Raw genomic sequence first — 71,636 nt, forward strand, 5'->3', positions numbered from 1 at the left:
AGCATCGTGCTTCATGGGCACTTCAGACAGTTTTACCTCGACCTTTCGACTGCCGGAGATCATCGTTTTCATCAGCTTCATGAGTTAGAGGAGCTTCGTGATCATGCATATGCGCATTCATATAGATACAAACATCGGACTAAAGAATTGCGTGACCGAAAGCTGCGAGGTGATAATCAGTTCAAGTGTGGGGACATGGTGTTATTGTTTAACTTCTGGTTGAAATTATTTCCGGGAAAGCTTAAGTCCCGATGGTATGGACCGTACACAGTCAAGGAAGTTTTACCGTATGGCACAGTAGAAATTGAAGACAAGAATGGGAGCTTCCGAGTTAATGGTCACCGTCTGAAGCACTACATTGGTGAGAAGGCGAGCATGGAGGAAGGTGAGGTTTTGCGCCTTACAGCATCTTTGGGTTAGACGTGAGAGAGGGGTCAAGCTGAGGACCCGTTAAACCAAGCACTCTTGGGAGGCAGCCCGAGTTTTCGTTTATCTATTTTTATTTTTGTTACTAAGGATCCTCCCGACTGAAACCGCTCGTACTCAATCTCCATTCGAGCAGCTGATTTTGAGGGTATTCTATCTGCATTTATTTATAATAAAAAAAGGTAAAAAAAATAGAAAATAAAAAAATTTTAAAAAGAAATTAAAAAATACAAAAACACAAAAATATGTTTATTACTTATCTTTGTTTTAGTTGTGTACGCCGTTATATGCGAGCGATTTTGCTCAGTACAGGTTATATCTTTTCGCATGATAGCTCTGGATGGCGTTTTGGATCTATTCTCCCGAGGTTTTGGCCGCGAATGAAATTCTATACGGCCATTGATACACCTATCATGAAGACATGCACATAAACCAGGGGAGTAATACGTTCTTTTATTTTATTATTTGCTTTTATTTCTAGTTATTTTCTTCTATTTTTATTTTTATTTCTTTTCCTTGTTCTTATCGAGAACGATTTCGTTCTAAGTGTGGGGATGGGAGTTTATTTTACTTAGTTGTAGGAAAAAATAAAATTTTAAAAAAAAAAATTAATAATAACATTTTTGTATTCTTTCGCTGAAAATTATGCCGGATATTTAAGTTCGAGGGACATACACTTGTATATGTTTGGTCCCGTTATCTACCTATAGACATACGGGATAGCCATTGACCTGAAAACTGAAAGTAGCGGGGGTGACTGAATATGAAAAAAAAAGTTTAAAAAAAATGTCCCTTGAAATTTGTTTTTGTTCTACGTTAAGCTGGAAATGATATTATTACCGTTGTGTTAACAAACTCTCAGAACTTTTGAAATATATAATATAATAATAAAAGAAGGGATGGTTTGCATATCTGATTTGGGATGTGTCGGTAGGCCCAACTAGCTTTGATAGTCCCCTTTAGCAATTTTTATATATATAATAATTTGAAAAACGGTGAAGCCGAATTTCGATGCTTAGGGAGGATTACCATAATCTGAAAACTTTGAGATGGTAAGAATTAAATGCACTCAAACCAGCACACACCACATGTCCATCTTTTTACGAGTTTAGAAATAGTTATATATTTTAAGGTGATATAAAAGATTGAAAAAAAAAGTAAAAAGAAAAAAAAAGAGGAAAAAAAAGTATGTTTTGAAAGTTTATTATGTATTATCCAAAGTTGTTCAAGAAAAGCAAAATTCTTGTGAAGAAAGTTATGTATTAATTGTTTAAAGTTAGAAAAAGAGGCCAAAGATGCTCATACTAGACGAGACTTAGAGTTTACGTGTTACCTTGGGGATAGTGACTCTGAGGATAGACTATTGGGGCTCGAAGGTTCTTAGTCAATAAATATCAAATTAGGAATTTATAGGACAAAGTCCAATAATATTTAGGAATAGCTCGTACGACCTCCACAAGACCATTCATCCATCAAATTTTACCGAGTGCATCTAATTAGTACCATCAACGAGTCCTTGGCTTATGGTGATTTGTCAAACCAGTTTGATTCGACTCTAGTTTTTCTAGCTCTCTTTGTCTGAGATGGGGTAGGTGTAGCCTTGATTTTTGGACTTAAAATGCTTAAAGCAATTGGGGGCTTGATTGGTTAGTGGCTGGGTTTAAGTGGACAACAATACCGGCAATCACGGTTAATATTTTGGGTTGTTTCTTGTGTTTTAGTAATGATATATAATCTGAGAGTTTGTTGTTTTCACTTGGTTATAATCCTGTGTAGACATCTTTTTCTGGGACGAAAAAGGTTTAGGTGTGGGAATATTTGATTTGGTCTTAAAAATACATATTATAACATAATTATTTCCTACACTTTTGAGTTGCTTTAGGGTTATTTTTGTTAAATTATATGCGTTCGTGATTCATATTTAAAGTTTGGGTTTCAAGTGATAACAAGTTAATACGAATTGCATTTACTAAACTTTAGATAGACGGATAGAAAAATTCTAAAAAACTGTTTATTTTGATAGACAGTTCATCAAAAACCAATTATATATTGGTTAATAATTTTGAATTAGTTACATAAAAAAAGAAAAGAAAAAAATAACAAATGTGAAATTCTTGTACGTCAATTTTGAAAGACTCCTTTATCTCATGTTCATTTAATTTATTTTGATTATAAATTCAAATGCAGTTAACACCCACGAGTGGACCGACTTTGACTTGATTGGGCTCCAAATGAATAAATGGATTAGACCAGCCCAAGTGGAAGGAATTATGTGTCGGTGAGATTAATTGGGAAGCAAGAAAATAAGATGCGGCAATTTAGAGTCTTAGTTTAGAAGAAGATCGCTATTATATATATAGATATGGTGCCGTGAAGAAAAACCCTACGGCTGGAACAGAGGGTTTGGACGGCAACATAATTACAATTATTCTTTGAGTTCCAACTGTAGGAGATTGCTAGAAGATTTGAAGGCCACCTACTCTACATCAACGATAGTAATTTTGGAGCAGAAAAATAGCACTTTTTGGTTTGTCTATTATTAAACTTTACTTATTAATCATTGTTTTCGACATGAATTTGGCTACTATATATTTTGATTTGGCTTATGTTACGTTTAATATTATGAGTAGCTAAATCATTAGAACTACCTAGGTTTGGTTAATTGACGATGCTTTGACGACTGTTTTGGGTTGATTAATGAACATATAATCGGTTTTCTATTGTCAAGTTCAAATTTTTATGATTTTGTTCTATGATTGCTATTGAATTTGTTCAATATTGTATTAACTAAACCCCATGTGATTTTATCTTTACATGAATTAGTTTCGTGTTTCGTTTAGGATTACATGTAAGACTAATTACTTGGTGTTTTTGGTTATTTGTGGTAGACGTCACCGTAGGGTTTGATTGGTTAGAGTTGTTTATCTCAATAGTTCATTTCCTTTTAGTTGGACCAAGACATTAGGAGTTGGTTTATCTCTTTGGTCTAGTCGATTTAGTTAGCCGTTGCGAGACCTCGTTCGGTTTCCTAGCCGTTGATTAGGTTAATTTGTAAGCCAAGTTATAAAATCTTTAATATTGAATTACCCCTTATTCCCTAGGTTTGTTAGGATTACGAGCTTTAGAGGAATTTGTGATTTTGATACGGACCAAGTAATAAATCATTAGGGTACTTTGAAAATCAACCGTGCTTTATCATTCTTCCTAGACGTGTTTAGGGGTCTCTAGTAAAACTGACCATGGGGACCTATTTTCCCTTATAATTGTCTAGTTAGATAATCTTTAGAACCCGGTTTTATGTGTTCGTTGTCACCCGAGCGTCGTCGATAGTCGTTAAGATACCTCACCTAGGTGGTTCACCTTCATCATATTTGAGAGCTCCGTTAGTGCCGTTAAGTTCCTTTAAATTTTCTTGTTAGTTTTGTTAAGTTAAGTAAGTTAGTTAAATTAGTATAAAATAAAAGAAAAAAAGAATAATAAAATCAATTAAATATTTAAGGTAGGACTTGAATTAATGTTTATAATCTGAGCCGTTCTCACGTGTCTTCGAGTTCGATATCCAGACTTTCCTCATCATTACTACACGCGACCGGTACACTTGCCATTTGTGTGAACTATGATAGGTTGTTTGGTTTTTTAAAGCTTAGTTGCCATAAGGTGTGGCCAGGTAGTCGACGGCCGCAGGACCGACACTCCACTAGGCCCGATTTTTTTTTAAATTATATGTATTTTTATTAAAACAATATGTATATTTAGTGTTTAAACTTAATTACATAACCACTAGTTTGTTCTAGTGGCAAATGGGTATTACTCCTAACTAGGGGTGGCAAATGTGACCCATTGGGTTAAATGAGTTGTATTACAATGTATATAATATGTCACAATGGGTCAAGCTAAAAAAAATAAAATGATTGAAACGGGTTGAAATTTCTCAAGTTTTTTTTTCTTTTCTTCTTTTAAGAACGAGAAAAACAGAGGAAACTTTTTAGTACTTTTACTTTTTTACCTTTTGATTTATATTTCGAGTTATGATTTTTTGTAAGGTCTCGTTGCCGGTGCCCTACTTTGGACGTTGGATTTACTCATAAACACTGTCACACCCCAACCTACAGCGGAACATGCCGGGGCGCGACATTGATTGTATACACTAAGTAAAATACACGTGTCAATATCTAAATTATTCATTCATATATCAATATTTAAAAGCACAAACATTGTCTCAAAAGAAATACCGTTACATTTAAATATCCAAAACATAAATAACTTAAAATAAAAGTGTTCTTCATTCATCATGCAACCTATGGTCTCATCTAACTTCCATTACTTGATTCATCCGATAAAGCTACCTGCGTCATGCGTGAAAATATATATCTTTGTCAACATAAAGTTGAGCAAGTAAACCACATTTTTTGAGTATATATAATAATAAAATGACAACTCCATGTGATAATTCCAAATCACTACAACTAGTATAACAATAAATAAAAGTTGTCTTTTCAACCGAATCACATAGATAATGGTTTACTTCGAAGGCGTATGATCATACTAATGAGGATGAGGATGAGATACCAACCAACATAAAAATAAACACATAGTCATATTCGCACATAACAACTAATCGAGCAATTTCAATTATGCATATAACGGAATTGTAGTGAAAACAATAAATTGATTTTGAACGCATAACGCCCCCAAAATTGTAAAGCGGTAAAAGGGGGATTTGAATTTACTTACCTTTAAACGAGGACGAGATAATAAAAGAAAAAGGCTTGAATGGAAAACGATCAAGCTTCCCGAGATTTGCCGACAATTATTCCTAGTTGTTAACGATAAAGTGAGTTAAATATAAATGACAATATAATAAGACGGATCTTGGGTCTCGATGAGATATTAATATGTAACAAGTCTTATTATCATAATTATACGGTTGTTGTGATTTATTAATGTTATTATTATTACTATTATTATTGTTAGTATTTAATTACCATTATTATTAATTGTTTTTGATAAATAAAATAATTATTACTTGTTGATGAATAAGTAAAATATTATGTAATATATATAAACTAGCGTGGAGGTTCAAAAGAAAGCTTATTATGAACAATCTAAAATAGTTCCGTTTATTAAAGCAACTTTTATTTAATATAGCAATGTAAGAATGTGATTAAAAATATTTAAAATAAATAAATAAATAAAACTATAAAACCGGGTTTCGGGAGGCTTAGAGGTTTGGTTTCGACAAAAATCAACATTTATCACTTGATACTTATGAGTAATATTAAATATACTAATGAAAAAGTAATTAAAAAATAAAATATGTAAAACCGCGTCCAGGGGGGTTCAAACCCGCGCCTGGCCGGTTCTGAGTGTCTTACACAAACGCGCACCAGCCGTTGGGCTGGTGCCTTAACTTGTTGAAAGAAACAGGTTCGTAATTCATAAACAAGCAGTCCCAAGAATACCCCCAAATTAAACGAACTCTAGAATCTGGAATGCTTAATTCGTTCAAAGTTGATTCAAATTGAGTTAGGGGTTTCGTTTATAGATTAAAAACAAATACTAAGGGATGTTTTATTACCGTATATGATGATGGATTAAGGGATAACAATGAACTAGGGCTTGCGGCTCAAAGTTGATCTAAAATCTGGTATTAACGAACTGGTGTGTTGTAATTAGGTTAGGGTTTTGATTAGCGATGGTTTGAGGAACATGTGTGTACGATTAATTGAGATATGGTGACGTTTATATAGTGTTTTTGGTACAGACCATCCGCGGTTCGTTTTTTGGTAAGTTAGCTGTCAATTGGTAATATGTTTCTACAATTAAATTGTCGGTTAACGCGTTTTTTGGTCCATAACTGATTTGGCAAGATCGATTTCATTGATTAATCCGTAAATTAAGGCCCAAGAAAAAGGGGAGGGGGTCTTTGTCGGTGACGGTGGGAGAGGAAGAAGAAGGGAAAAAAAATTTGAATATTATTTTGAAATTTTGTCCCTGGGGTTTATGGATGGAAACGAGAATGGATTAAAGTTGGTTAAGGGGTTGATTTGTACAAATCTTATAACTATAACGGAATAATAAATAAATAAAATACTAAACAGTAACGATCTTTATGGATAAAATACCCGAACCCGAACCCGAGCCGGGTAATGATTACAAAACCGAAAGGAAACGAAAAACCCGAAATGCAAGACCAATTGGGTTAGGTTATTAACTCAACAAGTTAACTTCCAGAAGTGGAATCAACCCATTTGGCCTTGTAGTTCATGAGATATAATATTTACAAAACAACCTAACAGAAGGTCTCACAACTCAGCTTTGCACAACGTTTTTGTAAAATCATAAAAGTTAACTTTTACACGTCCAAAAATTGCAAATTTATATTCTTTAGAAACTAGACTCAACCTAGTTTACTGTAGTATCAATTATCTCAACCAATTTTCACATTTACACCCGATACAGTCAAATGAACATCAACAACATAATCTGTCCAGAAACTGTTTGCAACAAAACTCAACCTATTAACCATCTATAGACCATAATCCATTCATATAACCTTCTAGCCACCATAACCACTATCCATGCATATCAATTACACAATACATACATGGTTAGGGTTTTATTTGATCTCAAAATCAAAGACACAACCAATTAACATGTAACAATATCAATTCTAGTTATCAAATCATCATCAATACATCATCAAATCAAACAAAGATCATATGAACACAATATATGAAATTTCCAGATTTTAGGGTTTATAATTAACCCATTCAAACTCAAAATTAAGCATGTAAAATACATAGGATAGTTGTTTATACCTTCCTAGCACCTTAATCTTCGATTAAACTTGAAAGATCTTGTGTATATGTGTGTGTGTGATTGACGGCAGCCAAGAACAAGGGGGGAGGGGGCTGATCGGTCTAGAGGGAGGGAGAGGGAGTGTTAGGGTTTAGGTTTATATTATTATTTATAATAACATGTTACATCTAGGTCCATCAACTTCTAATTTGCACTTTTCTAGCTTATTTTAACTAGCTCTTGTTTCTTGTTTAGTATCATACATAATATAATCAAGTAACACATATGTCTAACACATAATTATCACATAATTATTGTTTTGACGTTTTTCGTTTATTCACCAATTGTTTGCGTCAACTCGTTTGCGTTTCGGTGCAATTCCCGAAAGACTACACATTTAGTAAGTGTCAAGCGTCATTTAAACCCTAGTTTAAATGTAATGAGGTGTGCGTTACAGATTCAATGATCTTAAGTTTGAATTGACGGAGTTGAGTTAACGGAGTTAACCTGAAATTGACGATTTTCACACATGTGCCCCCGCTCAAGCTAGCTATCTCATTCTACTCACCTGCGTGCATACTAAAAGTCAGCTACGCTGAGTGAGTTCTAGTTAATCATATAACATACAACACATTCATAAGTACATACTTTCATTCATACTTTATACTTTCATACATTCGTTCATTATACACTTACTTACCTTCATAGTTTCTTTCTTTCATTATCATACCTTACGTTTTAAAGAGAATTACGCCCTACTTTCCTCGAGTATTATTAGGGCCCAGTTCCCTCTTGCCTCGAGTATTATTAGGGCCTGGTTCCCTCTTGCCTAGAATATTATTAGGGTTCGGTTCCCTCTTACCTCGAGTATTATTAGGGCCCGGTTCCTTCTTGCCTCGAATATTATTAGGGTTCAGTTCCCTCTTGTCTCGAGTATTGTTAGGGCCCGGTTCCCTTTTCTACCATACAACTATACCTTATTTTTCTTTATCATTATCATTATACATTCATACATACTCTTCATAATATCATACATACTTTCTTTCACATACTCGTTTCATACTTACAACACTATACCTTCTTTAACAATACGGGCAATATCCGAAAATCGTTCACGTACTGTCAAGCATTCATTCATAATATAAATATAACTATCACATTCATCATAAAGACATACACTTACCATTTAAGGTAAGTGTATTAACATTCACATTGAGTATGCACATAGCCCCGAAAACATAACAAGGAAATGGGGCTAGAAACTCACTTGGATCCTGTTTCGTTCGCCGTTAACGGTTATTCCTTTCTTTAACTGAGCTCTGCTAACTGTATATTAATCACGTGCATCAATACTTGTCCTAATCACATTATTTGGGTCTCATCAAATATGGCTAAGTTTGGTCTATTCTAATGGCTTTATATGGTATTGTATTCATAAGCATGGTCTTGTATTAGAATACAATTTACTTAGAATATAATTTTACCCTCAAACACTAATGTATTCAAATACTTTATATTCGAATACAATGTGTTCCTTTCATTCTTTCCTTTTTGTAATCGAATACTCAACACTCACTTAATCCTTCTTTCTTGTGTTCGAATGGGAGTTTAGAGTGTAACTTGTATATGCATACAGTGTATTCGAGAACCTTATGTATTCGAACGCATGCATGTATTTAAATCCTCCATTGTATTCAAGTGTATATATGTATTTGAATGTATATAGGTATTCGAATGTATGTATGCATTCGAATCGTCCATTGTATTCTAATGTACATATGTATTCGAATGTAAGCATGTAATCGAGTGTGTACATGTAATCGAATGACCATACTGTATTCGAATCATCAATGTATGCGATTCATCATTCATCATTGTATCGACCACCCAATGTATTCGAGTATATGGATTGTATTCGAACCACCAATGTATTCGAGTTTATGGATTATATTCGAACCACCCAATGTATTCGAGTATATGGGTTGTATGCGATTGAGCTGCTATTGTTTGGTCCTTTATTCCCATTACCCTTAATCGTTTTAACATTTATACCCTCATTATGGCATTGTATCAACCCACAAACGTTCCCATAATCGTGCTCGGCTAAGACTTAGCCCGTTTATCCATAAAGCTTGAACCTTTATCATTTTCAAACCCGGTTTAGGCTAGATCTAGTTGTGCATCAATAAAGTTTCGATCTTTATTGCTTACAAATCCATTTTAACTAGATATAGGGTTTTTAACATGAACCGTATACATCCATGAGTTCGTTAAGTCCATTTTAAACATCAAGTTTATAACTTTATGGTTCGTTCATACCCGATCTACTATAGGGTTAATTTCATGGCAAACCGTTCATAAAAACATAACCTTTAAGGATAAAGAACATACTTTTATGCGTTTTTAGGCTACGGTTAACTTTGATATTCAACAAGGATCTTGTACTTGTTTGTATACTTAAGATCTATCAAGATCTAGCTTGGTTTTGGTCTTGAATCCCTCAGTAGTCACGACCGCAAGTACAAGGGTGTGTGTGTGTTTTAGAGTGTGTATGGAATAAGAAAGATATAAATGAGGGTTTTAGGGTTTTAGGGAGGTCTAAGAGAGTATTTATACTCTCTTAAACCCATGACTCTAAGGCCCATCACCACCCTTTAATCCATCTTTCATTAATCCAAGTCCATACTCCTTTATTTTATTTAATCTTAATTAAATATGCACACACGTTTAAATAAACGAACATCATTTCCCTTTATTTATTATTATAAAAATTAGGATATTACATTTTTTAATCATATTTTTTGAATTTTTTAATGAGAGGTTTTTGAAATGAGTTAAAATGGGTTGAGCTTTCAAAAACCCATTGTGACCCATTTCAAAAACCCCTCACTAAAAAATTCAAAAAAATAAGTAATAAATCATAACTCGAAATATAAATCAAAAAGTAAAAGTACTAAAAGGTTTCCTCCGTTTTTCTCGTTTCAATAAAAAAAACTTGAGAAAATTCAACCCGTTTTAACCCGTTTCAATCATTTTTTTAGCTTGACCCATTGTGACCCATTATATACATTGTAATACAACTCGTTCAACCCAATGGGTCACATTTGCCACCCTTACTCCTAATCCAAAAGTTATGGGTTCTACTCTCATTTGAGACATATTTAATCATATTTTTATACAAAGTTTTTTACACAACCCAATTATAACCAAGTAAACACATATAAAAATTAGATTGTTTTAACCCAACTAAAAACTCTTTACTTCAGGCCAAAAAAAATTTCGCCTTCAGTCCAAAAAATTTTTGGTTTTCTCGAAGCCGACCCTAGATGGAGCCTATATGAGGGCATTTTGCGTCATGTGACATAATGTCATCATTGGGGCGTTTTGCCAAAAAGGGTTGTGGATGAAGTCCTTCCGATCATTACCCAGTTATTATAATTTAAATTAAATATAAATAAGATAAATGTATCTTTGGTTAGAATTTGTGGAATATAAATTGATTGATTGAAGGATTAAATGGAGGGACGTTATGCAAAAAAAGTAACAACCCAAAAATCCTTCGGGAGGGGGTGCTTTGGGGCACCTAAACGCGATGCTTCATTGAAAATGCATTGGATCGGCATGGATACTTGTAAGTTGCATGGAAAAAGATCTCTTAAACATGAGTATAACTCAAACACAAAATTACTACTAATCGGTAGCAACTTGAGAAAGGGTTGTAGGAAATATATGTCGTTCTTTAAAAATAAAAAAAAAATACAAAAACCTTTTTGTCTTATATCTTGTTATTGATTTTTCTAAACACTGAATACTTTAATTGATTAATTTAAAAGCGGCCCAATTACACATTCAAAAGGCTATCATGAAAATACGAAATTCAAAACCTATAAAATAGTAGTTTTTTTTCATGAAGTAATGAAAGGGTTGTATTATGGGACGAGAGAGACACTGCAGGGTGTGTTGCTAGGATGGTGATGAGGAATGTGTTTGGTGTGGGTGAGTTTAGATTCTTTGATGGGTTTTGTGGGCTTGTGGCTGGTTATTGGGTTGTTGGTGGTTGTATTCTAAATGTTGTTGGGCTTATGGGTTAAAGATAGTTTGGTAATTTATGACCCAATACAACTCTTCAACAGTCTAATTTGTGTGAAATCACTTGATGTATAATTGTGGTCCATAATTGATAACGAAGTTGTTTGGTAGCATTATTAATGATACATTGAATTTTAAGCTTTTGAATTGACATTATAACGGTAAGCTGTAGCTTATCAATTTATAGAAGGAAAAACTTAAAAAGAAAAAAAAAAACTAATGTAATAAGTTATATCATTATTCAAGGGATATGGCTAAACGTGTTCATCTTTCTTGTCATATTTTACACTCTATAAAGTTAAATCGAAACTTATCATATTCCACCTGAAATTTTTTAAGGGGTTTCATTTTTAGAACAAATGTTCAAACACACTCTATTTAAAAATAAAAATAAAAATGTTTTTTAACTAAATAAAAAAGCGTCTATTTTACTTATAAAAATACTTAAAAAATGTTTCCCCTAGAAAATCTAAGAATCATTGTAATGAAATTTCTTTAGCTATAATCCTGGATTTGGAGTCTCACTTGACGATGACGACGATGATATTCATGCAAAGTAAGAAACTCCAGGGCGTCCGATGTGGAGGGACATTGTCAAAAATTAATGGTCAAACTAAAGGGTAAAGACACGTCTTCATCTGATTACGATGCAAGCAAGTTAAGGATAGCTAAAGACCCAGCCTAGATGACCCAGGTGAAGAAGACAAGCAAGTTAAGGATAGCTAAAGACCCAGCCTAGATGACCCAGGTGAAGAAGACAACGATCGAGGGATTATGCTGTATTGTGGTTCTAATTTTATTTCCTAATTTAAGTTTTAGCTATTCAATTTTTTAAAATCTAATGCAAGATTATTTATTTATTATACTTTTGTTTAATTAATTATTTAAATTATTTCTAAAACAAAAAGAACATATTTTTTAATTAAATAATTAATTGTGATATGAAAATAATAAGGTTGCATGTTGGAAAAATGAGCTGCAGGGTTATAGGTAGTCTTACAAGTGTCTCAAATTCACTACACTTTTACCTTTTATGCTATTTTAAACTTCAACTAGGTTGTTCACCCGCCGCGTTGCGGTGGCGTTTGGTGTGTGTGTTTATGAAAGGTTACTAACATATTATTGTTTGGTTGCAAATCAAGTTGTTGACGTTCAAACATAGGCTGCATTATTAACATTTATGAAGTAGAGTTACATTGATTTGCTTCCGTAGGTGACATGCCTATACAAAAATATGTGAAGGTTTGCTATGACTCTGGCTGCCCTTTTTCGTATGTAGGGAGTTTTTCCAAAAATGTTTTCATGCTTTTGTCCTGCCAAAAGTATGTGGTATTTTGCTGCTCCTGTTTTAGGTAACAAATATGTTAGTTTAGAAGTGTTTAAACTATTCTTAAGACAATCAACATTCGTTAAGAGTTTAAAATAATCGGAATGGAAAATCCAAATTTTTAAGATCAGTAATCATTTTAGTTTAATTCATGGTCCATTATTCAATACAAATGTCACTAAAACCCAAGTCCTAGGCTGATGTAATGAATTGTTTTAAAAGTTAGAACATCAATCAAAGCATTTATTGAACACAAAACTGAGAGCAATAACAAAACCCAAAAGTGAAACTGTAGGCAGCAGAGAGGTAATTACCAAGAGAGAAATGACAGGAAGCAAGTGATCAGTCCATAGTCGCGCATATGATCTGCAAGAAGACAAACGTCATTCTTAAGTTAACGTAGATAAAGAGAAGATATGATGTAATCAGTGAAAGATGTTTATGGTGTTATCTTGACAATAGTAACAGTGGTTCTTACTTACGTAGTGTAACTCTTGATGTTTGTCTCTTAGCATCTGTTGTTTCAACATGCAAAAAGCATAGGTCCTGTTGTTTTGCATGTGGTATCCATTTTTTATGATTCTTAGTTCGAGAAGTGGTGCCAGACTCACATTCTTTCTTCTATCCAGGTGTCTTCACTGCAGCTGAACGATCTTCAGCAGCCTTATTTACCAAAACGATTCGCATCACCGTTATCATCTTCATCAGCAGCACCTTGAATAATGAATACATGAAATTGCATTATTTTGGGGAGTGCATAACAAAAATATTTATTAAATAAAAAGCAATACATTGGGCCACACATTCTTTTCTATGAGGGCATATTTTTGTATGACGTCTGTGCGGTGGGTTGAACGTGGCTTCAAACTGAACCTGTTATCGCCCTTGGTTTATGTCCTTTTATCTCATACATACGTATAGCTGCCATTTGTTTGTGGTGGCGTGCAAGTGTCATTTTTATGAGTGTGTTATGAATGTCAGCGGTCAGTACGCAAAAGTAGATATGAAATAAGGAATTATGTTAGTTAACTGTGTTATGACTATGTGTATGGTGGTTGTTTATGTGTTTATGTTGTTAGGTGCATGTGTTATTTATTTCTTCTAGAAATTCAGAATAGACGATGTTTTTGGTTACGTCAGGCTCTTCATTGGTGTCAGGAATTATCAATATCTTCAAGGATTCAGGTGAGGTCGCCCTTGAAAGTGCAACGTATAGTTGTCCGTGTGCAAAGACCGGATGTGGTAGGTAGACGCCTATTTTGTCAAGTGATTGTCCCTGGCTCTTGTTTATTGACATCGCGTAGCAAAGCCTTATCGGGAATTGTTTTCGTTTCATCTCGAATGGCAACTCATTATCTTTGTGTGTTAGTGTTATCCTAGGAAGATAGACACGAAGCCCTATAAATTTTCCTGTCATAATGCGAGTTTCAATTATAGTCGGTAAGAGTTGTGTGATGATTAGTCTCGTTCCGTTACATAAGCCATGAAGAGGGTTAACGTTCCTAAGAAGTATTACCGGCGCGCCAACTTTTAGTTCAAGAATGTGTGGCGGTAGACTATTAATATTCAGTAGGTTAAGATACTCCATAGGATATAGGGATTCGTTGTCATTGCATTCACCTGGTTGTGTAACAATTGAGTCTATGCTGGTGTATGTTTGTGTTGTTCCTGGTGTTATACTAAGTACAGATGAGTTTATTTTATGTACTGTTTCGTTCTTAGGACAAACGATAGCCTTAGATGACAATGTTTCAGCTGATGGGTTCCGTAAGGGTTGGTCATCGTAGATAAAGTTGATAAGGTCCATTAAGGCACTCTCTTTGTTTGGTATCAAGTATTGTGGAGGGATTCTTACTTTCTTGGTGAATTCAGGGTCGGTAGGGTCAGGGGTTCCTACATTTCCGTCACCTACGGCTACTAACCATGATGAAAAGGAAGAGATGAGATCTCTTTGTTGAACGGTTAGGTTTGGTTTATGAAGCCGCATGTTTTCAGTCAGCTTGTACATGTTGAAGTGTGGCCAAAGGTGAGACCTTGGTAAGGAAGATGCCATTATAGTAGCATTTGAAGCTTTAGGAATTATTGGTAACGTCTGCCTGAAATCACCGCCAAGCAATACCGATTTGCCACCAAAAGGTTTATGACAATTATTGAATAAGTCTTTGAGTGATCTGTCTAGTGTTACAAAGCATTTTTTGTCATTCATTGGTGCTTCATCCCATATGATAAGACTTGTTTCCTTCAGTAGTTGAGCAAGTTGTGTATTCTTTTTGATGTTGCATGTTGAAATGTCTGTCATGTCTAATGGAATTTTAAAGCGGGAGTGGGCTGTCCTTCCTGAAGGCAGTAACAATGAGGCAATACCAAAGGCTGCAACAGCCAAAACAATTTTTCCTGTTGATCGTAGGGCAGCGATGATTGTTGTCCATAAGAATGTCTTGCCTGTTCCGCCATGGCCGTATACAAAACATAAGGCTTGTTGATCCGAGGACATAGCAATCATGACGCGGTCATATATCAATCTTTGTTGTGGGTTTAGTAGTCCTAAAGAAGATAAATGTTCGGCTGCCAACAAAAGCATGTCATAGTTTTTTCCGTCCATAAGTAGATTGTTTTGAAGGCGTTGTAACATGTTAGCATTTGGCATTGGTAGAGCGTACTCTTTTAAAGATTTGTTTGAAGGACTTGACTGGAGTAAAAACTCGACCTCATATAGGACATACTGCTTTTAAGTCATCTTCGTTTGCAATACCATACGCTCGTTGACCATCGTCTCCCATCTTTTGCCAGTGCTTGTTAAATAGTTCGAGCGGGTTTGAAATATCACAATACAAAAGCATTTGGACGAAAAGGGCTCGTAATTCTGATGCGGAGGCCCAACGCGATGCTTCATCAATTGCGGATGACCATTCTCTATCATCTCCTAGTAGTCCTAATGCCTCACATGCAGCACGAAATGTCGGATAGATTTCGCCATTCACTGTACGTATGCATGTGTAAGAATGACAACCCTTCTGGTAACCCAGTAGCATGCGTAAGTAAAAGGCTTCACCACAGCTTGGATGTATGTATATGAGTCTTCCTATTGTGACTTGTGTGTTTAACGATCTCCTGACCCATGATCTTGATTGTGATCTCCATGAATACTCCGTGAGGTAGTCTATGTATCGTAGGTGACGTCCAGAGTTGTCATTTCTGTTGTTATGTAGCCACTCAGTTAACGTGGTTCGTCTGTTGAACATGTTGGTGGCAAGATTATCAAGATGATCATTGTCCCTAAAAGTTATGTTCTGCATATTTTCTAAGTGAACAGCAAGGGTTTGAACAGTTGGAATTCTATCGTGAATATAGAAATTGAAGATCCTCCACGACGCCTCATGTGGGCATATGAAACGACTGTCAAGGAAATTTTGGATCTCGTTAAGACGTGAAAATTCTTGTTGTGAAGGATCTGTTACATCTTGCATTTTTGTTACGGTGTAATGGACACGATCGGCACCCTTTGATATATATTTGAAAAGATACTTGATAAGCATACTCCAGCCACAATATTCAACGTTGATGTGAGCCATGAAATGCAAAGAGAGGGTACGATTGTATGGAACAACGAAGCCGTTGTCAAGTTTGAGGTCACCTTTAAGGACAGTGAAACCATCTATTTGGCGTTTGTAATGTACATGACCTTTGTTGTCAAATGATGTCTCTTGTTGATACGGCTTGGGGAAGCTCTTGGAACACGTACCCGATGACATGCATGTTGATGTTGGCTTTAATAAACCACACGGGCCATGAATCATAAGATCAGTAACAATCTTATACAAATGTGGATCAGTAGAAGGATCTGGAATTTTCGCAGAAATGTAACGGTCAACCTCAGACGCGTCTTTGATTTTGTACAATGGAGTAACCCACAAAAGCAGGTGGCAGTGTGGAAGACCTCTTTTTTGGAACTCAATCGTGTACACATCTGTAATAATGTGAAAACAAAGTAATGTCAACATATGATGACCTTCACATGAAATCCAATTCATTTGCGAGGGTATGGTAAAAGGAGTAACTCACATGCAGCAATTTCCCCAAATGGCCTCTTTGTCTTTAGAAATTTGATTAGGGACTTTACCTTCATTTGGAAAACTCTAGCAATGATGTCAGGACGATCTTGCGGTTTAAGTGATGGAAAGCCGGACATGTATCGATCTATTTCTGGCCACTTAACATTACATGTAAAAGTGATGAAGTATTGTGGTATACCATGCACTCTACAAATTGCTAGGGCGTCTTGATAATGCTTGTACATATAACGGGGCCCGCCAGTAAATGAAGATGGCAGGAATGTACGCCTTCCGATGTCTCGACCTTCAGTGTCACCACGCTGCACTGCATCATGTATACCTTGAAGGAATTCAGTACGAAACATCCTTTGGTTATTTTTTATGTAGTCAAGCCGGTTTTCTTCGATACACAGGTAAGCATCAACAATGAATTGTTGTGACAGACGACCGCTCCTCAAAGGTAACGTGTATAAATTGTGTCGATCATGAAGTAATAGCTATAGTACATGTTGACAGTTAGTCGCTTGTCTCGTGAACCGTCAGGGACACGCAAAGAAAGGTCTGGTGACCAACCGCTTTCGCCATACGGGAAAATTAATGGATACTGCAATGACATGTACAATCTATGTAACTTGCTTATCCTTTGTGGTCTGTCATCTTTATGGCGGATGACAATGTCATATTGATGACACGAGGGTCACCATCAGATATAATAGCGCCAAGAGTCCCACCAGATGGTCGGTCATACGAACGAATCCTTTCAAACCCGTAAAGACAAACACTAAAAGTCGAGGTGTCAACAGAGGAAATGAGGTCTCTAGCGGTTCGGAAAAGCTTGACCAATTCGTTACAGCGTTCAAGTATGTCTACCAATGTAGTTACAGTTTCGGGATTGAGGCGAGACTGGTTTTCATTAGTAAAAGCATGAAGTCTATTTGAAATTTCATTCTCGGTGTCGTAAATATACTTTGCAAAAAACACGGTCTTTCGTTAGATGGCGGACAAAGGGAACTTAGCCAGTGATGTATCTGGCCAGAGATCTTGAAAACATATGGACCAGAGCCTCGGTTAATGGTATTATCAACCTTAGCACCAAAGGAAGTCATGGAGAAAGCAGAGTTGTAAGCCCTAATGTTCGTCATGAATTCACTCTGTTGAAAAAGATGAATGATGGTGCTATAAGGTCTTCTAGGAAGTGGTAAGACAACACGACCACCTTTGCAACAGTGGTTGTATATAAGATGTTGACGTGAAGACGCGGACACTGTCCGTTCATCATACCAAAAAACAGCACTACAATACTGACACACCCTGTCACAGTCCCCGTTGTCAATGTAGAACGGAGAGACAACATTAGAATGTTGGACAGTAGACGATTGACAGCCATCAACATTAGATGACTCACATCCCATGTCATGGGTTGACATCAATGATCGAGTAGACGGCGTTTGAGAATTAAGACGTTGTCGTTTACGTTGTGACATGTTTAGAGGATCAGTTTGTTGTCTATGGTAAACGAAGAACGTATCGTAAAGCAATAAAACAACATTGTCTACTAAATTATGAAACAGAAAGTAAAACTCACTATAAAGCAATAACGCAATCGGCTAGAAGTACAAAAGACATACCTAAGAGTAGGACCCAACCAAGCAAAATCACGCACACCCACATGCACCAATGAAACTGTTACAAATAAGAAAGAGAGCAGGTGTCATTAACACAAATTAACTCATAACAAACCATCTGATTAGAATAGTTATAAAATAGGAAATCAAACACAAAAGTAGGACATAATACAAATAATTGTTGGTAATCTATTAGGTAGTTACGTAACACAAAATTAGGACAGATGGATTTCAACGGTGTTAAGTTAAAAACAAATCGGATATATGCAGAAAAAACAGATCTATTGTTTTTATAAATAAACAAATATATTAGAATGACTATGATGAGTACATATTAAATAACTGTAAAAGACTTAATTACTTCAAACAAATATATTCCATAATATCTTCTGTTGCGACAATCAAATGAACTAAGAAACATTGCACAGTGGTGCACTTTTACGACAACATTTCCCTCTAGTTCATTATTGGTATCAATTTACAAAATTATGTAGGCAAAACAGTTCATGATGTTATAAAAAAAAGTCTAAACAAAAAGGAAAAATCAAATACAAATTGAAATGAACAAAATACACACTGTATAGGGTCTCAACATATTAACAAAGCGAACCTTCAAGAAACCAAGTGAACAACAATGCAATCGATAACAGAAAAATAAACCCACTTCCACTATTGGTAAAATACTAATAAACTGTACCTGCCTTCCAGAAACCAATTGAAACAACTAATTGAAGTGTAAACATGTTCAACGCAAAACTGTAAACTCTAATCAACAAAATAACCGAATGCCGATGACAAAGAAGGCGGTGTGGTCCGGTGAAGTTCGATGGAGACGGTTCTCCGGTGAAGCTCCTTCAAGTGGTGGTGTGGTCCGGTGAAGGTGGATATACACTGTTCTCCGGCGAGGCTCCTTCAAGCGATAGTGTGTTCCGGTGGGTTTGCTGAGGTCGATGGTGAAGCACAAAAACCCAAAATTGAAGCCATAGTACTCCTTGCAACAGGTAAAGCAACAAAGCACGTGGAAAGGCAATAACACGCGTCGCCCAATGAAACTACATTGAGCAGAGTACAAATGTAAATACAACACTCTATGCGACAGCTCACTTGAAATTATATATATATATATATATATATATATATATATATATATAATCCCTACTTAGAACTTTAAGTTTCTTTTACTTAAAATATGAGATTTATAAAATTTTGAATATAAGCATGCTTATTTTTATAACTTTTATCTACTATTTTATGCTTAATAATAAAAAAAAACCGAACACGTGTCGACATACATTCGGGCATGCTATGACTTGATGTTACACGGTTTACGTGGCAGCCACTTTGCTCATTTATACAAGTTTTACAATGAATCAGTTAACATTAAGTAGGGATGAGATCAATACCGAAAATTTCGACTTAGGGCCTAGGCGTGTGACCACAAGTTGGTACCTGCTTTATAAATATATCAGAGTTTATGGTTTAATTTTTGCGGAAGACTTTTTAGATTGAATATAATATTAATTTACATTGAAAATTTACTTGAGAATTAAATACCTAAGTATTTGTTTACAAAATACTTGTTTAATATTACAATGATTTAATATCAAAAGATGAGCCATCACGTAACGCGTCTCTAACTCTACGATGACTCCAATCTTTGCTACTTCTTATATGAACTTAATTACCTGCAATGGTTTGGAAAAATACGTCATCTATGTGATGGTGAACACGTATGACTCTATAAATTATTTGAATAACAGTTACAATACAAATATAGTTTTCTGTACACTCAGCAAGAAGTATTTCATTCTTGGGATTTGTACCACTGCCCTATACACACAAAAGTATTCCCCGAGCCACGCGGCCCCTAATGGAGAACAAGTTATGACTGTTAGCTCGTGGCCACGTAGGCTTTGACTGTTTAGGCTGAACAGTTATGTATGGATACAGACACATGTGTAATCGGTTTGAGTTGCTTTTATTTTCTATCTTGTATTATAATGTTTTAGAGATCACGTAATCTCATGTAAACGTTGACTGACTCTTTAAGACAAACACCAATATGTTTCGACTGATTAAAAAGGTTAACGTATTCACCTGTATCGTCGATGCGTTTGAAACCTTTCTTTGATTGAGAATGTAATTAACCTATACATAAATAGGTTTGTATAAATATTTGAATAGTGTTTCTTGATTAAGCTATTACCTTCAAGCTTAACCTAGAAATCGTTTATTACTTTGTTTGCGAATGAAAACACTTTGTTTTATGTGACGTTTGATATAGCATGCTTTGGCTTAATAGGTTCTAACACGTTGGTGAGTTTCTCCAGGTAAGTAAACGGGTCCCGTGTTTGATTGAGATTTATATGAATTACTTTTCATTAGGCAAGAAACTCACTACTAGCGATATCCCCCTTACAATTACTACATGCCCGTCAAAATATATCTTTTGTTAACATTACTTTATTAAGAAGTAACGTTTATGAAAACTCGTTTGTGAATGTTTATAAAATACTTTCAAGGTTAAAGGTTATAGTCGCGATTAATGTTTAAGCTATAACTTTAAATAACTTAAACATAACCCCTAACTTAACGAACACTCGGAATACTATTAATAAGAAAAGAGTGACGGATTGATAGGTGGGATCTTGATCTAACTCGCTTATATGACTGCTAGCTTGATTATAACTTCGTTACTTGCACAAACTTCGAGAAAACGGCACGCCGGCTTGTTACAGAAATCGGGCACACCTTCCTAGGTTAACAATGTGGGAGTAGAAGTGAAATTGGGATGAGAATGGCTCAATATCCGTCACCCCCTTTTATAGGCAATATTTGTAACCCATCGCGATATACGCCGCCATGTCACGTTGTGACACGTGGCCTGCCATATTGTCACACCCCGACCAAAGGCGACGGAACATGCCGGGGTGCAATCGATTGCCCAAATACACAAGACACTATTTAAAGTGACAATATTTAATCAACTTAATTTATTTCATAAATCAAGAAACAACACATACACAAGACACTATTTAAAGTGACAATATTTAATCAACTTAATTTATTTCATAAATCAAGAAACAACACATCTCGTTCATATATAACAAATTTGAAAACAAGTAGCAATCATAATGTTCGTTTTACTAATACCCTAATAGTCTTGGTAACGTTTTTCGTCAAGTCCTCGAGTCAACATAAGTCAAACCTGTAACATTTCATAAAATAAAGTTTGTCAACACAAAGGTTGGTGAGCAATTCATAAGTTTGAGCATATAAGTATATAGTAATAAAAAGCCACAAAACTTGTATACAAAACAATAGATAAAAGCACTAGATTTGGATAAATAGACAATCGCTAAACATATTAGCGCCACCTAGCTACAAGGGGTTGCCACGTAGTCTAGGATTTTATAGTTATCGTTAATTGCATTACGTTAACGACACCTTGCCACGAGGGGTTGCCAAATGGTCTAGGATTTATAGTTCCACCATCCAAAAGCGATAAACACATAAGCATGTAAGCATAGAACACCAAATCGAGCAATTATTTAAGTAAGGTATACAATCACATTTGTGGGTTTAAGATTCAAGTAAATAAAGCATTTAGTTTAATAAGTATGAAATGTCACCCCAAAACGAAAGATGGAAAATGGGGTATGAAAGTACTCACCTCGATTGATGAATTGAGAACTAATTAACAATCGACATATAGAAAGCTTGAGAACGAAATGAACGAATCCGACTTGAAAGCTAATTGAAAACGAATAAATAAAATATATTAATGAACTTGAACTTTAGTTGAAACTACATTTAAAACATTGAACGAGAAGGTTCGGTTGTTAGTCAGGTTCCCGGTTAATTTATCAACGATTAGGGACTCATACTTAATTGATACTTAAAATAGAATAATATTATTTTATTGGGCTTTTAAATAACTAAACCAATATTAAATAGAAACCAGACGGGTTTAAATCAAGAGTTCGGTTTTATAAAAAAAAAGAATTGATAATAAAGCTTATAATAATATTATTAATTAATATTGATAGTAATGATAATAATAATTCTAAAAAAATATGTTTTTTATATATATATATAAGATAATTATGGTAATAATAATAACAATAATTATTATTAATAATTATATATATATATAATTATAAATAATTTTATATATATATAAAGAGAGAGAGAGAGAGAGAGTATAATACTAATAATAATAGTTAAAGAATAAAAATCTTAGTATTAATTAAAGTGTTGTTGATAATAATAATAATAATAAATAATATTGATAGTAAATAATGATACCATAGTCGATGTTGGTTCGATTTTTAAACGAGTTCATCATATTAGAGATCTATTAATAAATATGACATTAATAGTACTAATAATTAAAATTAATAATAATATACATTTTTATAATGAGTTAATAATAATAATAGTAATAAGTTTTATTATAAGTTATGAGATTAATAAAAAAATGATTCCAAACACTCTCCAAAGTTGGTTTAAGGGGGAACCGGATTCGTGACTTGATTACCGGTTATGAGTTAGATACAAAGACAAATAAAAATTATAAATCTCATACTTACCATACAATATTTGGTCGAGAACAATTTGTCGGAGCCGAGCAGGGTCGTCGGAGATAAAGGCTGCCGGAGAGAGTGAGAGAGAGATATGGAGAAATAGAGAGAGATAGACGGAGAGAGCGAGAGAGAGAGAGAGAGAGAGAGATACGGAGAGAGAATAGGGAGAGAGATAGAGTGACGGAGCAGAGAGAGAGGGACGGCGCACGAAGAGAGAGAGAGAGAGACGACGCACTGTGTGGGGGTCGTCGGAAAAACGAGGGGGAAAGGAGAGGGTTAACGGCCGTCGCTCCGGTCGTCGAAGAGGGCCGCCGGAAGGCCGAGGGAGGAACGTGAGGGGTGGTGGTGTCGGGTTGAGGGGTTAGGGTTAGTGGTGGTGCGTCGGAGAAAGGGGAGGTGGGTAGCCGGAGGTCGCCGGAGATCGCTGGAACTTCTAGGTCGCCGGAAAACGGCTAATGGGGGGGGGGTGGCGGCTGGATAAGTTACGGTTAGGGTTAGGGTTAGGGTTAGTTTTAATTTATATATATTACATATTTACATAAAGGCCCTCCAAGTTCTAAATATTTTATGAAAAGGTATTAAACTTAAGAAATGATAATATAGATTCGAAAATGGCAAGTATTACCCCCTTACAATTCATAAATTAATTTTATGTTAAATGAACAACGATTAGTACACGCCTACATGACGGGTTTTGATGAACTAAGTACGTGAAAAATTTAAAGATCGACTTAAATGATTTATCGTGCCACGTGTTGACACGTAGTTTGACACGTGTCCACGGTTATTTAACGTGGTCATCGCGCTACGCGATAGTCCTATGAGTTTGAGCCATCGCGTATCGCTACGCCGCCCAGCAAGTCCATCGCTATACGTGATGAGCCTTATGCTTACCCGTCGCGTATCGCGATGTGTCAGAAGTTTCAAAATTTTCATTTTTGGTCCCTAAACTTATAAGTTAGACATTTTTGGTTAATTTCTAATAGGGTAATTTACGCGGTGTTACATGTTAGAGAATGTCCTTTTTCAAGTATTGTTCTCTCTTATATATATGGGAGGAGTTCCCTTTTACATTTTTCATACATTAATTATCCTAGATAAGTAGTTCCCTTGGTCCAGTTTCTTCCTTTCTCTCCTAAGTCCTCGTCTTTCAGCCTTTTATCCTTCTGATATTGACTGGGCTCAGGAGACATACTTGCCTTAAGCCTCTCACCTGATCAAGGAACACTGACCTTGAGAAGGCCTCTAGATGTTACCCTTCCCTGACTAAGTCCTCTTCCTTATCTTCTTTTTATTAGACCTTTGTGGGCTTTATTTGCTGGCTTCATACAGGTCTTCTTCACCTGTCCAGGCCGTCTCCCAAGCCCAAGTCGAAGGTAGGCTCTACAATTTACAAACACAAGTAACCACACACACATTTACATGTACATATGGTGCTGAACAACTTTCATTTAGTTTTACAATTAGTTGCACAACTTTTTAATATTTTAACCCTCTAAGTTCCACTAATTATGAAATTAATCACATAACTTTATAATATGATAACACTAAAGTTCTATTAAGTTACAAAGACAAGCCCTACAACTTTTTTATTATAACGTTAGCTGATATCCTCATCTTTGATGTAATGCCTAGTTTAAAGCAACTAGTTTGTATGAATTTTCACCGTCTTTAATTATTCTAAATTAATTCATATTCCCAAAGACTCTAGAAAAATTTTAAAAAAAATTAAAGAAATCATTAAATTGGTAATGACACTAAACAACATAAGGCTAAGGGTAATTGGGCTTGGTTGAGCCCCAAGTGAGCCAAGCAAAATCTGACACGTAGGCGTTGATGTGGCACAGGATCAAGCCCCTCAACCAAGCCCCAGAGGGTGTAGTGGTCCAGGTGATCAGGGGTTTGGTCAGGGGCTTGATTGATTTTTTTTTTAATTTTTTTTGTTATATACACAAATATAAATTAAAATACTTCATTAAAACATAAATAAAAAATGAAAATAAAAAGGAAAGTAAAAAACTACATATAAATAGCGCTTTTATTTTTGTGTTGCCAATTCCTTCCGAATACGTTCTTTTTCTTCCTCCATTAGCGCTTGGTCGTATGGCGGTAGGTGGCTAAAGTTTTTGGCTAGAAAAGCCAAACTCTTGAAACGGTTTCTTTTGTGTCGAGCTTCACCAATCGAGTGGATGCCACTTGACAATTCCTTAATTTCTTTTTTATAGTCGCCATCAACAACCGTTTTTTTCCCACGATCCCTACCCGGAGGGCGGCTACAACCTTGGTCTTTCAAATGACCTTCAGACAAGTTTAGGTTGAAGTCAATATGCTTCTCCGACCCGCTCGAAGAGACGTATGTGCCGGACGCACTAGTTTTTGTACGTTTTGCCCCTTCGCCAAAGTCCTCCGCACATAGTTCAATCCATTTCAAGCACTTTCTTAACACCTCCCACAAGTAGCCATCGTCAAACGTCTTCACCACCCCATACCTCCGCAACACCTCTTGTTTCCATTCATCACAAGTGAATTGGTAAACCGCGAGATCATCGGGCCCACTCGGCCGCATTCGGTTAGCATTGCGGTTATGTATCTTGGTAAACAATCCTACATATTTACGAGTATCGGTCCACCGACCCGATATCATATTATCGGTACGAGCCCTACTCCCCACTTGTTCATAAAAACATTCCCGAACCTTGGCCCAAAAAACTCGAGCTTTTTGAAAGTCGGCTACAAAATAAATAACAAAAAATGTAATAAAACTTCTCTTCTTTAAAGAAATATCAAACAATAAAATTCACGAAATAATTTACCCGCGTTCCGATCTTGGGATATTTCAATCAAAGCTTTCGCCAACGCAAGCTTCTCTTCTTTAGACCACGGAGTAGTCTTCCGCTTCTCCGGTGCCGTGGGACCATCCGCTTCGCCGGTCTTCTTCCCCTTCTTTTTGTGGGATCGTTTTGCCGGCTCCGATTGTGTTTCCGGGACCGAAAAATCAGGTTGTGACATCCCAATGAACTCTTGAAACGAATCGACGTCCATGTAGTTACATTCCTCGGGAAATTGAGTGGATGTTGCCCCAACCCGACATGGTTTGTAACTTGATAAATTCTTAAATTATTAGAGAGAAATGAAATGAGAATGGTGTGTTATTGTTATAAAATGGGGTAGTTATTTATAATGTGTTATTTAGTAAAAAAAAACAATTTAAACTAGCCAACGACTAGTTTTTTGAACCCCAAATGCCCAACGGCTATTTTGTGTCCCGCGACCACACTCACGCCGCCCAACCGCGCCCCGGCTCACCGGACCGGTGTAACGGTGTTCGCGAGCCACATCACCGGCCACCTGGACCGCGCACCACCCCTCACCCCCCACCCCCATAGTCTAATAATAAAAGATTAGAAGGAATCTAAATGTGATGAATGATAGATACATAAATACGTAGGGATCGCCATCTTTCTCTTTCCACATATATTTTTTTAGACTACTCCCGTTGGCAATCTCATATTAAGATTGGTGGGCCCAAATCTATAAAAAAATTGAAAAAGAAAATTTACCAATATAGATTGGCAATCTGGGTTGGTAGAGCAAACCCATATTGCAATTCAAACTAACCCCCAATAACTTAATTATTCAATTAACTTTTAATATTCGAACTAAAAAAAATAATTAAACACACGATATTTCTTAAAAAAAATTATGAACATTCCGACATAAATTTTATTTAAAACAGACTTCGTTAAAAAAATCTTTTTTCTAAGTTGGGATGGGTTGTGAATGTGTGTAAAAGATTGGGGTGAATTAAATTATGTAGATTGAGGAGTGAGAAATAAATTTTATAATATAATATTAAGATTGTAAGATTGTTGATGGAGATAATCTTATTTATTTATTTCCAAACCCAAAATCAATTTCCAAAATTCTTTTCATCCTTGTAGATTATATAAATATATATTTTCCAAAATGCCAAATGTGAAAATGAAGGAATCATGGAGTCACAACAAATATATGTGCAATTAAATTAAATATCAAACAACAAAACACGACAGACAGATTCTTCACTTGACAAACTTCATTCATTCTACCCGTGGCTTCATTTTCATTTTTAGAGTGAGAAACTAAAATTATAGTATTATAAATAATATAATATAATATAATATAATACAAAGAAACAGATCTCCTTTTCTCCTTGTACCTCTTGATCAGAAAAAGTGATTTGATTCTTTTCGATTTTCCTCTTTCTTTTTATTTTTTATCCTTTTTCTAATTAATTACAGTAATTGATTTGACGGAACCCATGAGAGACCTTTGATTGTTATTATGTTGTTGCGTGACTCACTGTATTCTTCCTTCGGAAGGAATCGAGTTCGTTGAGGTCAAGATTTATACGCTTTCACGGAAGGTATCAAGTCCATTATTATTAAATTGTTGTAGTGTGATTGAATTTGAATTTGAATTTGAATTTGAATTGGGTTTTCGATTTCTTCAATGTTCCCTGTTACGGATAATATATATATATAATTGTTTTAGTTTATGTGTGTGTATTATGTGTTAAACTTTAACATAAGTGTGTTTATGTCGATCAATCCAAACACTCATTCGCTTTGCTGTTGTGTCATTGTCAGTTGACTCTTGTTGACTTATTTTTCTCTAAATTTACAGATATGTTAATGGATGATAATATTACCAGATTTGAATCATCATACATAACCATAACCTATTTTCTTCATAAAGAATCATTTTTTGTACTTTCATTTTGCATATTTTTGTTCATATAATGATCTGCATAATCAAATTTGGGACAAAACTCTTTAAAAGTTTAGTTTTTTTGTGGTATGAATGTGTTTGTTTCTTGACATGGTTGCAGAAATGGGAGCCAAAGTACAACCGAAAACGTATTTTCCAGGCTCTATGACCGATCTAAACAACGGTTTTCACAATCTATATCATGATGACAAAACTCACAACATCCCCACCAATGGGACCACCCAACATTATGACTATATTCTAACAGCACAAGCTATGGATGGATACAACAGTTACGCCAAAGAGCAAATTAGGCAAACTATTCTAAAGCATGAATCAGTCTTCAAGCATCAGGTCGGTATCGGTTTTCTTTTAGCATTTGATCTAATATTATTATCTGAGTTTGTGATGTTTTTTTTAATATACTTATGGTGTTTCCTTTTATTCCAGCTTCAAGAGCTTCATCGGTTGTATAAAAGACAGAAAGATTTGATGAATCCTGTGTCAACCGAATCATTAAATTTGGGTCATTTTCTAAATCATGCACCACCTAATTTTCCTCAAATGAACCCGAGTTTTAGTCGAGCATCTACTTCGAGAACTGACAATATGTTTTCATCAATGGATTCTATTAAGGGGAAAGGTACATTACATGAATACAACCCTCTCATTTCAAAATGTGGCTTTTTTGAAAAAAGAGTAATTGACCTGGACACGTCTGCTGACGTGGACGCGAGTAACAAAGGGAAAGTTTTTAACTTGGCTGACTTGAATGAACCGGTTCATGTGGAGGAACGGGAAACGGCTTTTTCAGCATTTTTTAGTAACAAAATCAAAAGTGATGAATTATCTGCAAAAAGAGCGTTATTTGGTATTGAAGTCGGTGGAAAAAACCACACACCGTCTTTTGCTTTACCATGGAGAAACACAAACACTACTTCTCATCATAATATTTGGCTTAACTCATTCGGGTCAACAAGTCAAACCCCTGGGCTCTTTGAAGGCAATTCAAGATTGAGTTTGACTCCAAAGTCAACCAGTCAAAACGCATTTATTGACTTAGAAAAACACAGGTTTCTCGACATGTGGAAAAACCATGAAACCCCTGAACAGAAACTACCGTCTTGGCTTACATCAAAACCTTTGCAGACAGAACAGGTCAAAACAAAAGTCCATCATATTAACTTGGACGCGTTACAGAATCATTCTCAGCAGTTTTTCAAGAAAACTGAAAATGCAGATACTAACGATAGTGACTCACGGAGCATTACAAAGATCCTTGGCGTCCCGATTATTGACAAAAAAGTCGAACACCAATGTGAAAAATCGAAGGATATTAAGCATAATATTGATTTAAACTTGTCTCTTGATGAAGAAGACGGTTCTCCAACAGCACCATCTTTCCCTGAGTCGGTTGTCAAGATTGCTACAATGGAGATAGACTTAGAAGCTCCAGCAGTTCTTGAACCTAAACCAGATGATGGATCCACAGATAATAATAATAATAATGGTATTCATATGGAGCTTGTTAAAGGTGCAGCCGAGGCGATTGTGTCCATTTCACTCTCGCAGCCGCCATCCACAGACACTTTGCTTTGGTTTGCTGAGGTTGTTATTAAATCTAGCGAGGTTAAGGAAAACAAAGATTCTGTTCCGGAAGGCATGGATTACTTTGAGTACATGACATTGAAGCTTGAAGATACGGAAAACAAATACTATAATTATGTTCCAATAATTGTGGAGGAACAGAAAGAAGACGAAAACGGCCCGATATCGAAACGAACAGCAAGAAAGGCACAAGGAAGACGGGGAAGACAAGGGAAAGATTTTCAAAAAGATATCCTGCCGAGTATGGTTTCGTTATCGAGGCGGGAAGTGACCGAAGATCTTCAAGTATTTGAAGAGGCACTTTCAGCTACTGGTGTTCGTTGGCAGTCTACTTGTGGTAAAAGGAAAGCTGCTGCTAGAAATGGTAAAGTCAGGCGGCGGTTGGTGGCTGAATCTTCGTGCAGCCGGTCTCCGCCAGCGGCATGTGGAGGTGGCAGTGGCGAGGAGAGGGTTATGTCGTTGGAGAAAAGTCTTGAAGGGTGGGGGAGGAGGACGCGTAGGCTCCCGAGGCAACGATGTCAAAATGGTGGTAATCATAATCAGTCTGTTGCTTTGAAATGCTGAGTAGAGATGTTTTCTTGGTGTGGTGTTGTAGTCATTGTTGTGCATAATTAAATAGATCTTTTATAAAATGTCTCAGCTGCAACTTATGAAACTTGTCACAAAGAAAGTAAACAAAATCAGAGTGGTAGTGGTAGTGATAGTTATGAAACTTCTTGCATTATGATGTGTTAAAAGAGTATATTATTGTAATAGAATGGTGTTTGGTAGAGGTTGTAAAAAGTAAAAACTACCAAACATGTGAAGACGGCTTTGGATTAAAACCGAGAATCGTCAAGCATCGGTTAAAATGGTCGAATGGAAATTTCTAATATGATCTAGACCACAAGAAAAGAGTAAGATGATTTTGGGTTAACTCATATAACTCATTTAATAAGCATGTCCTGTGTGGGTTGACCTATTTAACCCGTTAATAATCTTGTGATCGGGTTTTATGAAAATTAAATAGGATGACTCATCAACCCATCCAAAAGTAGAATAAAAAAGAGTAGCTAGTCAAGTCAACGTATCTTGTTGGTAACTTCATTACAACTCATTTATAAGACGGCAACATTTTATGACTAGTTTAACTTGTTAAAAACTAGATAGCAATCATTTACAGCCCATCAAACTAATGTATGGTTCACCAGTTTTAAGTTTTAACACCTATCAACACAAATAATGGGAAGCCAAGAGATCACGTGGCTTTCATGAAAAGTGTCACGTGCTATTGATTTATGTCTCAAATACTGAAGAGAGGTATAGGCTCACATGACACTTGGTGGGTTTTAGGTTTATATCCATATATCATGTTCTCGTTTCTTTATTATTTGTTTGTCAAAATACAACACTATCATTAGTTACTTGTAATTAGTTATTGTAGCTTTTATTTAAAGGTATTACGTGCTAAACTTATATAGACATGTTTAATACAGAAATAAACTGCATATAAGAAAACTTCTTTTCTAGAGCGGTGAATTTAAATCTAGAAATATGTTTATAAATTTGATAAAACAATATTAAAAATCTGACAAGACAATTAGACAAACAATGGTGGTTTAAAGTATTTAAATGTGTTTATATATTGATAAATAAAAATATTAGACACATGTATAAATATTTAATGATAACAAAATATTAAAAAATGTAACAATTTAATGGTGGCAAAAAGGTCCTACCGGGAGTCGAACCCAGGTCGCTGGATTCAAAGTCCAGAGTGCTAACCACTACACCATAGAACCTGTTATTGCTATAAAATCCATGAAATTATTAATAAATGATAGAATCGTAACGGACTTTATAGGAACTCTGTGTATCGACACATTAAGGATTCAACTTGATTTCTTATTTTTAGTTGAGTTGACTGGTTATGTATTTTAAGCTCATTCTGCATTTTGTATACCTGAAGTATCTTATATAAATTGTTATATTCTAATATAAAAGTCAAAACGTATATAAACACTATTATAAACTAGGTTTGTTTAATAGCTAACAGTCATACGATAGGCATAGCCAAGAAATCATTTTGTTTTTCAATTTGCAAATATATTCTAGTATTAAATTCACTAATAAATAATCAAAACAAAATTCAGCAGTTATAAAAAATATATTACTACTTGGTATAAAAAAGAATATCGATCAATTGTGTATTTGGATACAACTAACATTTTATAATGGATTAAAATTAAGTACTTATAATTTATATCGGTAGTCCGTAGTAGAGGTGTATAAAACCGGTTTTAAACCCAACCCGAACCGGTTTGGTCATCGACTGTCAAAACCGGTTTGACTCAAACCAGTTCGGTTTATAAACCGGTTTAGAAGCAGGATAGGCCGACCTGGTCACACCGGTTCGGTTCGGTTTAAAAACCGGTTTAACCAGTTTTAAACCGATTCTAACCGGTTTTAAACCGGTTTGGTTTTAAAACCGGTTTGATAGATTTGAAGGGGAACCGGGCCTGAAACTGACGGTTTGGGTCGGTTTAGAAACCGTTTTGGGTGAAACCGGTTTTAAACCCAAACCGATTCGGTTCGGTTTGCCTAAAACCGTCCCAGACCGGTTTTTTTTACACCTCTAGTCCGTAGCAACCATAAAATGAGCATACTAATCAGGTGATCATTGACAAGATCCACCAAAGGCCCAAAGGGTATGTGGCAAATGGCATGACGGTATCATAGAGTGTTATGATGAAAATGATGAATTTCTTCTTGAGGTAGAAGGGACTATTATTTAAGATGATTAAAGGGTGTGTTAACATTTAAGAAAAAAAAAGATTAAATTCATCTAATAATATATTATATAGCAGAAGCATATTAGCAGCCAATAAAAGTATTCCTTCTATTTTAAATATAGTATTTGTGTGTATTAGAAATGTATTCAAAGTAGCACAGAAAAGACAACATTGTGAACATATTTAAAAACCTAAATCACGTCTATTAGTCAGGTTTTGGGGGTTTGAGTTTGATTAGTTTAATCCACTTGATGAATGCACATATTGTCTATTACGTACGTTTGATAAGTATGTCATGTTAAGGTTTTGTCAAAACTTATTCTTAAACCCGTTGAAAATAAAAATACATATTAAATCAAATAATTTATAAGTTTAACTTGTCAGCTCGTTTATGACCGTTTGACATGCTTGCAACTTTATTACATGTTGATGTTCACTACAAGAAAAATACCATGTAGGAACGAAATCCATAGGGACCACACAAGTTGTTTCTATAGTTCATCGTATAGGAGCAACATGTTGTCTCTATAGAGTTTTTCTGTTTTTAAGTTTGAGAACTCTATAGAAATGACATGTGGTCTCTATAGAGTAAAAATAATTTCTTTTTAATTTTCCTTAATTCAGGTTTGATGAAAACAAAATATTAAAAAAATGTTATAACTTGTGGAGACAATAGGTCGTCTCTACAACATTTAATATGCATATATATTTTCTGATTTTCTTTTAATAATGATCAAAATATAAGAAAATAAAAAAAATCAAAATATTCTAAATTATAGAGACCACAAGTTGTTCCGATAAAGTTTAAGTGAAAAGAATTTGAATTCATCAGGCGGTAGAATTTCCCACCAATTCAAAAAATCAATATTAGAAAATAACCTACTCTATAGAGACAACATGTTGTTTATATATGCCAAATTAATCTCTTGTGAAGTTATTAAAAAAATATAGTTGTTGAAACTTATAGAGAGAACATGTTAATTATATAAAGTTTGACCAGTGAAAATTTAGGAGCTAAAATTTCCCACAAATTCACCAAATTAATATTTTCAAAATTAATAAAAAAAAGTATTTATTTAATAAATACGACATGTCGTTTCTGAAGGGTTTTTATAATAAACCGTTTTTTGTTATTAGTTGATAGGTAAATAACAACAAATTATTATATATAATAAATTAGGAGTTTGGTGTCGCAAGTGACCTCAATCGTCCACTTGGCGGCACCCAATTGGCTACTTTTTTTGTTTTGTTTTAAAATTGGATTTTTAAACATTTATTCGTGTCGGCAAGCCCCCGTAACTCCTAGGACCGTCAATGCTTGGGGTTTTACCAACGGTTGTGTTTTAATATTTTTTTTTTGTTTTAGTTCCGGTAGCGTATCGAACGTAACCAAATCCGACTGAATTCGTGTCGACTCAGTGCCGTAATGCCCAGGACCAACAACGCTCAGGTTTATCAACGTCAAGGTTTAATGAAAGCCAATTGAATGCCAATTTTGTTTTTATTTTATTTGTCTTTGTTTTGTTTTAGTTCATGTATCCTAACGAACGTGACGGAAACCGGTTGAATTCGCATAGACTCACCACACTTTGTTTTAGTTTTGATACCGTAACGAAAACCGACCGATAATTGATTTTGTTTTTTGCTATTGCTTTAGTTCTGGTACCATAATGAACGCGACGAAAATCGACCAAATTTGTATAAGCTCACCGTCTCAACGCCCGGGTACAACATCAGTCGGGTTTTACCGATGCTAGAGTTTTACGGACCGAGACCCCCTATTGGTGCACCTTAATTTATATATATTTTTTTGTTTTAATTCAAGTACAAAAACGCAAGTAACTAAAACCAACCGAATTCACGTTGACTTGCCTCCTCAACGCTTAGGACCGACAACGCTTTGGTGTTACCACAATCTGAGTTTTACCAACCTGCCCCGGCGCAACGCGCCGGGCAAAACACTAGTTTATAATAAAAGGTTTTCACTTTCATACGGTTTTCAATGTTTTTATTTCTCATTGTAGATAAACCACAAATGATATTGTATATTGATTGTGTATCTAATATAGTTTCCATTGTAGAAGTTTTATTGACCTGAAAATTTTATTGTTTCCATTATAACATGTTATTTGGTTGAAGTGATTTATTATATTTGGGGTTCGTAGTTTTTTTAACATGTTTAAATTGTTTGAATTATCGGAAATTTCTGGTTTAAAAATGGAAAAAAATATTATTTTTTTTTAATTTTTTTAAGACCTATAGAGACAACATGTCATATCTACAGGTAAGAATATATGTTTTATTTTTCAAAAATGAACCTATAGAGACGACATGCCGTCTCATGTTGTATCTATAGGTTACAATATATTTTTTTATATAAAACTTATAGGGACAACATATCGCTCCTACAAGATTTTCAGAATTTTTTATTTTTTATTTATTTCAAATCTATTGGGACGACATGTCATTCTTATAGATTGAAAATAAATATTTTTATTAAATGCTTATTGGGAGGACATGTCGTCACTAAAAGTTTATCTATGGAGACGACACCTGTAAAGACGACCTAAGGACATGTTGGTACGAGCCTCTAGTGACAAAACCTGTAGAAACAACATGTCGTCTCTATATGCTTTTGAGACCTATGGAGACCACATGTCATCTCTAGAGGCCAAAAGCACTTGGTCTCTACATGTGTATTTTCTTGTAGCGGTTTATGGCACATCAATTTATCTACGACTTGTTTAACTTGTCTGTTACTTTGTTACAACCCGCCTATAAAAAGCAACTCATCTATGGCTCGTTTAACTTATTTATATAGTTGTATTATAATCCATTATTAACCCGGCAATCGTGTGTTCTGATTACATGATTTAAGTTGTATATTGTTATTTAGGTTAAAGTTGATGTATTTGAGATGAGTAACTTGGAACTTCCAATATCACGTGGCTTTCATGAACCGAATCTTAAATTCTCAGTTGAGAGTTTTGTAGGCCCACGTGACACTTGGTGGGTTTCCATCCATCAACTGAACCGGTCTGTCATTTTCATTTCTGTTTGTTGAAAGTGACTTCAAACAAAATCCAATAATAGAGTATTACTAAAAGCTTCGAAATAAAAAAAAAATGCAGTTATGTACTAAAATATTCATTATGTAAGTAATGGTAATTGGTTAATTATATCTTCATGGATTTGGTTTCAGATTTTTGGAAATCAATTTGATCTGTGAACACTTTTATTTACTAACAAAAGTTCGAAAGCTTATTAAATACATGTCATATTAAAACCCAATTTTGTCCCTTTCACGTCCTAAAGGGGTGAGGTGTTTAGTGTTCTCCTCGCTAGGCGCTAGCACCGCCAGTCCGCCACCTTCCCAGTTGTTGCCATCATTCTCAACTCTTAAACGGGACTATATTATTTGAAGATTAATTTTCTTATTTGTATATGTAACGTAATTGGTACTGTTTTTATCGGGCCATATATGAGATTAAATTAACTAAGTACCTGTCTACTTGACAGTTGGAATGATTGGAGTTGTTTATTCACTTCAATAGTTGAAATTGAACACTAGTCTTAATTGTTTGAAAAAGAGAATGAGGGCGTAGTTGGAACTAATATTTTCATCTTTCATTTAGTTTTTTTGTTTCTTAAATTAAAAACAGGGTATAATATTCATTTCAAAAGGTTTAACACTAAAGATAGACATCATTTGCATCATACATCCTTTGTGCTACCATGACTGAACAACGAATATCAAATGTGAAATACTTTCTCAAACTTAGGAAACAAAATCGTAATATAGACATGCGAGATAACCTATCCCCATGGCTATTTTTTTAGCAATCATAAAGTAGTTTTGAAATTTGAATATAGTCAGGGTTAAGGTTGAATCTAAAGTTCATTTTATAATAAATATTCAAGATGATATACCTAATAAGAACATATTATTTATTAGTAGTATTATAGATAAATGATAGAATATAGTAACCCGTAACTTACCTTAAAGTACAAAAATACATATATTCACGAAACTGATCCATGAATTCACATCACAAGATTTCGAAATCATAAATACATACCCAATCATCGATTCACCGAAAAAACAGATTTGAATCGTTAATCGGTCGATTTTTTACTTTTTTTCACGAAACCCGTTTTGAGCGTATTACGGATTCTCGATCGTTTTTTTATTTTGGCTTTTGAGCGTTTTCTTTTTTTTGTCCTTGAGTGTTTTGTGTTTGTCTTTGAGCGTTTTGTTTTTGCCTTGAGCCTAATTCGCGTACGTTTTGGTACGTTAAGGATTAGTGTACGATAACCTAACTCTAATATTATATATTCAAAGGTCATCTTAATATTGATTTGTGTCATGATTATTTCTGGTTGTATGACTGTATCTGTTTTGAATATAAAAGATTAATAATTAAAAAAAGAAAAGAAAAGAAAAAGCAATATTGCTTTCTTTATAATATGGTTCGAATCTGTGAGAAGTGAGCGACGGGCTTGTAGATATTGTGTTGACAAATAAATGAATAATTTAAACGTCTCTGTAGTGGAATGATTTTCTAAGTACAGAAACATGTTCATCAAATGATAACAAAGTTAAAAAACAAAGAAAAGTGTAAACTTAAAAATGGTAGCGACAAAAAAGTTCCTACCGGGAGTGGAACCCAGGTCACTGGATTCAAAGTCCAGAGTGCTAACCACTACATAGAACCTATTCTGTTTGACTATTTTATAAATAATTTAATAACCATTATTAACATTGAGAACTTTTCTTTATATTCTTAGCTTAGCCATATATACGAGTAAACTCAGAAAAGACATAATTACATAAATTATCCTTTATGTTTATCCCAAATTTCACTGGTGGTCATTTATCTTTTAATTGATGATTATTGTCCTTTACGTTTAAAAATGTCACACCTTTTGTCCTTTAGACCTAACCCCGTTAAAAATTCTCGTTAAGTTGTGTCATGTGCTGCTCACGTGGGGGTATTACTGTAATTTTACACTATTAAAAAAACATTTTAATTTTATCCCAAAACTACTCTTCTTCTTCTTCCAACCTACCTGCAATCAAACACCATAGCCGCCGGCCCTATGAATTCATCCACTGCCACCATCTATGCAAGACAACTGTCGCGCCGACGACGAATTAGGTTTAGGGATCGGCGGAATCAGCCGCGCTGACGACGAATTAGGCGTCGTCAGAGAGCCGGTACGGTGGTTGAGAACCGGATGGTTAGGCTTCCGATTTGGGCGAGGATGATGAACGGGCTTATGTTAGGTACCGATTTACTAGAATATGCTACTGGATTATGATTTGGGGCGGCTCTGGTGTTTGGTTGCAGGTAGGTTGGAAGAAGAAGAAGATAAAGAAGAAGATGAGTTTTGTAATAAAACTAAAATGTATTTTTTTAATAGTATAAAATTACAGTATTACCCTCACGTGAGCAGCACATGACCCAACTTAACAAGATTTTTTAATGGGGTTAGGCCTCAAGGACAAAAGGTGTGACATTTTTAAACGTAAAGAACAATAATCATCAATTTAAAAGATAAATGACCACCAGTGAAATTTGGGGTAAATATAAAGGACAATTTCTGTAATCCTGTCCTCAGAAAATGCAATTATGAGTTATGACATATCTAACATTTTGTTAAGAATTCAAGTTGACTCGGTTAATTCAGTAAGGTTCTTACATGATCTAATCAAACGGATATAGCTTAATTGGTTGGCCGCACCGTTTAAAAAAAAGGTAAACATTATAACTAACTAAATCATATGAACTAGTTAAGTTAGTTTAAAGGCTATTATTTGTGTTTTCGAATGCCTAAGGATGTAACCAACAATTTATCATGGATTCTCGAATGAGAAGACAAATCCATGTATGTTAACAAATGTATTAATTAATAGTTTTGTTCGTATACGTTATGTCATTAAACTTAGCAAGCCTTTTTACATGTTAAGGGTGGAAATTTCTAGGTCCAGGCGTCCAACTATTGCTTTAAACCGAATCATAAATGCACATTTCGGTCATTAGAAATCATAATCAATTGGTTCACAATCGGTGATTCGTTTTTTGTTTGACTGAATTAGTTTTAAAAAAGAATTTGAAGTCGTGGCCAGTTATAGCCTATTAAGCATAGGAAACAATGATAAGGAAACACATGTACGCGCTGGCGCCCATGGATTTCATACACGAGATATTTGAGTCTATTTACGCTCACAAATTTCTGGCAAGCATACAAGTAAATTCAGAGTTTTGAGTAACCATAAAAGTGTTTGGGAGGTTTATATATAGGACAAATGACATATAAACGATGAACTGTAAGGTATGTTACGAGCATGTGAACGGTGTATATGTGTAAAAATGTGATTAAAGTTATGAATGATCACATGCGTGTATATGATTTATAATGGTCTTTCGAAAGTACGTAATAACGATTTTGGAAAAGAAACGAGTTAAAAGTTTTCCATAAGGATGGTGAATGGTAATATGGTTTATGTGTGTACGTAGTCTTTTAGTTGTTGGGATTGCTTGATACCAAGACAAACGTTACACAGCGGAAAGAATAAACCGTCTGTTTCATGCTCAAAGGCCACCGGTTGACTAGATGTGAGATTGTGACGTACAAGGTTGTCCTTCATATTCCACTGGTTTACTTGTAAGATCAATGGCATGGGGGTAAATAATGTGACGCTTATTTATTAATAAGAATAGTGGTTTTATAATTATTTGTATAAGATTAGATGGAATGCTGTGAACCAATTGTGTTCAAGATGTGAATATTGTATATGTTAAAGTTTTTTTTGGATATTTATAAACGTGTATTATTTGATTATGATGTAGTGAACGTATTTTTGAAAGATTGGATTTTAATAATTTAAACTTTGCTATATTGGCTGATATTAATCCCAACTTTCACCATATTGGCCTTTATCGAGCCCCTTACCTAGCATAGACTAACTCGGTTAGTTTTAGAACAAAAAAATTGTCAACTCTTCAAGTTTGTGGGACGAATGAAAAAGGTAATTAAACTTCAAAACCAACCGCCATCTCCGCCACCACCACCTCCACCGTCGCCACAATCGTCCCACCACCGCCACCATCGTCCCGCCACCACTACGCCGATTATAGGTTTATGAAGGGAGTGTTTGAAAATTTATATCATTATTAATTAATATATAGTGGTGGTGGCGGGAGGATGGCGGTGGCGATGGTGGTGGAGGGATAATGGCAAGGGCGGTGAATTTTGAAGTTTATTTATGTTTTCATTTGTCTTTCAAACTTGAAGAAATTACATTTTTTTATCTAAAACTAACCGAGTTAGTCTCAGTTAAATAAAGGCTCGATGAAAGTTAGTAGGGTGAAAAATGAACTGTAGTATTAGCATCAAAATGGTCTTTTCGTAGGTAATAACGATTTTTGTGAATGTTAGGTTATTTGAAGAACTGTTTTGCAATTTATCATTATTATCATCATCATCTCTCTTCCGGCGCCACCACCGATTAATCATCCAGTCTCCGGCGACATGAGCGCCTGTAAACTCTTCTGCCGATACTCTCTGTGTTTTCTGGAGTTGACTACAACACGACGCAGCAGCAGCATCCACACTTGTACTCCTCCTACTCACCTTCTCTCTCGCACTCCAGGTAAATATGCCTAATTCATCTCCATTATATATATATATATATTATCTCATTCATATATTTATAGTTATCCTATTTCTGTCCGTCCGTACACATGTAAACATTTCAATTCAAATCCCTAGGGTTTAAGCTTGAATCCTATCGTCACTCTCACTCCTCAAGATCATTCAGCTCCGTTCCAGCTGCCGTTGCCGTAGAATCCACCGACGATAGTTATGTATGTCCAGAACCAGAAGATGATAATGAAATTAAACAACCTACTGTTGGAGATTTGATTTGGAGAAACTCAAACGACGACGTTTCAAGCTTCATGAAGATGGAACGGACGGCCGAGCCTCAATCCAACACTCGGTTTCCGTATCTGGATAAGTTTATAACCGGAGACACGTTTTTGAGTAGCCGAGAGGTACTGGATGCGGTGGAGCCTTCGTTGATGGAGCTTCGGAAGGAGAGGTTTAGGAACGTTGTGAATAACCGGACCTACAATGTTTGTTTGGTGGTGGAAGGTTTGTCGGATGCTGGGAATGTTTCAGCTGTGTTTCGTTCGGCGGATGCGTTGGGGTTTCAGTCGGTTCATGTGATTTCACTAGATTGCAGCAAAAGGTGTTGAACTGATCTGAGGTGACTTTAACCTTTGCTTTTGTGCATGTTTATTGGATTCATCATATACTGTGAATCGGTTGTTTTGAATTACAAATGTTAATAGTGTTGATCAGTTTGATGAAAGCAGTGTTAATCGCTTGATTTGAATATTTAGGTATAGAGAGCATCGTCATGTTAGTATGGGAGCGGAGAAATGGCTGGACATTGAGCTTTGGGATAAAACTGAAAAGTGCTTTGAAGTTTTGAAGTCACGTGGTTATCGCATTGCTACAACACATGTCGGGATGGAGACGGTACATATTATTTATATCAAACACTTTTGCAGACTTTTAGTGTTTAATTATGGTGAATATATGTGTGACCTATTGACTATGTTCAGGTTTCTGTTTATGATATGGATTGGTCGTGTCCCACTGCTATAGTCGTCGGAAATGAGGGCAGGTAAGCAATTGATGTGTTTGTTAAAGATTATTATTAGATATGCTGAGCATTATTGTAATGATTGTTATCACAGGGGGATTAGTGAAGAAGCTTTGAAATTGTCAGATATGCATTGTAGTATTCCAATGAAAGGAATGGTGGACTCGTTCAACGTCTCTGTTGCTTCTGGGATCCTCATGCACCATGCGGTCTGCGATAGAACTAGAAGGCTGGTAAGAATCTTGAGAAGTTTAAACTTGATTTAGCACATTGATTTCTTGATTGTTACATGCTACACTTTATGGTGGTTTTGATTATTTTTTTGATATGAAGGGTTGTCATGGTGATCTAACATCAGAAGAAAAGCAAATATTACTTGCTGAGTTTTCTCTACGACATAGCAGGAGTTCAATCAGCATTGCTCATGAGTACGCCAAGCGAAAGATCACAGCTTTACCCAAGCTTTAAGCATATCATTTGGATAATTGTCAAACTGTATTCTATTTTTGAGCTTCTTGTTGAACTTTGTAGTTTAAAATTGTGATCGAATGTACCTTTTTGTGACCCAATATATATCAAAGGAAACACATTATTTATTCCCTTTAAGATCAAACTTAGTCATAACTTCTGTAATATAAATTAAACGCTTTACAACTTGATTAGACTAACAAATACCAAAAGGGTATATAATTCAAAAAAAGAAATACAAAGATTTAGAGCTGCTTTGCATACTCATATCTTCATCACGTTGTTTTCTTTCTTGTGACTTCTAAAATTATTCGATTTTGTGCTTAAGTTCCGTGTCTGGAATCAGCATATCGGGTGTAAGATGTGATCGACTGAAAGGATCCGTCTGCAGTTTAATAAAAACATTACAAAAACAACATTAGAAATTGGAAGAAATAATGAGATAGTGTTCTGTATAAACAAGCTTAAAGATAAATGTTACTGCATCGCTGAGAAGATGCCTCTGAATCACCGGTCGGTCCACTATGATTCTTGAAGACGGTAAGATGACCAGATCTTTCATCAGTGTGTACTGCAGTTTCAACATTTACAACACCCATAAGACGATCTTGATTTTATAAAACTTGTTATACATCAAACATTGTAATAACAAAACCAAATTACCTGGATTGGGTCAAAGAATTCATCTGGAATGTCTCCAAGAATAGCTTCAGCGTCCATGACTTCGAATGCTGCAGCCTTAGCCTTTTTACCAAGATCATCAAAAGCTTGTATCAGTCTTGGATCTTCACCGATTCTTCTAAGAACATTTGCAGCTTCCGTGAATAACTGCACACCATCCATAATTATCTCATATGAAGCAGCTTCCGTAACGAACCTAGTCAATAACGAAATTATTTTTTATGTTTACTTCTGGTACGATAACGAACCTAATCGTTACCAACCGAATGTTTGTCGACCCGCCGCTGCAACCCCTGTGTTTGTTTTGTTTTTTGTTTTAAATATGTCAATTTTTCGAAATTATTTTTTGGGTTTAGTTCTAGTTTCATGGCGAACCTATAGATACATACCGACCGTATTTTTGTCACAACGCCTGTAATTTGCCAACCAAATAAACGACGTTTTACTTATATTATTTTTTGTATCATATGCTATATGTCTACTAATTTATATTTCTATCAGATACCGACCATATATGTTCCGCTTTGATCATAAGCCGTATGTGTGCTAACAATATTTGGGCGCTCACGTATAATTTTTTGATTTAGTGTAGGTGTTGTGACGGACTTAACCGATACCGGTCGAATTTGCGCCAAGCCGCTGCTACAACACGGCGAGTTTCAAACCTAGTTAATATGAGATACCAAATCATAGATTATATATCATCTATATATAATTATTATTTCCTCTTTAGAACGCTAACTCACACACTCATTAATTATACTAGTATGTCTATCATGATATTCGAACCCTCAACACTTGAAGACGCGGATCATCTTTTGGCAAGTTGCTCGTTTTCGGTGACCATTTGGGAAGAGGTTTGTAGGTGGGTCAAAATTCCTAGCCCGGGCAATTTTGTAGATGTCAAGTCAATTTTGTTTTTTGGGAATGATTGGAGTTCAAACAAGGTGAAAAGGAAATTGCTTATTACCATATTCTTCGCTACGATGTGGAGTTTATGGTGTAATCGTAACAAGATTTTTGAAGGCAAGGCTATTTTGATTCATAAAGTATTGGGCGATATAAAAGAATCGGCCTTCTTGTGGCTCTCTATACGTTCGAAGATTTCTATAAGGGAGTGGAGCTTATGGTTTGGTTTTAACTTGGACGGAATGATGTAGTAAGTGTTTTGGTTTAGTTTCTTTGGTCCTCTTTGGTCTTGTTTCTCAGTTTCTTGTTGAGTTTCTGTTAACATGTACTCTTTGATTTTTGTTCTTTATATATAAGCCTTGCTGTTCAAAAAAAAAAGAAAAAAAAGCTCTTTTATTTATGTAGTTACTTAAGTTTTTTCGTAAGAAATATTTTTCTTTTGACACCTTTTTATGTAATTTCAAAAATTTATGTTTTATGTATTTCATTTATAAGTTTAATGTTTATAATTGCTTTTGTGTATTTCTATACCTATATATTTCTCATACTTTGACCAATTGACAATCTTTCACCAAGTATGGTATTTGACCACTGTTATTACACATTGTCTAATTCTTAAAAATCATTCTTAGCATATGGCTTGTAGTTTTTTGAAAGTTTGAATCATTTTGCTTAACGGGCATTGGGTTTTTTTGCTAGTTTGATTCGTTTTCCTTAACATGCATGTGTTTTTCACATGTTTGGTTCGTGTTCCTTAACAGGCATCTAAATTTTACAGGGGTCGTTTGTTTGGCTTGATTAACAATCTGTCTACTGTGGTTACAAGAGATTGAAAAAAAGGGAATAGTAGTGAAGCTAGTGGTAGAAAATCTTGCAAAGAAAAATTCAACGTTTACGAGTGATATTAATGTTAATCTTAATATTATATTAAACAATGACTAACAAATTTTGATGCAATCATTCTCATCTCTAGCACATGAAAAAGATCTTCAAAAGATGTCGAACGATTCAAGTCAAAACCAATGCATCTGTTTTATCCGCACCCACCCGAAAGACATATAACTGCCATTACACATTGAGCTTGCATTTGCTTCCAATCAACCATTTATACCATTACCAATATAACTAACAAATCATCTTTTTGTATCCATCTACAACCAATACAATAGTTCAAGAGAGAGAGTATCACGTTTAATAAGAATATGTAACAATCTTGGACTAAAAAAGAGTTGAAAACACAGCCCGTTTGCACATATGCCCATCTTACAGTCGTTGCAAAACTAGTAGTCCACACTCAACTACCTGTTCAAGAAACATCAACCACAATAACATAATCAGTTTTGAATATTTGGCAAAAACTGATTCTGATTATCTGACAATCGAGAGTCAAAATGATTATGATTGATATAAAATGTGTAGAAAATTAGTAAAAATTTTACCTGAATGAACTGTTAGTATATCAAATCAATCAAATTCCGACGGCTCTTCCGAATCAGACAAGGGCAAAAGCGTACAAACACCAAGAACATGTCCATTAAGGCACACATAATACTCAATACAATCTTCATACGCACCCAACCGACAACTGGCACTTTGTGGGATCATCTTAGCCTGCAGCATACTCCACAACTTCCCTTTGCAATAAGGGCAAAACTCTGTAGGGTGAAATTTAGCACCCCTTCTTATAAGCATCTTACGCACCTTCGATGTGGCAAATGACTTAAATACCCCTCTAAAAAACCCCACATCCCCTTCTTCTCCTTGGTCTAAATGCTCACACGGGTCAGATACATACAAAACATCAGACCGACAGTTTGGTAACAGAAAGCTTTTCCCAGAAGTTCTAAAAAACCAAGTCCTGTAAGCAAAGTGACCAGGAATGTAAATCTTGTTGAACAAACCGTCCTTTTTGCAACCTGAACAGTAAATAAGAAGCTTCCCGAGTGCACTCCAGTTTCCATCAACACTGTGGCTGCCACTTGATTGAAGATCTTGCATCATTTTGGGGGCTCGTGTTCTACAAAACTCCTTCCAGAGAACTCGTCACAATATCATCAAACCATTTGCAGACACAAGAAAGTGCAGCAATTATTTTGGGATTCCAGTTTAAGTGTTGAAGAAGTAGAAAGATTACATCTTCACTTAAATGCCCTTTTGTGCACATACAGCTTGCAGAGTGTATGCATCGGTACTGTTTGGTTATAATCATTGTCTGAACATGTTAATAGTTGAGATACCATAAACCAATTAGATAAATATGAACATATAACCTAATAGCAGAGTAAACAATATTCATCTATTGGTTTACTATAATATCATAATCATTCGAATTAAAGCAGTCATACATGGAACAAATTCACATATATTTACAGTTTTACACTTTTACACTCAAGTCACAAACATAATGCAATAATACAACAAATATTCAACAATGTTCAGTTCTGTATCGGTTCACTTAAAGCTCTGTTATAGACAGTTGCAGCATGAATTTAAATTTGGAAACACATAAGCATACTAGGTTCGGTTCAGTTGCAGTAGAAGTAGACTAACGAAGACACATTAACCATAACTGAATTGTCGCTTAACCATAGCTGAGCAGTTTTGTCGTTTATGGTTGTTTGTTTATCATATCCTAATCATTCAAAATAAAGTCGGCATAGAACAAATTCACATATATTTACACTCAAGTCACAAGCATAATGCAATAATTCAACAAACAGAACCATACTTGATAACGCAATAATACAACAAACAGAATCATACTTGCTGACATGATAGTCAGCAATGTTCGGTCTCGGTTACTTTAAAGCTCGGTCATATACAGTTGCAGCATGAATTTAAATTTGGGAAAACACAAACATACAAGATTCGGTTCACATTAAGCGTTTGCCAGCCATGATTAATTTCAGTTAAATTTTCTGGTTACAAATAAATGATCTATTAGCTAAATATATATAATCATGAAACAACGAAGAAACAGTACAATATCGAAATTAAATATTTGCCATGCTCCTCACCTCAGCTCATATGAAGAAGAAACCCTAACAAATTAAACCACCTGCAATACAAATCAACAAAATTAGGGTTTGGTAACACATTTCAAAGATAATAACTTACTTACAAATAAACAATATCTCTTTTAACTAAATTAAAAACCTGAAAGTATCGAATCGTTAAGTGAAAATCGAAACAAAGTGTTACCTTATTATTATTATTATTATTAGGGTTTGGTTGGAGTGAAGAATGGGGAAGTAGCAATGCAATTTGCGAATCTGATTGGATACAAAAAAATAAACGTATTATTAAAGGAAAGGATAGGTAGTGATAAAGTGACATGCCTGTGATTTTGATGCGATGGGTGATGAGTGTACGTGGACGGTTGTGATTGAGTTGTCGGAATGTGTGGAAACACGTCAAGTCAGCAGCTAAGAGTTGATTTCTGGCATGCGATTGGCAGTCAACAATTGGTTCCATCGTTGGTTGTTTTTGTCTATACAATTGATTTTTCTATAATTTGTCTTAATCCGTTAACATCTACAAAGACACACCTATCAAAATGTCACGTATCGTATTGTGAAGTCCCTTGGTCGACACGAGACAGACTTTTCGTCTCACTTATGATAAGGGTCATTTGTTTCGTCTTGTCATATACTTCACAAGGAAACGACCGTAGTTCCCCACCAGTGATGCTCGTGTGTTCAAGCATATTGGAGCACATACACTTTACAAATCGTTGAGGCTCTTCTCAATGAGAATCAAAGCTAGCAGTAAACCCAAAAATTCAAAAACAAGTCAAATAATTACAGTCATCAAGCATTCGATACGTCATAAAAAAACCCTCAATGGTGATGGAGTACAATGAGATAAAAATCACTGGATCTTCGTGGCTTGAATCACAATTATCTTTGCCTCTTGGATTGCATGCATTCTTAACTTCTTGTGGAGACATAAGCTGATAAGAAGGGTTTCTTTCTAAGGTGAATGAGTCTTTAGCGAACAATGGGCCTAGGAGTCAGCCTTTAGAAAAAGCTGTAGGTGAAGAACTAATGGCGGACATTTGGACACCATCAGGGCCGACCCATAGGGGTGGCGGGGTGGTTGACGGCCACATGCCAGACACCCCGTTCCCGTTAGGCCCGATTTTTTTTAAATTATATTTATTTTTATTAAAAACAATATGTATATTTAATGTTTAAACTTACTTACATGACCACTAGCATGGTCTAGTGGCAAAGTGGTATTACTCTCAACCCAAAGGTTATGGGTTCAAGTCTTATTTGAGACATGTTTAATCCTACTTTTATACAAAAAATTTTTACACAACCCAAATTATAACCAAGTAAACATATATAAATATTTAATTGTTTAAACCAACAAAATACTCATTTTTAATTAAGGTCTAAAAAAAAGTTCCCCTTCGGCCTAAAATATATTTTGTTTTCTCGAAGCCGGACCTGGACACCATATTACAATTATGTGGGCTTTATATTACGACAGTAATTTTATACTGAGACAAAAATGTAAATATTGAACAACCGAAAAGAATAACTTTATTATAATAAGATAATATTAATAAAGTATAACAAGAAAATGAAAACGAGGCGAAAGAAGATAAATTACAAAGAAATATGATAAAGTTGCTTGACTAAGAAGACAAAAATAATGCATGATAATCAGGTTGCATAATATATGTCACTATGAGTTTTGTTAATATACTTTTTTACTTGTTTTGGCTAATTAAAATGACATGTTTCGTATGTTTCTGCATATGACTTTACGTGATTCAGTGATATAAAATGAATACTGATTACTCTTTAACTTCAAAGTTATGCTTGCAAACTCCAAAGATTTGAGTATGGAGTGTTAATAATTTTAGGACATCATAATAGAAAAAAATTTGGTTAAAGTTTGTTAATGCTGGTGATAGTAATTACTTTCCTAATCTCTTGATTTAACCTTATTACCCTTCTAATACTTTCTAACTATGTATAGATTATGTATATTTCTTTATCAGTTTTCTTTTGCAATCATTTATATATCTTTGTTAGTGCAATCTTATCACTTAGAAAGTAAAAACAAAATATGAGAACTGAAATTCTAGTGGAAAGTCATATAATTGTAGAACAAAATGAATTCATTGTCTCAAACTTCTGGTAGAAGACGAGTCTTTACAGTTTACACTATTAAACTTTGTTTGTAGGCCGTGAAATCAATTGGGCCGCAGCCCACATTAAACTCTTAAATAATAATAATAATAATAAAATAAAAAAGAAAATGTAGAGGCTTTTTACTCAATCAGCTTTCATTTGAACATTATTGTTCAAACATCCGACAAGTTCAATTGCTGGTAATTGTGGAAAGTTGCCTGCGCACTTTGACTTTTGACTTTACAAAAAAGCCACCACACCATGATCAAACTTGTCTAGTTCTACTTCTACGGTTCTACCTTCCACAATGAATTGGTAACCTAACATGTTTGGACAAACCACATATGTTCTACAACAAAGGCCTCCTACGGCTATAGATACCTGCCTACACATGATTTAACCACAACACGATTTACGCCTTATATAGAACATCTACCAAATTTGACCCAAATCTGATTTGACACGTTACCCATTCTAAGTTCTAACCTGCCCGATTTACCAGGCTTACCAATAACCCATCCTCAGCAAATTCAGCATGGATTTCATTTGATCATGACACAATTTAGTTAAAAAAAAAAGAACACATTAAAACCACATTAACATGTGTTTGATATGATCATAACATTGTCACTTCATTTATTCATGCATAAGTTCAACCAAACATAAAAAGCACCCACTTAGTTCAGCTAAACCAACACAAACAAGTTATCATCAGGCTCTAAATCTAAAACTCTTTACAGAACCTGAATTCTTGTGAAAGAAAGTAACCGTCTTTTCATTTTTCATCAACCGGGCAAAGGTTTACCGTCTTGAAGCGAGATCACAGTTTCAAAAGCACCAACCAATGCCTTCACTTTACTCTTCCTGCTCTCAACAAGCTTACTTGCGGTTTCTTCTATCACATTATTCAACAAACCTTGTGCATCTTTCTTTTCCTGCTCAATTTGATGCTTCAACACAACACTTTCAGGCCCATTCTTGGATTCATTTGTATCCTCAACATATTTCTTTTCAAAACTTGTTCTTGACGCACGCTGCTTATCTTCATTACCTTCCATTACTTTCCCTTTTGAGAATTTGAGCTGTCTAGGAATATCAATCTCAGACTCAACATCTAAAGTTTTGCTTTTATAAGTTTTTCTTGAAATATTTTGACCGCTTTCGTGACCATCAATAACCCTTCTTCTGAACTTGAGCCTTCTAGGAGTGTTATTCTCCGACTGAAGATCAAGAATCTTCCCTCTCCTAAACCTTAACTTTACGCCTTGTTCGTTTTTATCATCAGAAATTACCATTTTGCCCTTTCTTGGGATCTGCTGATTCCCGACTGAAGCCACCATTTCACTAACATTAGCGGTTTCAGACCCATCTTCTGAAACTTCGGCTTCTTCATCTTCAGTGTAATCAGACTCGTTTTCTAGAACCTCGTCATCATAAAAGGATTCAGGGCTTTCAGACACGGGAGGCGCGATTAGAGCTTCTTCTTCTAGAACTTCTTTGTCTAAACAAGATTTTGAGCTTTTAACAACTGCTAAATCTTCTAGAATTTCTTTATCTGAAAAAAGCTCAGAACTTTCATGAACCGGATGGATGATTGACAAATCATCGACAACATTTTTGTCCGAAAAAGAATCAGAACTATTGCAAACCGGAGGGTTGACCAAATCCTTTGACGATTGCATAAAGTCAAACTCCACGGTCTCAGGTTTGACCTCCTCTTCTACAACATTTTTGTCTGAGAACGAATCAGAACTATTGGAAACCGGAGGGTTGGCCAGATCCATCGACTGTTGCAAAAAGTCAAACTCCATGGTCTCAGGTTTAACCTCTTCTTCTACAACATTCTTGTCAGCCATTGTTTGTTTAGGCTTGGTTTTTTGCATCCTGTTTTGAATCTTTTGATCCTTCAAAGGTGTGACCTTTTTAACAACCCGAGGTTTTTCCGCTTTCAAACTTGCAGCTCTATTGAAAGAAGCTTTAGGGGACTGTGATCCATTTGGTGTAACCTTTGCAACAACTTTCTTAACAGTACCCGTGCTGACGGTTTTGACAGTTTTAATGTCTTTCTTTTTAATCTCACCAACTGTTTTAACCTCATTCTTTGTTATTTTCCCGTTTGTTGACGAAGTTTGTTTATTAACTTGTGGTTTCTTTGATGACGATAATACCAACACATCCTTTTTGGGTACCTTTACGGGTTCAACACACGTTTGGATTTCAAATTTTGTAGAAGGTTTCTTTTTCTCTAGTGAGACTAGAGTTTTTGGAACAACTTTATCTTTCTCAACAGTTGTGGTTGTTTTAAACTTTATAGGGATTGTTGACTTTGAGTGTTCATGTTTCTTACCAAACTTACAGAAATCATGACATGAACCGGTTGAAGCCCTGAGATAATTCGGAACAGTATTACCTTCTTCCCCGGCACTCTTTCGAGAACCGGTTATACCGATGGAGTGGCGCCTGGTTTTTCCGCCAGCAAGATTTGGTCGGCCGCCGCCGGAAGTAATGGATATGGATTTCCTTCTCTGGATTCCGGTTTCCGTGTTTTTTTCGATTAGGGGATTCATTAAAACTAAAGTTATGGTTTCAGAAATTGATGACCTGAAAATGAGTGATGATGATGATGTTATATGATTACTAAAGAACAGAAATCAAAGTTGCAAAAGTCATAAACAAAACAAAAGAAATAATAATAATGATTCCTACCACCCACATATTATCAATTTCAAATTATAATTATAATTATAATAACACTCATATGAATCGACGAACAATTGAACACAGACTTACAATAATACCTAATAATATTTGAATGATAAGATGGGTGGATACAAAGGAAGTGATTGGATTAAAAACACAAGAAACCCTTTTTACAATATTATTATTATGATGATGATGATGATGATGATGATGATGATGATAAAGCGATTAAAAAGGAATGAAACTGCATTTCATTTCATTTAAACCCTAAAACGAAAGATAATAAAAAGAATAATAATAATAATAATACCTAAAAGGATGAAACTGAAGAATTTGGTAAGTTAAAAAAAAATACCTTTGTTTGTATGTTTTGATGGAACTAGGTTAAGAGCATAATAATAAATGGCATTAAATTGAGGGGAGGGGAATTTGAAGGTAGAAGCAACGTATGGAATTAAAAGAAAGAAAGAAAGAAAGAAAGAAAGAGTGGGTTATGTAATGTTTGTTGTATGGGTTTAGAGTGTGTGTGTGTGTGTGTGTGTGTGTGTGTTTGTTAGTTGATAGAACAAGAGAAAGAGAGATGAGGGGGCGGGGAAAGGAATGAATGAATCAACATGTATGTATGTATGTATGTGTATGTATGTATATACGATATGTGGGTGGGTCTCACTCTCATTTATCACTTCTCGTTATCAAATTCTCGGGTTTACAACTCAACTTATCGGGTCACTCTCATCCACCCATTTTCTCTCAATATAGAATATTGTTCTCTCAATTGTTTTAAAGGATGTCTTCTAATTAGTTTTGTGTATTATTATTATTATTATTATTTATTACATACAAACTTTGTTTTAGTTGTAATCCGGAGATACAACTAATTCATATCTATATTTTCTTGTTAACATGACACATGTGTTTTCTTAAACACACAAAAATCTAAAATCTATTATTATAATAAAAGACTATTAACTTGTGCCACTTATCACTTCCTTAGTCATTCTTATTTATTTTTAGCATTTTTTCAAAAACATAAATTTGAATCTGGTCAACTCATTTACCATGTTTTCTAAAAATTCGAATTCTTTGTTTATTTGGAAAGCTACAATCACGATTTACTAGTTATTTAAAACTTTTCATTATATCCTTTTTTTTTCATAACTAAAATACCATTAGTTGTTTGTTTTTTCATTATTCATATTTTTGTTGACTATATTTTGCTTAATGTGCAAAGTTTCTCATTTTCATTAAAATTAGTTTATTTAAAATTTTTAAAATTAAAGAGAATTTTAGGTAAATATTAAAACCATTATTAGTTTGAACTGAAATTTTGAAAACCTACAATTCTGGTTTTTTTTGCTAAAACTCTAATCGTACGAATAATCATTAGTTTTAAACCTTAAAATAAATATTAAATTATGTTTTTTTCCTTATTAATGCATATATAAGTGTGGAAACAATCATGGTTTACTAGGTGTTTAATATTTCAACAACTTTCAAACGAAATTATCTAATCACACGGAATATGTATCAAATTATAAAATTCATTATTTAACACCTTTAAGTAATATAAATGTGAGTGATTTGATTTTTAAGTTTCTCTGAATATAAATCAATAGATTATTTTAGATAGATTTCTTAATAAATAAATCAAGGGTCTAATATGATCAAGCTATAATTACGACTTTTTTTTATTTAATCTGGTCAACTCATTTACCATGATTGTTTCATGTAAATATGAATTCTTTCATATTTTGAAAACTACAATAATGATTTTTAATTGTTTTAAATAATTATAGAGACAGAGATATATCAACTTAATTAAATACCGCAACTTCTTTTTAAAATAATCACTAATCACACGGGATTAGTATTCAAAGTTTAAAACATTCCTTTTCTAATATTTTAAAGTACTATATATAAGACACATCATGTGGTACTTTGCTATCTTATACGGTAATCAACGTTTTCACAACAATGGCAAACAGGTTAGTATGCCTTTTTCATATTTCTGCCAATTGCATTCCTTATGTAATATTTTCAACTATTTCATATGCTCCTTGGTTATATGACTTTTAATTGTACTAAATTAAAAAAAAGTTGAAATATTTCAATACAGGTCGGTTGGTGACAACAAATTTATCATGCTCAATCAACTTCAAATTCAATTAGTATAATACTCTGTATCAAAATTTATGTTAGTATATTATTATTAAATGTATCCAATTCAATAAAAAATAACCAACATATATGTTTTTACTTGAAAGAACCCGTGTTCTCACATGGACAGTTATACGTTGCCTTGTCAAAAGTTACAAGCACACATGTGCTAAAGAATTTGATTCTTGATAAATAAGGTAATCTGACTAATATAACTACAAATGTAGTGTACAATGAAATTTTCTCATTTGTAAAATATTTGTGTAATATTTCTTTTGTAATTCCTGTAATTTTAATACAAGTTGTAGTTGTATTAACAATATATGGTAATTTCGTTGTTGATTGTATATTTCTTAATGTTTAAATTTTAAAATGAGAAATTACGATTTGCCTCCCTATGCTTTATGGGCGGGAGCACTTTACAGATCCCAATCCGATTTAGCGCGTTGCGTGCCACTAAAGCATAGAGAGGCAAATCATAATTTTCTATTTTAATTTTTTCATCAGTTACCCGTGTAATACACGGGTCTCAAATAGTCACTTATAATCAAAACTTGTTGTGGTCACCCCAAGGACCATGGTGTCCTCCTCCCCCGACCGTCCATGCCTCTCCTCTTTCTGTCAATATACATCGATCAACCTCACTTACCCTTAGGAAAAAAAACAGCCTTGAAATCAAAGTTAGAAATATAACTTGCATTGGAGAGGGGTGTTGCCATGTTGGTAAGGTGGCCAATGATCAAAATGGTGGTGTAGAGGGAAAAATAGTCTGTTACGAACCTCGTTCGTTAATCAAATTGTCCAAACATGGGCGAATCTTCATTGGGGCCAGGGGTGGCCCCGCCCCCCTGTTTTTTTGTGCAGTAGTATAAATTTACCCGTTTTCGGCCGAAAAATTTTATACGTAGTGTAAGTTTAGCTTTTTTTGGCCCGAAAATTTGAGTCCCCCCCCTGCGTTTATGAATTTTTGTATACATTTTGAGCTCCCCCCCCCCCCCCCGGTGCCTCAGTCCAAGCTTCGCCAGTAGGTCCAAAGAAAATAGAGAGAAACCAGAATATAATTTATAGATTTTTGGAAGAGACTTTGATTGATCAAATCATATATTTTCATTCCCCATCCAAAAGGTAAACATGCATGGCTTTTAAAATCCTTAAGAAAATAACTACCATCACCACGTACTAACACCACAATCTATTATTATTATTATTATTATTATTATTATTATTATTATTATTACTAGTTTTTGAACCCGTGTATTACACGAGATTTGTCAAATGATAAAAATAAATAAGTTCTGTTATTTTGAAAAAATAAACAAAATGAAAGGTGATTATAAATTAAAAAATCGGGTATGATATTTTAATTGTGATTCTTAAAATATTTTTCATGATTGAAATTGCGTGTAGTTTAACATACCATATAATAAAGACAGAATTACAAATTTTATCCTTTGAAAAAAGCCAAATTACGGTTCGTGTCCTTTTTTGAGTTTCCTTGCAGGCGGTGTCCTTTAAACATTTTTTTCCTACACGTTATGTCCTTTACGCTAACTGGGTTAGAAAAACTCAGTTAAATGACAACATGTGCATGGCATGTGAGGGCTTTTTGGTCATTACAACGAAGTAGTTCAAATATACACACACGCTCTCTCTCTCTTCTCATCTTCTTTCTCTTCTCGTCTTCTTCTCTCTCTACACCACCACCACCACTACCAACCCCCTTATCTCAGCCGTGACCACCACCAAACCAACCCCCTTTCCCGTCGTTGTCTACTTAGATTGAAGGCACAACCTCAATCGTTAAATTTCGTGGTGGTTCGAGATCTACCCGGAGCTCGACGGAAAATCAATGGTGGTTCGAGATCTGCCCGGATTACCACCACCACAAATCTCAGCAACGGTTTCCATTAACACATCCTCCTCAGCAACGGTTTCCATTAAACACATACCCGTTATTAACCACTGCCCCCCGTAAAACACTAGTTCCGGTGGGTAAATTGACCGATAAGTTGACCAATTTTGACTTCCACCCGTCGGATGAAAGCTTGAAGAACATGGCGTCAAACTTGTTAATGTGACGGACCCACATGATTCGTATACCCAGTCGGATAATAACCGGAGTGATGACTCGATTTGGGACTTGGATAGTATTTGACTCGGGGGGCTTTTTGGGGATTTCAGATTCGTATACCCAGTCAGATAATAACCAAGCTCCTTTGCCTTTGATTGCCTTTGTACGGACTATTACGAGTCCTTCGTATCGTTTGGTGAGTGTGTTTGCCGTCGTTGACTCTGTTGACTCCGATGGTGGTGGTGGTGACTGTTGTGTCGCCTTGGACATTATTATCTAGAGGTTGAAGACTTTTTGATTCCGACAAGGTGTAAGTTTTTTAAGTTAGCCGCAATTGAAAAGTGAAGGTGGCCGGAATCGGAAGAGACGGCGGAGAACCATGGTGGCTCCGACGGGGTGAAGGTGTGGTGATGGTGGCTCTGGCGGAAAAGGGTATGTTGGCCGGAGTGGTTAATGGAAACCGTTGCGGAGGATGCGGAGGATGTGTTAATGGAAACCGTTGCTGAGATTTGTGGTGGTAATTTGCAGGTGATGGTGTGGTGATGGTGGTGGCTTAGAGAGAGAAAGAAGAGAGAAATGAGGGGAAAGTGTTATAAATTTGCAGGTACTGACGAAAAGACAAAAATGCCCTCACATGCGTCTCACGTGAGGGTATTTAACTGAGTTTTTCTAACTCAGTTAGCGTAAAGGACATAACGTGTAGGAAAAAAATGTTTAAAGGATATTGCCTGCAAAGAAACTAAAAAAAGGACACGAACCTTAATTTGGCTTTTTTTAAAGGACAAAATTTGTAATTCTGTCTATAATAAATCTAAAAGATTCATTGATGATGATAAACTGAGTTGCTATAAATGCAACTGCCTACACAAGCCTTTGAGGCTATATTAGTTTTTATTGAAGTTGTTTTGAAATGAACCATAGTCACCATAATTCAAACTGAATTCATGAGTCTTTATTGTTAAAACATGTGTTGACATCTTTAATAAAAAGTAATGTATACACTGAGAAAAATTATGTTTTAGGTTTTTATATTATTGTAAATAGTCATTAATGTATGCATTATATCTTAAGATGTAACTCATGGGCCAAACCATTTTCACCAATGACCCATGGATAGCATAGATTAAGGAGAAGAGAGATTAGAAGATTAGTATAGAATTTTAATCTATGAATGAATATGGTTATGACACATAGACATCATTATTTTGGTTTATTAGTATTGTAAGATTATTATTAGTAGTAGTAGTAGTAGTAGTAGTAGTAACTGATCATGGATCCATGTTTCCCACTGCTATGGATGTGCATCAATGTAAATCAAGACATATAACAATCCCGCCCGATTAAAACATCCTTGTCCCCAAGGATAAAATCGGAACAGGTCTTCTCGACACACCATGGCGGGCGCCACTCGATCATTCCAACTGCGTTCGGAGCAGTACCAACGGAGTGCCACGGTGGGTGCCACTCTGGTATCATGGCATGGTTCTTCTTGATCGGTGTCCTTGAATGTGAAGCCATCCTCCAAAGGTTTGCGATCTTCCTCGTTCTACCAGTCGAAATGGTAGCAACAATAGACTTTGTTGTCAGATCCGGAGATGGTGGAGGTCCGAGTACATCCGCTAAATGTTGTTGAATTTGTTCTTGCATTTGGTGCTGATGCGGGACGTTTGGTGGCTGGGTTTGGACCAAAAAGTGTGTTGTTTGTAGGTGGGTGTGTTAATGGCGGTGAGGCGGTGGTTGCAAACAGCACGAGTGGAGGTGGTTTGTTGACAGGGGTTGATTTCGGTGGCGGTTCGACAGCGGTTTGCGGTGGTATGGCGGAAGCGGATGATAGAGCAGGTGGTGGAATTGCAAATTTTTGGGCTGAAACTGGTGGTGGCGGTGTAGGGGTGCAGTGGGCTTCAAATGAGTTTCGAATCGATTGGAGCGCGGTGAACACGGTTTGAAATTGGTACTCGAGTCTCGCAAATGATTCATTTAGCCGTTGACGGAACTCAGTTTTGGATAGAGTTTGAGCAACCATAAGTTTGGGGGATCACGGCAGCTCTGATACCACTGTTACGAACCTCGTTTGTTAATTAAATGGTCCAAAAAAATAGAGAGAAACCAGAATAGAAATTATAGACTTTTTGAAAAGACTTTGATTGATTAAATCATAATATTTTCATTCCTCATCCAAAAGTTAAACATGCATGGCTTTTAAAAGCCTTAAGAAAATAACTACCATCACCACGTACTAACACCACTATCTAATAATAAAAATAATAATAATAATAATAATAATAATAATTATTATTATTAGTAACTGACCATGGATCCATGTTTCCCACTATGTGCATGAATGTAAATCAAGGTACATAACAGTGTCAACTTTTTAAGTGTTAGGGTTAATTTACAAATTAACTAAAGAAGAGATGGAAACAAGAATTGTGGTTTCTTTCTTTTTAAGAAAATGTCCCCTAAAGTTCAAAATTATTATAAATGGGACAAAGTTTAAAATTATTTCTCTATATTGTAGTTTACTACGAATTGTTTTCAATGTTAATTTTTCGGATGGTTTCCTACAAGTTTATATATAAAACACTCACATACGTAATCTTCTTTTGAATACGTCAAGCATCAAATTATTAACAACCAACCCAATCTACATGCTGAGATGGATCTTGGAAATAATTTCTATGCCTATATAATATCCAAGACAAGAAATAATATACATATACAAAATTTGTAAATAAAAGCAATTATATACACTTTTGTTATCTAGTCTCTTGATGAAAGAAGTGATGACAATGATATGATTTGTGATAATGTGATCGCCCAAAAGATAAATAGTCGAATGATTGTTTGAGGGGATAGATAAGATAATGAATATTTTGCACCTCTCGTTCATGAATAAATAATCAATATCAATATTTTCAATATCTAGAATAAAGAACACGTGTCAACCTAGGTAAATAAACAAGCAAAATATCGTGAGAATTGAAAGTCGGTTGTTGTAGCAAAACTCCTTTCTTTTTTTTTTCTTGGGAAGATACATGGATTCACGTTCATTTAGACTTCAAAACCGACCATTCATAAAATAATTCTTTTATTCTATTCTATTTTTTACACTTCTAATATAAAATTCCTCATTAGATTTGATCGAATATATACAACTCTGTATGCAAATTGCAAGAAGTCACTAGGGATTGGAATATAAACTTCACACATTCATGGATGTTTATTCTAGAGGCTACCAAATATCAATAGTGTACGTTGTGTTAACGGGTAGGTGTATTGAACTCGTTTATCAATAGTGTACGTTGTGTTAACGGGTAGGTGTATTGAACTCTTAAACGGGTTAATAGGCTAGACTATGTATTAACAAATGAATTTCAGCTTCTAGTTTGTAACATAGTTAACTTCGTTTTATGATTCTGGTAAAGCATATCTGACCAGATGAAATTTCTGTTCAGAGTGAGCTTCAAATATACGAAATAAGCAGAGTTGATTTATCGGGCCAGGACTCGAGATCGTTATTAGAATTTCTTTTCTCGCACTATAGCCAAAACCAAATTCATTTCGCGGAAGGTTAAAAAATAACATCACTTTTACATTGTTAAGGAAATAAAAATAACGTTAAGCATTTGTATATGATCCAAGGACAATTTTCATAATCCACCAAATAACTAATTTATAAACAACTAGCGTTTTCCCTGCTTATTGCGTCAGATAAATCGGTAAAACTCGGATGGTGGTAAAACCCAAGTGTTGATGCAGTATGTCGACGAGAATTTGGTCGGTTATGTGCGTTATTGTACCGGAACTAAGACAAAAAATAAAACAAAAAATATAAAAATTGGGTGGGCCAATGGCGTGGTGTCAGTCGGTAAAACTCGATCATCCGTAAAACCCGCCCGTTATCGATCCCGGGTGTTGAGACAGTGAGTCTACGCGAATTTAGTCAGTTTTTGTCATGTTCATCACGGTACTAGAACTAAAAAATCAGTATTCGGTCGGTTTTCGTTATGATACTGAAACTAAAACAAAACATCATGAGTCTACGCGAATTCGGTCGGTTCATGTTCATCACAATACCGTAACTGAAACAAAAATAATATAAAAAGAACCAAATCAAAACTGACAGTCGGTTGGCTTTTGTTACGTTAATGAATAATGAGGGACCGCAATCAAAACAAGAAAAAAAACAAAAAAAAGACGGGGCCACTTTGCGGCACCAAACATATGAATTATAATATATAATAATAATTATTTTATAAAGAAATACGTGAAAATTTGGATCTTGGGCCGTTAAGCCCCACCTCGGTTATAGTTTTCTTCTTCAACTATTTTTTTTATTTTTTGGTGCCTAGGAAGTAACACATTCAAGGAATCAAGGTAACAATATTTTAATGGAATACATAAAAAAGGCCGAACAAGTTAAAAAACAAGAAAATGACAATAAATGCTAATTAAATAACATCTGGAATCTCTGAAATCACCGTTATCATCTGGCCATCGTTTTCACTGTCATCCATCAACACTTTAATGTTTTAATCCAAATTCTTATCTCGTGAAATAAGTGGTTATCTTCTAAAAAATCTTGGTAAAATTTTCAAGACCTTAATTATTATATAATTGAAAAACTATGGTTTTTATTGTTATGTAACAGGTAAAATGATCATTTCAACATGTAAACTCAAATTTTAAAGTGAATGTTGAAAAAAAAAGAAAAAATAAATAAAAACTTCAAAATCATTGATCTTTTAAAAAAACTTTTATTTGGCAATTAACAAAAGTTTAACATAATTAACAAGTCGTTCAAAACATATTATAAAAGTGCAATTAATACATTACTTTAAATAATCACTTTTTGTTACCAAAGAACCTTATATTTGTGTTTTTCTTTTTTAACTCGATATTAGTAGGACTATCACGAATATTTTGTCATTGACATGATATAAAATGTAAAATAAATTAATAAAACAAACATGTGCAATATATATGATGGATGAAAATTAAGGATAGCTTGTAGGAATTTAATGTTAAGTCGATGAATTTCTTTAAGTTATGCGTTACTATGAAAGATTACATAATTTTTTAAACAGCAAAGGCCGGACACTTGGGATCACCGTTCTGCCAGGAGAACAGAATGCGGTGACCCGTCCCATCCACCTACGGAGAAAACACCCGACTGAGAAAATTCTCTGGCTCAACCCGGAACATAATGCTCCGGGCGAGACTCAAACTCACAACCTGCTCCCATACAAAAAGTGATGCTACATAGAGAAGTTTCATTATATTTCTTATAAATAATTAACTAACTACACTAGATCAATTATGAAAATCTAAAGCTTAAACATCCGTTACAGGTTAGCTTTTAACCCGACCAATTCGCCAATTAAAATACGAGCATACATCGCCATTAGCATCAACTTTAAACAATTGCAACACACACACAGAAATACAGAAGTCATCTGAAGTATTTTCCAATTAATATCACAAAAATTGACAAAAATATGCAAAACATATACTGACTTGATGCCAGAATCCTCAAACCCAAAGCAATATGCAAAATTTAATGTATGATTTACATGTCATTATAACAACATTGCTCTGGAATTGAAAATTGCAGCTTTCATGAAACCCAAAACAATGACTTATGTAATAACTAATAAATATATTTCTTCTCATCAATTTCGTCTTTTAAATCTCTATGAACCTCAATGTGTTGTAGTATATCATCTTCAGCGTTCTTAATCTGCTACAAAGAACAGTAAAATTGTAAACTTTACCACATACTACAATAAAAATGAATATTCTTGCCAATGATCATTGTTTTGGTATAAAAACCAACCTGCAAACAATGCACTTGGACTTGATTCTCACAATATAACACACACGCATTTCTGCTGCTTCGCGTCACTTTTCACTTTCATTTCTGTTAAATGGTAATAAAAAAATTTTTAAGAATGCTCCTTTTAGACATTTAACAAATAATAAGAAAATGTAAAAGATTTTAATAATTTTAAAGATGAAGCTAACCTTTTTCTTGAGGCGGTTGACTAACAACAACATGCATGGTTGTAACGCCACCAGGGACATCACACAAAGGATTCCTGCATTCTCCTACCGTTTTGCTGTTCTCTAATATTTTCCCGCTACTGATTAATTTTACGTCTTTTACTGTTTTTGGAGCATTATTCTTCTCTGCAAAATCATTAAAAAGCACGACACTTTCATCAAGTCAATAAGCACAAATTGAAAACCAAGACGAAATTCAAGAAAACGGTTTTTGTTTGTTACGACTCTTATATTTTTTATTTATCAAGATACGAAAATTTTACAAGAAAAAAGGTTAAATTTTCTAACAACGCAACATTGGTTTATAAGTTGTATGAATTATTGTTGTACTAACCTTTGGGCCATTGAGAAAGGATGCTTTCTTTCAATGATGCAACACTTGCACTCACCGGGAAGCTTTTAGGACCGATATCCGATCCATCAAGTAAACGAAACTTAATCTCCAACGAATCTTGCACTCCAGACATATTCAAATTTCAATAGAAAATACTTTTTCAGTGTCTAAACACCCAAAATCTTCAATCCAATAGCTAAACAATCTTTAACAACTCCAATTGAATAACATAGAAGCTACAAAAAACAAGATCTTGAGCTTGATCTAAGACCTTCAATTTAAATTTAAACCCTGTAAAGTTCCAAACTTTAATATCAGAAAACATTAATGTGTGTTTTGAAACTGCATAATCAATCAAAAGTCAACCACCAACCAAAGAATATGTCTTTAACAATTTTACATCTACAAATCAAGAATCAGTAAATGACCCTAATCAAAGAATAAAAAAATCACAAATTTATGATATGGGTATTTCACAAAATGAAAGAATTACTCTAATCTTTAACTGAATCAATCAAATTAATCACATCAAAAAAGTCAACGGCCAGTGTTAGACCAATAAATCAAGAAAACAAATTCCCACAAATTAAAGATATGGGTAGTGTAATCTTTAAGTGGATCTTGAAAATTGATGAAGAATCACAAAATAATAATGATGAATCATATGCACATATACATATGATGAAAGAAAAGAAATAAAGATTTTGATGGCTTACCTTGATCCAAACCCAAGTGATGAATCTGGTGAAGAACAAGAACAGAGATTATTATTTTTATTAATCAATGAATTTGATTGAATATATAAGTTACAAATGGAGAAAACAAGAGGAAGAAAGGCAATTGAAAAGGAAAAGGAAAAGGAAAAGGAAAAGTGGGAAGGTTTGTATAAATAAATATTAAAAAAGAATAGAATAGAATAGAATAGAATAGAATAGAATTAAATTAAATGTTAAGATGTGATATAAAATAAGGACTATAAATTAGGAAATGTGTTGTCAAATATGGCCACTACTTCCTTTGAATACTCTTATCTACCGAATTCTATGGGGCAAGTTGACATATTTTGTTCTTCATAACTGGCTTTTTTCTATTTTATTTTTTGCCTTTTGGGATCAAACTAATATGTGACTGGTAAGCTTACCCAAAACAAGACGACACTTGTCCGTTTGTCCATCTATAGACATTTACACACCAAACTCATATGATGCCGGCTATTAAGACATAATTATGTAATCATATATAACACATAACGAGTCACTTTGTCACTATAGTACGAACTAAAAAGAAGTTGTTGTCCCGGTCAGTGTAACACAAATCAACTTGGCAACCTCTTGGTAAGCATAATGATAAACTATTCCGTAAATATTTTCAGCAAATGAACTAGGATGTTGGCCCCAAACCAAGTATCAAACCCGAAAAGGTGATGAACAAGAATTATTGATCATACAATCAATCGACACTTTTTATTGAACGTGAAAACTGCATACAAATACCAACGACCCAGACATCCCTATTTATAACCTAATCAAACCTAAACATGCTACTATGCTAGGACTCAAACAACGATTTCCCAAAATAAAGGATGAACAAGAACAACATACAAAACTGAAGTGAAGCAAACAATCTTCCCACCAAAAATTATAAAACATATTAGTAGTTTTAAAATATGGCAAACATAACTTGAAATATAGTTAACAGATCCTTTCAAAATGCCTAAACATAAGCTATGAACTTTAAACACATAGATTATACATGGCTTTAGAAGATTCAAGTTTCAGTATATACCTCCTTTGCTAATTCATTTTAAAATTTTACAAATCATAAATGCTCAAAATCTAATTATAAAGAAGCTATACAGCACAATGAAGTACGAAACTGAGTTGGAAACATAAGCAGACACATCTTATGGATCTCGAAGAATGAATTTTGAGGTATACCTCGTCTATATTGAACCAAAAATTGAACAAATTTAGGCAATGTGGATGAAAAACTGAAGTTAAAGTTTGAGCAAACAATTCTGTTAAAGTTTGACCAAACAATTCTAGAAAAGATTTGGACCACTTCTGCGCTTTGCGTGTGTCATCCTTGCGCAGGGGCCATGCTAATATTCTCTGAATCGTTCCAATTTTATCAGATGCACCAAAAGGAGAATAAACATTACCAGTCTCCACTATTTCAAGCAGCTCCAGATTCGTCTCTGAGTCGATGTGGGATGAACTTTGTATAAGTAATCTTTTCGTACAATTATCAAATTGTGCTTACTTGCTCAGCTGAATTTTATGTTTTTGAACTCATTCATGCAATTGTAGAATAATAAAATGTAGTTAGGTGAATTGGGTGTGTATATTCATGTAAACTGATACAGTTTGATTTGTATTTGTTTATTTCAAGTCTTTCAAATTTTCGCTTTTCGATCCGCTCCAAAATAAAGCCCATAAACACGGAATTGACCCGCTAAATAGTAATGTTCGATAACACTTGTAATCCAAAGGTTTGGTACGTTTCAAAAGTAAAATGTCAACCCATATTATTAACGGAAGCTGCTCAAAGAAACATGGCAGAACATTAAGCATTTGACCATTTCATCAATGTGTTTTATGGTTTGAAAAGCAGCAGAAGAAAAGGTTTAAAAAAAATAATCAAGAAGATGGTTGTCCGATTGAAACATTCCAGGCGGTTATGCGATCCTGATGGAGCTCCAACCTGTTATCCTCCCACTGTCACGAGCGAGGAGTTTTCGATGCTAACCTGTTATCCTCCCACTGTCTTGAGCGAGGAGTTTTTGATGCTTTGTGAAGACCAGCCTTTCGCGGTGCCCCCTACTCTAGGAACCACGTGACCCAAGCCTTCGCTCGAGCCACATGACCCAACTCGCAACTTGAAACAGGCAAACCAGCTAACGCCACAAGAATTCATCATCCAGCCATCATTAATACCCTCACTCGAGTTACAGGCAAGCGCTACCAAGCCAAGTGGTTGTGCATTGAAAAGCGTGTCTTATAAATTGAATATGATTTCCTTAATCTTCCGATGTGGGATATTAATGAAAGAAACTTTGATCACTCTGTGGCAACTGAGTTGTGCTCTTGATTTTTTTTGTCCATTTAAGCGGTGAGTAATAAATCATTCACAAATACTTTCCAACGAAAGATTAAAAATAGAAAGTATATAGAACTATAATGGTCTCCAAACATACTTGTTTGAGGTGGTATGATCATCTGGGCATCGCGGTCACTAAACCTTTTTATATGACACTTGTTTAAAATAAGATCATGGTAACTAAAATATCTAAAAAGCATTATGTAGGAAAAGACTTTCTTAAGAGCAGTGGAATTTGTCAGTGGATCATTCACCAATTGGCTATGTTAGATGTGTACTGTCATATATATATATATATATATTGATACTACAATTATTTAGCTCTTCATGCTGATGATGTTTGTTAGTACTTTTTTTTATATAGTTGTTACTTTGATTTCCCATAGCCATATTTTATGTTAAAAGAAGTTTTTATCTTAGTCGCAGTGGTAAGTAAAAACATCTCTCTCATAGAATAGAGAAAATGTTTACCTTCATCCCACTTTCTCTAGAGTAATATGTTTGTTTGATTCGCTTAACTTGGTCACATGTAATCCAACTCATCATTTATCCCCCATAAAATAAACTAACTAAAGTATTCTGTAATCCATATGTATGATTAAATTTTCTGCAAATGAATTAATCCAAAATGACTAGGAACCCCCACGATCTCCAAAACAAAGACATCATAAAGCATGAAGAACGTACGAAACTGAACTAAAGCAAGCCATATTCCCACCAAAAATCATACAACATATAAGTAGTTAACAAAACTGGCAATCATAACTTGCAATATAGTTAACAGAGCCTTCTAAAATTCCTAGTCATAAACTATGAACTTAGGCAGACACATAGATTCCACATAATTAATGCATTGTCTTAAGGATATGATTAGTCAATTAGAAAACTAAATATTAAACAAATTAGTCTTAAGGATCAAAACAATAGCATGATATCATTTATGCTACTAATTTCTTGGTAACAAAAACATCAATATTTGAGATTACTGCATGTGGCTAATAAACTTACAAGATCCCTCATGATTGCCTCAAAAACTCTTAACAGGTTAAAGTTTACTTGATAAAAAACATTTCAATTATATCATTTTAGGTTAACACAGGGCCGGCCCGTTAGTATATCAAACCCAAGCTAGGGCTTTGGGCCTCTAAAAGTTTTGGGCCCCCATTTTTTTAAAAAACATAGCTGCCATGTATATAATTAATAACAAGTTGGTATATTAACCATCAATGCTACTCTAGTGTAGTGGTAAAGCGTGATGTGTGATTCTGAGGCCTCCAGGGATCGAGTCTCTCACCCGCTGAACAATTTAAAGAAACACACTATTTCTTAAAATTAGGATGATATATAAACACATTATACTTGTAAATTTTTACGTTTAAATTGTCCATGATGTTTTCATTATCTCCAATTAAGTTATTTTCATATCGTGTTCTAACACATGTTTTTTGTTTTTATTTTAATAATAAAATCAAATATTGTCAAGTTTATGTTATAAAATTGAGTTAACGAGACTATTTATATATGTTTTAACTTATTAATTGAATTAAATGTGATGCAAAATAGCAAAAAAAAGGGAAAAAAAAGAAGAAAAGCAAAAAATCTACGAATCAAGTGATTTTTCTAAAGGACCCAACTTTTTAAGAGCTTAGGGCCACCAAAATGGTTGGGCCGGCCCTGGGTTAACACTGCAGCACACAACCAAGTAACATCAATTTTAAGGAGAGTCTGAGCATAAAATCATGAAATTTGCTACTTTTATGGTACGAAAGCATCATGATCCTAAACTAATGCAGCTAATAACTGACCAAATTCTAAAACAGCTTAAAAGCTCACAAGTTTGATTTCATTTCATTATGAATGCCATAAAAAAAGATTGAAAATATGCAAAAGGATTTAAAAAAAAGTTTTGACATTTCTTGATATGTACATGTCATCCTTGCACAAGGGCCATGCTAATCTTCTCTATATCATTCCAATTTTATTGGATCATCACCAGTCTCTGCTATTTCAACCAACACTTTCTTCATCTCTGAGTCGATGTGGGACGAACCCAATCGACAAGAACTCTTTTAATTAAAGAACCAGATTTCCAAGTGATCAGCATGTAGGAATGATTATGCAATCAAATGAAATGATGCCAGCTTCTTCTAACCGCCAAAAAAGAAAAAAAGAACACGCTGAAGCTGTAAGAATATTGTTTGATTATGTGTCTTTTATCACAACAATAAGGATGTTGTTCCACAAGAAAACTGATTGATTATCAAGTTATATCTCCTAACTTTTAAAGTCTCTTATTTCACATCACTTGAAGTTAGAGATATATCATATATGATATGATACCATTTGACTTTTTGCATACATATTTAATGTGAAAACTTCATTTCAAATAATCACACATACCCCAGTTGCACATTATAATTAATCAGTTCAGACATCCTAATATCAAACATTTAAGTAATTAATCAAACATTGTGAATTTGTGACTCTTTAACAAGGTGTCAAAGGTAAATTAAAAAAGAAAAAAAACATGGAATCAGTCAACTATCATTAACCAAAACACATTGATTTCTGAATGATGTCGATTAACTAAGAGAAGTGAAATGAAGAGACACTATTTATACATAAAGTCACAAATTCATCCAAGGTACATGGCAGAGTAGTAAGCATTTAAAAAGATGGTTGTTCGATTGGAACATTCCAGCGGTTATGCGATCCTGATGGAGCTCCAACCTGTTATCATCCCACTGTCACGATTCGATGCCTGTGAGACCAGCCTTTTGCGGTGCCCCCTACTCTAGGAACCATGTTACCCAAGCCTTAGCTCGAGCCACATGACCCATCTCGCAACTTGGAACGGGCAAGCCAGCTAACGCCACAAGAAGACCAACCAACGTTGGTCTGTTCATCCAGCCATCATTAATACCCTCACTCGAGTTACAGGCAAGCGCTACCAAGTTCAGTGGTTGTGCATTGAAAAGCGTGTCTTATATTAAGCTTCCGATGTGGGACAAATTAGTGCAAGAAACATTGATCACTCTCTGTGGCAACCGAGTTGTGCTTTGTTTTTTAAAATTTTTTTTCATTTAATTCGGTTAGTAATGAAATAATCACAAAAAACTTTCCAAAGAAAGATTCAAAACAGAAAGTATACAGAATTGTAGTTATGGAAGTCTTAACAAACTTCAGCACCAAATATACTTGTTTGAGATCATGAGATGGTATGATCATTTGGTCACTAAACCTTTTTATAGTACTTGGAACAAAGTAAAAACACTTGAAGTTGTCAGTGGTATAAATTGATGAATTTTGTTTTGTATTAGTTTGTCGCTACAAAGATTCAAGATGCGAACCCAGGTTCATTCCATGAAGGAACCCATAAGAGAAAGTCACCTGACCACCAGACCAGAGGCTCGATAGCAAATGTTAATACCTTTGAACACTTCTTAACTTGTGTATAAGTTAAATAAGTTGCATTCGGACAATGATATACCGTCTTTATGCATTTTTTACTCTTAACTAAACCAAATATATATATTTTTGGACCATACTCACCATTTTATAACTAAATCACACAAAAGGATATACAACTAAAGTTAAAAAAAAACGGTAATAGAAACTATTATTTTCAACATATTTGATTATTTGGATTTGATGATAATCAAGTTAGACTATTTTACTATTGACATTTTATATATTAAAAAAAAAGAAACTAGTTATGGTTTCATCAGTTCTTGATTCCGATCCAACCAATTCATTCTCAGTCTGGTTTGTTTCTGAGAACATTGTTCATAACTAAATTATTTATTTTAGTAAAATGTAATGCATTATAATAGTTTATATATATTGAATAACTTTGTGAATTATGACGGGAGACTTAGCATTTACACTTATTTTCTACCACATATATATAATTAAACTAAAAATCATTGTATTTTCTTTTATGTTTGATTAGATAATGTTTTGTATATTTTTATTATTATATCTTTAGGGAACCAATTGAGAATGCTCTAAACTGCATAAATATACATAAATAAAGATCAGTAAATTGGTTTAAGATCTTTCATTTAAATCAACATAGTATACAATCACATCCAATTTCATATTGTAACCCAAAGATAAATAAAGGTATGCAATGAAGTAATTTGAAATGTCAATACTGGTGTCACACAACGCTCATTGTAGATGCTCTTACACGAAGGTGACATGTATACAAATCAAGATTCTCGTCACAAATGCAACAAACAGTAGCATAAAAACTCAGATCAAAAAGAATTTACTGCACAATTTATATGTTTCTCATGAATCATATTCATACATGACCAGTACCCACTTATAACCTATAAATAATGTTCTCTGTGACATACAAATTTCAACCATCTGTGGTTCTACAAATTGACATAATTATAAAGAAAGAAATCTTATATGAAAAACAAATAATCATATCCTTTTCTGATGCTAACTGGGCCGGGCCTAAATTCGAGAATACTCATCTTCTTCATCTTAAATACTTTCTGGCAGGCCCAAACTTAAAATTCCTATTATTTCATCATCCTATCAATTACTGTATACCCTCCTGATATGAAGGGCTAAATATTGTCTGAATAAAGAAAGGATTGTGTTACAAACCGAAAGAATGTGGGACCCACGGTGGGTCCGTCTTTCTCAAGAGTTGCACCGCCACTCTGTCAAATATATGTATGCAAAATTCTTTGTATACCAATCACTGTTATTCCGATATGTGGCAGTTCTTCACAAATTCATTTGAGTAGTTGACGTATTTTGACCAAAACGGACGCAGATGCTCGAACCCGATCTCTAGCCACGGTTTTGACTGACCGTTATAGTGAATTACTGCAGCCATTTTTACACTTTCAACGCTGGTGTTGTTCTGGTAGCCCAGGCCCAACATGTGCCATGACGGGTCGATTGGATGAACATAACCTCTAAATGCAATTAGAGCTGGTGGTAATGTTCCAAGCTTCCATAACGTCAAATTTGACTTTAGATTCTGCAAACAACAAAGTTGAAAATATTTAATTGTAACTGTATATATCTTTTTTTGTCATTATTAGCCAAATAAAGATATTGGTGTAAAAGTAATGGATTACATTTTAACTGAATCTTGTTATTAGTTATTTCAACTAGGCCTGTAAGCAAACTGAAGGTTTAGTGAATAGCCCGTGAACCATTTGGCTGTAAATTCGTTTAATGTACGTTTACTTGATAAACGAACAAACAAGAACAAAAAAATTTGTTCATTTAGTTAAACGAACGAACATGAACACATATCTTGTTTGTTCATTTAAATTTGTTTTATGTTCTTTCATTTATGGTTGTAAAGCTACTTTTTTTAAGCTCATTCGTTAATATATTTGTTTAAAATTTTCTGGCCCATTACACCTTAGTGTAGTTTTAGTAACCTTTTAAGCCCAACACATTGGTCTTCACATTACTGTTAATTGGCTTTAGTTCAGTTATGTTGATTTATCTATATTCAGTTACATGCTTCGTTTATATTTGCGAACCGTTCGTTTATACTCTTGACGAACACGAAAAAGAAAACCCCGTTCGTTTAGTTGTTCGTGTTCGATCAAATGAACACGAACATGCTCCGTTCACATTTGTTCAGTTTGTTTACAAGCCTAAATACATATGAAACCAGATATAAAACCTAGAGAAACTTAATACAAGCCTAACTACACAGATAAACCCTAACTAGGAATTACTAGAAATCTAATATCTATATTTAGCATCCGCTTACCTCTTTCAACCACGAGTGATAGGTGTCTCTAATATTAGTTTTTCTCCATGCGCGCAAGTCAAAGATATTCATACCAAAAGCCCAAGCACATTCTTCCGGGTCCAAACTTTTTGCTACAAGCGGGTGAGAAAAATTAAAGTAGATTTTGAACCGTTTACCCATTACCCACGAGTCTTCACCTTTGCAGGTTTCAACTGCCCCGTTGACTTTTCCACCGAGGTCAATATCCCAAAGTGGCGACAAATCACGTTGTATTACAATATCATCATCTAAGAAAACCACCTTATCAAGGTTTGGAAAGAGCTGCAAAAAGTTAAAAATAACTAATGCATTAAACATAATCTGCATTTATGCATGAATCTAACATATATGCATATATGTAATAAGTTGTATTATTACCTCTGGCAAATATATGCGAAGATGATTTAGCAATGATATGTATTTGGGACTTCGAGCCTGCAATTTGGAGGCAAATAATCTCGGTGATGTGACATTAATATTGGCACCCGCAACATGATTCCCATGGTAGTAATTTCTAACTCCATCATAATTCTCCACAGCTTCAAGAACAGGAACATTATCTCGGGTCAACCAGTCAAACTGATGAACACCTTTGACTTCCACAATGCTCGGTGACATGGAATTCAACGCAAACCATGAGTGCATGCCTGCATACGTTTTCTTGTCGGTTATCACATGAAACACAATCTTTTCAGGCCGGAGAGATGACTGGACAGCCGACGAGACCACCACTGAAGCTGCCAGAATGTTGTCGGTGAACAGAATAAAGTGGTGGTAGGAGTTATCGGAAAGAAGCGGGAGTAATTCTGGTGGAGGTAATTGTTTTCTTGCGTGAGCGTTCGAAGAATATTCATCAGTTAAACGCAATGAAAGACAATGAATGCCTTTTGGAATCGAAGTTGCTGCAAAGTGTTTGTTCATAAGTTCTTGAAATTTAGATTCTCTGATCTCTCTTTCAGATCTTTCCATCTGTCAAGGTAGCCCAATATAAGATATTTTACGAAGTAAATCTGTTAAAAAAAGTCAGATAAAACACATACCATTCCTTTTAAAATAAGAGCAAATGTTTTGGTGTTGTATTTGTTGTTTTTCATTTCCGAAACGAGTTGTTGAAAGTTATCAGGAAGCTTTAGATCATCTGGGAGTTCTACAGAATGAACTTGATTAAGGACCGTGTAGAAATCTGTAAGACACCTCTGCTGCCACCAAAAATGAAAATGTTTCAAGTTCTAGAGATATAGTAGGCTAGCATTTAACATAATTAAGCAAGAAACAGCAATCTGGAATGAAAAATGAAGTCTTTACGGATAACAACTTGTGATCTTACCTCTGTATCATCACCTCTCCCAAGAAGCTTTGGTCCCAAACGCCTGCCTAAACAATCTGAAACATGGAAGAATTTGTTAATGACTGTATGCCGCGTGCAACATTAGATGTATTATCAGTAAAAAAAGATAGCATTTGTAAAGAGATTAATGCCAAAAGCCTGCTAAACAAGAGATGGCATTTAATAT

General features: G+C 34.7%; 7 protein-coding genes, 3 non-coding genes and 1 pseudogene across 13 annotated transcripts in view; 2 read left to right on the plus strand and 9 right to left on the minus strand.

Annotated features, from left to right (window-relative positions):
• Positions 1-13,718: 13,718 nt before the first annotated feature.
• Positions 13,719-15,290, minus strand: LOC143590389 (uncharacterized). The gene has a single exon (XM_077070887.1). It carries the CDS (start codon positions 15,288-15,290, stop codon positions 13,719-13,721), a length of 1,572 nt encoding a protein of 523 aa, XP_076927002.1.
• Positions 15,291-15,351: 61 nt separating this feature from the next.
• Positions 15,352-17,060, minus strand: LOC143590390 (uncharacterized). Its single transcript, XM_077070889.1, has 2 exons — positions 16,706-17,060; positions 15,352-16,610 (listed from the first exon to the last, which is right to left on the minus strand). The coding sequence occupies exons 1-2, from the start codon at positions 17,058-17,060 to the stop codon at positions 15,352-15,354; spliced, it is 1,614 nt and encodes a 537-aa protein (XP_076927004.1).
• A 10,195-nt stretch (positions 17,061-27,255) lies between these two features.
• Positions 27,256-30,088, plus strand: LOC143590374 (uncharacterized). Of its 2 annotated transcripts, XM_077070876.1 has the most exons (3): positions 27,256-27,311; positions 27,777-28,009; positions 28,106-30,088. In XM_077070876.1, exons 2-3 carry the CDS (start codon positions 27,779-27,781, stop codon positions 29,825-29,827), a joined length of 1,953 nt encoding a protein of 650 aa, XP_076926991.1. In that variant the 5' UTR covers positions 27,256-27,311; positions 27,777-27,778; the 3' UTR covers positions 29,828-30,088. The 2 variants fall into 2 exon arrangements, with proteins under 2 accessions (XP_076926991.1, XP_076926990.1); XM_077070875.1 differs by lacking the exon at positions 27,256-27,311 and having other exon boundaries at positions 27,671-28,009.
• An 884-nt stretch (positions 30,089-30,972) lies between these two features.
• TRNAQ-UUG (transfer RNA glutamine (anticodon UUG)) lies at positions 30,973-31,044 on the minus strand. Its single transcript has one exon. It is a non-coding gene; the product is annotated as a tRNA-Gln (tRNA).
• Positions 31,045-39,549: 8,505 nt separating this feature from the next.
• Positions 39,550-41,307, plus strand: LOC143590384 (uncharacterized). The gene is made up of 6 exons (XM_077070884.1): positions 39,550-39,691; positions 39,811-40,291; positions 40,446-40,584; positions 40,671-40,732; positions 40,806-40,944; positions 41,045-41,307. Exons 1-6 carry the CDS (start codon positions 39,571-39,573, stop codon positions 41,177-41,179), a joined length of 1,077 nt encoding a protein of 358 aa, XP_076926999.1. The 5' UTR covers positions 39,550-39,570; the 3' UTR covers positions 41,180-41,307.
• Positions 41,308-43,160: 1,853 nt separating this feature from the next.
• LOC143590385 (EID1-like F-box protein 2 pseudogene) lies at positions 43,161-46,043 on the minus strand (annotated as a pseudogene). The gene is made up of 4 exons (XR_013145465.1): positions 45,971-46,043; positions 45,787-45,827; positions 44,209-44,981; positions 43,161-44,071 (listed from the first exon to the last, which is right to left on the minus strand). The product of XR_013145465.1 is annotated as an EID1-like F-box protein 2 pseudogene (transcript).
• A 2,563-nt stretch (positions 46,044-48,606) lies between these two features.
• LOC143590376 (uncharacterized) lies at positions 48,607-50,536 on the minus strand. The gene has a single exon (XM_077070877.1). It carries the CDS (start codon positions 50,481-50,483, stop codon positions 48,702-48,704), a length of 1,782 nt encoding a protein of 593 aa, XP_076926992.1. The 5' UTR covers positions 50,484-50,536; the 3' UTR covers positions 48,607-48,701.
• A 9,662-nt stretch (positions 50,537-60,198) lies between these two features.
• Positions 60,199-61,480, minus strand: LOC143590387 (membrane-anchored ubiquitin-fold protein 1-like). 2 transcript variants are annotated; one of them, XM_077070886.1, is made up of 4 exons: positions 61,242-61,480; positions 60,869-61,033; positions 60,681-60,764; positions 60,199-60,578 (listed from the first exon to the last, which is right to left on the minus strand). In XM_077070886.1, exons 1-3 carry the CDS (start codon positions 61,372-61,374, stop codon positions 60,709-60,711), a joined length of 354 nt encoding a protein of 117 aa, XP_076927001.1. In that variant the 5' UTR covers positions 61,375-61,480; the 3' UTR covers positions 60,199-60,578; positions 60,681-60,708. The 2 variants fall into 2 exon arrangements, with proteins under 2 accessions (XP_076927001.1, XP_076927000.1); XM_077070885.1 differs by lacking the exon at positions 60,199-60,578 and having other exon boundaries at positions 60,678-60,764.
• Positions 61,481-63,287: 1,807 nt separating this feature from the next.
• LOC143590392 (U6 spliceosomal RNA) lies at positions 63,288-63,391 on the minus strand. Its single transcript, XR_013145467.1, has one exon. It is a non-coding gene; the product is annotated as a U6 spliceosomal RNA (small nuclear RNA).
• Positions 63,392-66,238: 2,847 nt separating this feature from the next.
• Positions 66,239-66,345, minus strand: LOC143590391 (U6 spliceosomal RNA). The gene has a single exon (XR_013145466.1). It is a non-coding gene; the product is annotated as a U6 spliceosomal RNA (small nuclear RNA).
• Positions 66,346-68,595: 2,250 nt separating this feature from the next.
• The window catches only part of LOC143590377 (putative galacturonosyltransferase 13), a 4,487-nt gene continuing 1,446 nt past the window's right edge, over positions 68,596-71,636 (minus strand). The window contains exons 2-6 of the mRNA XM_077070878.1: positions 71,450-71,505; positions 71,163-71,321; positions 70,501-71,091; positions 70,102-70,404; positions 68,596-69,348 (exon numbers count right to left, since the gene is read on the minus strand). Coding sequence (XP_076926993.1) covers positions 69,067-69,348; positions 70,102-70,404; positions 70,501-71,091; positions 71,163-71,321; positions 71,450-71,505 — 1,391 coding nt within the window. The 3' untranslated portion in view covers positions 68,596-69,066. The remainder of the gene's footprint in view (positions 69,349-70,101; positions 70,405-70,500; positions 71,092-71,162; positions 71,322-71,449; positions 71,506-71,636) is intronic.

Source organism: Bidens hawaiensis, unplaced genomic scaffold (assembly GCF_021521415.1).
Source record: "Bidens hawaiensis isolate Kalapana, Puna unplaced genomic scaffold, B.hawaiensis_p1.1 tig00038511_1, whole genome shotgun sequence".
Lineage (NCBI taxonomy): Eukaryota > Viridiplantae > Streptophyta > Magnoliopsida > Asterales > Asteraceae > Bidens > Bidens hawaiensis.

Bases quoted from the DNA above. Each gene is read 5' to 3' on its own strand.
- LOC143590389 (XM_077070887.1), bottom strand. From the start codon at position 15,290: ATGCCAAATGCTAACATGTTACAACGCCTTCAAAACAATCTACTTATG.
- LOC143590390 (XM_077070889.1), bottom strand. From the start codon at position 17,060: ATGTTTCGTACTGAATTCCTTCAAGGTATACATGATGCAGTGCAGCGT. The intron at 16,611-16,705 runs GTGAGTTACTCC...ACATTATTACAG, and splicing joins ATTTGGGGAAATTGCTGCAT to ATGTGTACACGATTGAGTTC.
- LOC143590374 (XM_077070875.1), top strand. From the start codon at position 27,749: ATGTGTTTGTTTCTTGACATGGTTGCAGAAATGGGAGCCAAAGTACAA. The intron at 28,010-28,105 runs GTCGGTATCGGT...CTTTTATTCCAG, and splicing joins AATCAGTCTTCAAGCATCAG to CTTCAAGAGCTTCATCGGTT.
- LOC143590384 (XM_077070884.1), top strand. From the start codon at position 39,571: ATGAGCGCCTGTAAACTCTTCTGCCGATACTCTCTGTGTTTTCTGGAG. The intron at 39,692-39,810 runs GTAAATATGCCT...TCAAATCCCTAG, and splicing joins CCTTCTCTCTCGCACTCCAG to GGTTTAAGCTTGAATCCTAT. The intron at 40,585-40,670 runs GTACATATTATT...GACTATGTTCAG, and splicing joins CACATGTCGGGATGGAGACG to GTTTCTGTTTATGATATGGA.
- LOC143590376 (XM_077070877.1), bottom strand. From the start codon at position 50,483: ATGAATCCCCTAATCGAAAAAAACACGGAAACCGGAATCCAGAGAAGG.
- LOC143590387 (XM_077070886.1), bottom strand. From the start codon at position 61,374: ATGTCTGGAGTGCAAGATTCGTTGGAGATTAAGTTTCGTTTACTTGAT. The intron at 61,034-61,241 runs GTTAGTACAACA...ATGATTTTGCAG, and splicing joins CCTTTCTCAATGGCCCAAAG to AGAAGAATAATGCTCCAAAA. The intron at 60,765-60,868 runs GTTAGCTTCATC...ACCATTTAACAG, and splicing joins TCAACCGCCTCAAGAAAAAG to AAATGAAAGTGAAAAGTGAC.